Source organism: Trachemys scripta, chromosome 1, assembly GCF_013100865.1.
Source record: "Trachemys scripta elegans isolate TJP31775 chromosome 1, CAS_Tse_1.0, whole genome shotgun sequence".
NCBI classification, from domain to species: Eukaryota; Metazoa; Chordata; order Testudines; family Emydidae; genus Trachemys; species Trachemys scripta.
This window is the reverse complement of record NC_048298.1, coordinates 273,327,097-273,399,185: the sequence shown is the minus strand read 5'-3', so window position 1 is coordinate 273,399,185 and position 72,089 is coordinate 273,327,097.

The following is a 72,089-nucleotide window of genomic DNA, read 5'->3' as shown; positions in this document are numbered from 1 at the left end:
GCTTGTGCAAATGGCAACAATCTGGCTCCAAGTGATTAGGTTGTGAAATTTAGTACATCTTGTTAGTTCCACAATTTTTGTTTAGTTCATTCTTTGTTTGGGTTTTCTAACATCTATCTTCTTCATGCTTCATTGTGAGAAGGCTAGAGTTTATAGAGCCAGTTTTCCCACTCCTAGTTTGTTGCATAAAAAGGATGAATCATATCTGCTTGAATTGGGCACTTCTTTGAGATAAAGGTCACAATTTGTGCTACAGAAAAGGAACTCTCTTCGTCCCTGAAATTCAGTTTCTTAAACTTGGTGACCATGAAAGACTGATTTATATTGCTATGGTAGAGTGGTTTATACTGTGCCTGAAATTGAACAAAAAAATAAAAAAGGAACTTGTTTGCAGTGTGCAGCAGAACTAATTAAAAAAAATGTTTGAAACCTTGAAGTTGGGATGGAAATAGTTAGCCCTGAAAAAGCTCATGGTTCTAGCAAAAGAAAGTCATCTGTAGCTCAATGGAAAATAATACAGTGCAGCTTACTTTAAGTGACATAAGGCTATGCTGTCTGTCCAACTGAATGAGGAGAAAACATTTTGTTAAATAAGACTAGTTTCTAAATTACTAATCTTCATGTTGCAGCCATTCAGTTGTAATTTCAGTGACATTGGAAATAGTCTTTTCCTTTTACACAACATAAAATAGGGACAAGAATTTTCTGAGCAAAGGAGAGATGTTATATACATAGAAAGCAATTTAGGCCATTTGATAGTGCTGCTTCCTGAGGACAATTTCTGTGTCTATCCACTGAAGAAGAAATGCTGCAGCACCCATGTGTGGACTTGAGTACTCTTAAAAATCACTGTAGATTAGACTTGTGTAAAACTTCTGTAATGAAGCTTAAAACTTCTGCAACAAAACTCAGCTTGTGTTGGGCCTGCTGGTGAAAGCAACTGGAGCTTATATGAAACTTGAGCTCAATCTTTTAAGGTGCAAATCACTCTCAATGATGGGCTGAGTGCCATGAGGAGGGTCTGTCCCTTAATGAGGAGTGAGCAATGATTGGTTTCAGTGGGTAAAATTCTTTTAATGTGTGCTAGCTAGGTGTGAACATAAAGAAGACCTAAAAAAGCAGTAGCACCAGTATATGATTTAAGATGACAGTATTCTAGGGTTTTGTGTGTGTCACTGCTAAAATAAAAATGCTTGCTATGTCTGGATAAGGCAATGCTAATCTCTAGTTTTCTCCAGGCATTAGTATGAGATCAGAGTGTGGGTTCCTTGCTTTAATTCTGGCATTTCCTGCACCAATTACATGGGTGATGTGATGGGTTTTGTTTTTTTTTTTAGATTCTACAGGAGTAGCTGAATGGTTTACAACTACAGAATGACTATGATTGTTCACTAATATATAGCCCAAACAAATATGTACAAAGGGGTAAATTAAACAGTGGGCTTTTCACAAGTTTATACCACAACCTCTCCATTTGTAATTTTTTATACATTACCTCTGGGTTGTTGTTTTTTTGTAAGGGCAGTGAACTTTTAAAATCTATATTGATCTCACAAATAGTATGTATCTTGGGGATCTCATTTGTAAATATGCATGTAGAAATTCTGAAGGGGCCAACTTGCCTGGCCTAATTTTGAACCTATTCAAACATCATCCGTTAAAAAATTTGACTCAGACATTATTGGGTTTGCTCATTGCAAAGATGTCTGTGATTATAGAATCAGGAGGACGAGGAGGGGAGAGAAAATTGCAATAGAAAGAATCAGATAAAAATAGAGCACAGAGTGGGCTGAGTGAAAAACAAATACTGGGAGACTGAAAATGGGAGCAGAGACACACACAGAAAGAGAATTCTAATGGAAAAAAATTCATACAGCATATACGGCCTGATCATATACCTTTGATTTCAGCAATTCAGGCTTATTGGCAGACATAAACCATGTACTGGCTCAAATATTGAAGAGAGGGTTTTAAGTATCTAATACTTTTTTTAAAAAACATCAAACTCCTTGCAGCAGGGGTGGTGATGAGGGAGAGAGAATGGTTCATGAACTCAAATTAGTTGTGCAAACGCCGAATGTAGTCTGAGGTCCATAAACCCTCACTCTGAGAACTGCTTGTTCCTAAATTAAAAGCACAAGTTTAAGTGATTTGCTAATTGAGAAATGATTAAATGAAGTTTAGAAAAAGCTTTGAGTCATTACATATATAATATTGGGACATTTGGTCCCAATATATAAGATTTTAGGGTGACCAGATGTCCCAATATTATCAGGACTGTCCTGATATTTGGGGCTTTGTCTTATATAGGACCCTATTATTCCCCACCCCCATCTCAATTTTTCACGCTTGCTATCTGGTCACTCTAATATATATATATATAGTTTATTAGTGATTGTAACATATTTATAACATGTATTAGACATAAGTAATGTGTGTTACATGGATGGTTATATACCATGGTGATAAGTAACCTGCTGGACTCGAACAATTTAACATTCATTAAAATATACATTGATTGTGTATTAACTCTTTTTATAAACTTTATATGTCTTTATTATTATTTATTTGCCATTCAAAAATAAGATTTTAATATAACGTTCCATGTATAAAAAAGTTTAGAATGTGATCTGAAAGACAAGATGTAGTTAAATATAACATGGCAAAGCAAAAGTCACCCACTCTCATTATACAGTACATACAAACAATGAGGCTGAGCCTGTTCCCTGCTCAGGCAAAACTGCTACTGGATGGGGAAGACTACCTGGAAAAGGTATGCAGGCTTAAGCTCTTAGTCAGCGGTCCAGGTGGCCAACATAACTCACAATAAGTAGTACCTTACCCTTTGTGTAGTCATAGTAATGGACAATTTGTATACTACTATTCCCACTCAATGTGACTAAGAGTAACTGAATCATGCATTTCAGATTTTCTGGCTCAGTTCACAGACTCATAGACTTTAAAGCCGTAAGGGACCCTCATGATCATCTAGTCTGCGCATCACAAGCCACAGAACCTCACCTGCCCACTCCTGCAATAGGCCCATAATCCCTGGCTGAGTTACTGAAGTCCTCAAATCACGATTTAAAGACTTCAAGTTACAGAGAATCCACCATTTAATCTAGTTCAAACTACCAAGTGACCCATGCCCCATGGTGTGGAGGAAGGGGAAAAAACCTCAGGGTCTCTGATACTCTGACCGGGGGGAGGAATTCTTTCCCAACCCCAAATATATTTATAAGTTAGACCAATGGTTGGCAACCTTCAGCATGTGGCCCATCAGGATAACCCGCTGGGGACGTGCTGGTCGCCGCTTCCTGCAGCTCCCATTGGCTGGGAATGGCGAACTGTGGCCACTGGGAGCTGCAAGAGGCCATGACTGCGGATGGTCAACGTAAACAAAATGTCTCATGGCCCGCCAGTGGATTACCCTGATGGGCCGCATGCTGAAGGTTGCCAACCCCTGAATTAGACTCTAAGCATATGGGCAAGACCCAGCAGCCATACACCTGCAAAAGAATTCTCTGTAGTAACTCAGACATGCTGTCCCCCGCCCCCAATCTAGTGTCCCGTCATCAGCCGTTGGAGATATTTGCTAATGGCACAGATGGGCCAATGCCATTGCAGGCAATGACATCATATCAAAGTCAGATTTGAAACAAGTTAGGATTTTTTGCCTCCTCTACGATGCTTGGCAGGCTGTTCTATTAAGCATCACTGACTTTTCCGAAGTGTATCAAACTTATACAAATTAGACTGGAAAATGTGGGAAGTTAGGGGAGGTTACTAGACGTCCGGCGCTTTCTAATTTTATCCTGTCAAGAAATATCATGAACACAGTCCTTTGGTGATTCCCCTTCCGATCTCCCCTGTCTCTTACTGTTCTGGTAAGAAGTTTTTGGGAAGTTAATGGTAACTTCCCCTCTTTTACTTTCTAAGGAGTAGCAACTGCCATCTACTCCCTCCTGTCTTTTGGGAGGAACTGAGAGTAATAAAGGAGGTAGTGTGGTCTATAGAAGATTGCACTAGGACACAGAAGACATGAGCTTTTTTTCCAACTGTGCTACTGGCTTGCTAGGTGACCTTGATCAAGTCAATTTGCCTCATTGTCTCTGTTTGCCCATCTGTGAAATGAGGATAAAAATATTTACTACCTCCTTTATAAAGTGCTTTAAAATCTACTGATAACAAGAACTATATAACAGCTAAGTATTTATTATGTAAGAGGACCCAAAAAGGGCCACTGCCCACCTATTTCTAGAAGACTCTTTAGAGGATGGACACCACAGCCTACAATCTGGTAGATCTTGGGAACATTTGCACTGTAAACTCTTTTGAGGAGAAACACTCCAGCATGCACTGGATTCAGGGAAAATTCTACATCTGGGCAATGTCTGAATGGTATTTCCTTCTAGACTGGAAGCTGTTTCCCTTGAGTGCAATTCTTTCTGGCTAGAAAGTGAATGAGTGTTTCCTAGAGTCTTTCTGGGAGTGTGGGGAAAGGGAGTGGAATTTTCTGGAATCCTCAGTCACACAGCAAAGATAGGGATGGGGACAAACACTGTCTTTGGAAGAAGGCTGAGGTGAGGATGGTGCCATCAGAACCCCTTCCCTCTCAGATGACCTCATGAAGATTTCTGGGCCTGTTATGGAGGACTTTGGGGTAAAAGGCAGGGTTCTCCTAACCTTCCTATGAAGGAGGAAGCTAGGGCTTCTTCTCTCCCTGTTCCACTTTGTGAGAGAAGAGGGCAGAGATGCTGCTTTCCTCTTGCTCATAGGGGACAAAGGAAGGGTTTTGGTGGATATCTTTCTTTTCCACCTTGCCTGCGGGACATATTGGAGTTGTGCTGTAGGCAGTTCTCACTGGGGACATGGAGAAGGATCTGGGATGTTATCATTTCCCTCCTCCCATGGGGGTCTGTACAGGGTGTGTGTATGAGTCCCCTCCCTTATTTATGCTTGGTTGAGTGGAGAGGGAGCACTCTGGTCAGTGCTACTTCTGCTGGACTAATTCACAACTAATGTGTCACCAATGTCTATTAAGCAGAACATAAACTTCAACAGGCCCAACCTCTGTTTCTAATTTTGAACCCATGTTGTCTAAGTGGGTACAAAATTAGGTAAACCACACACACCCCTTTGTAGTGCCAACCTCAATGTGTTACAGTGTATATGTAGTGCACATAACTAAAGTCAAGGCATTTGGAAGGAAAAAGCAAACTTCAGGTGAAAGTAAACAACACCAATTGAATGCATCCATCATTTACTTAGCAAAATGTCCATTTTGGCCATCTAAAAAAACCAAACATGTCAGAATAGAGCAAATACTAAGGAAAAAAATTCAACTATTAGTCCAACACAGCAGATTACAGATTTCCATTAGGATCAATTACATTTTCTCTAATATGTCCAAAAATTGTGAATAAAAAAACAAGATAATGAATACTTTACATTGATATATACATTTATGTTTATACACTTATAAATTTCATCCAGAAAACACAAAATTCAATGTGTTTCATCTGTAGTAGGAGCAAACTCTAACACAGGGGTAGGCAACCTATGGCACGTGTGCCGAAGGCGGCACGCGAGCTGATTTTTAGTGGCACTCACACTGCCCGGGTCCTGGCCACCGGTCTGGGGGGCTCTGCATTTTAATTTAATTTTAAATGAAACTTCTTAAACATTTTAAAAACCTTATTTACTTTACATACAACAATAGTTTAGTTATATATTATAGATTTATGAAAGAGACCTTCTAAAAATGTTAAAATGTATGACTGCACACGAAACCTTAAATTAGAGTGAATAAATGAAGACTCGGCACACCACTTCTGAAAGGTTGCCGACCCCCGCTCTAACATAATGTCCATGACTAGTGACATCTCTGAATTGTGATGGTTGTTGTCAAAAAGTTTCATCAAAATCCATTAATCTTTTAGAGTTCTGTATGTATTTAAGTAAATTGACTCTTCCTGTGTATTCCAGCCACAACCATTGTGCATACAGAACTAAACAACTGATCAGTCTTGGGTTGTTTTGTAGATGTCTGAGATCTAAGAAGCTTGACAAAAATTGTTCAGCAGTTTTTGAAGTTATAAACCCTGAATAATTTTTCATGCATAGACAGTAGGACTTTTTGTTAAGTTCAATTACCTGATCTATGCCTTTGAATATAGAGGGGCTGCTGTGAAGCATTTAACTAGAACTAAATTTATAAAGGTTGAAAGTTCAAGCAAACATTAAAGGCTTTAGGCAGTCTAAGAGAAAGTGCTTTCGATTCACTATGGTCTATAGAAATGAGTACTGGCCTGGGAACTAGATACTCTGGAGTTCTATTGCTATTTTTTTCCAGTGATTAACCATAATTTTTAGCACTTTTTTTTCAAAAATGAGCATCTGAAGCTCTTGCTGATGTCAATTGAAGCAATGGGCGCTCAGCACCTCTGGAAATCTGGCCACTTGTCTTTAATTTCTCTGCCTGTTTTCCAACTGAAAAATGGGATGATAATTCTCTTGGGGAATTAACATTTGTAAAGTCATTTAAGATCCTTGGATGGCCAATGCTATAAAAATACAATTTGTTATAGGATTATATTAAGTTTTTTCATATACGGTTAAAAATTGCCTTCCCACATGATTTTTTCCTCACATTAGCTTGAAGTGAACTTTTCTATTGGTATATTATAAACCCCTTAATAATGTGATTTGTAGTGGAAATGCTGACAACCCTTTAACTGTAGTAGCACTATCAGACACTACTCTAATAATTGAACAATATCAATAATTTCAACACAAAATCTCCTCTGGAGACAAGTTGAGAATTTAGCAATTATGTCTCCCCAGGTTGCATTTGTGATCTAAAATTATTTTTTTCTCTGACAGGTAAATAACCAGTTTCCCTTAATTAGACTAGATTATGGCAAATGAAAGAGTTACTGAAAACAGCAATGGAGTGGAATGTTGTCTTCCATCAAGAGCTGTATCATGTAAATGTCTTAAGCTGTCTAGTTACCATGATAAATAGGTTGTGGTGCATGCACAGTTTAATTACTAACACTGAAATATGCTGAAATTGAAGTATTGCACATGGTAAGAGCTATTAATGCTGAAATGACCCATTTAATAGTGACCTGTGGTATCAAAGTATGGATTTAAATTGGTAATTAATAAAAGTCCATTTCTGAAAATGCTAACACAAGAGCTCAATAAAAATGCTAACTAGGTCTCAAATACCACAGACACTTTATTGACATTTTAATACGTATTACTTATGCTAAATACTTTTGTAGACTCAGAACTAAGGATGAGAGGATAACAATAGGCATGTTTCTCTGCTAGCAGTTAGTAGATCAGTGGTAAATTTAGTGGACTAGTTCACTTTTGTATGTTTTAATCCCTCTTATAATGGAGAAACATAGTGTGATTTCTTTTTGAAGCTGCATTATAAAAAATGAACTCTTATCTCAGACTGCAGAGGACAAGAATTCTGATTTTCTTCTTTAAATGAAAAAACTAAGTAGTGATCATGAGACTATGTGTTTAATGTCCAGGAGCTGAGCAAAATGTGCTCTGCACTGAATGATCTAATGGCTGAAAGGGGTGCTCCTGGTGTAAAGAGATCAGGTGTCATGTAATCTGCCAGGCTACCTACATCTATAGATCTTGGCCCAAATCCACAAAGGGACATAGGCATTGTGACACTCAGCATCACAACACCTTACACTTAGGCACCTAGAAAAAAATCACAGGTATAACACTGTAATCCACAAAGCCTGAGTTTGATACCTAGGCTTCCAGTACTGCTGCTTGCCAGGAGCTAGGATACACGATGTGACGGAGAGACTGCCGAGACTCATCAAGCCCTCGGATCGCTACCCCTTCCTGCTTCTCCACGTGGGCACCAATGATACTGCCAAGAATGACCTTGAGCGGATCACTGCAGACTACGTGGCTCTGGGAAGAAGGATAAAGGAGTTTGAGGTGCAAGTGGTGGTAGAGACCATCGAATCGTGGAAGTCAACGAATGGCTACGCAGGTGGTGTCGGAGAGAAGGCTTTGGATTCTTCGACCATGGGATGGTGTTCCAAGAAGAAGGAGTGCTAGGCAGAGACGGGCTCCACCTAACGAAGAGAGGGAAGAGCATCTTCGCCAGCAGGCTGGCTAACCTAGTGAGGAGGGCTTTAAACTAGGTTCACCGGGGGAAGGAGACCAAAGCCCTGAGGTAAGTGGGGAAATGGGATCCTGGGAGGAAGCACAAGCAGGAGAGCGCAAGAGGGGAGGACTCCTGTCTCATGCTGAGAAAGAGGGACGATCGATGAGTTATCTTAAGTGCCTATACACAAATGCAAGAAGCCTGGGAAACAAGCAGGGAGAACTGGAAGTCCTGGCACAGTCAGGGAACTATGATGTGATTGGAATAACAGAGACTTGGTGGGACAACTCACATGACTGGAGTACTGTCATGGATGGATATAAACTGTTCAGGAAGGACAGGCAGGGCAGAAAAGGTGGGGGAGTTGCGTTGTATGTAAGAGAGGAGTATGACTGCTCAGAGCTCCGGTATGATACTGCAGAAAAAACTGAGAGTCTCTGGATAAAGTTGAGAAGTGGGAGCAACAAGGGTGATGTTGTGGTTGGAGTCTGCTATAGACCACCAGACCAGGGGGATGAGGTGGACGAGGCTTTCTTCTGGCAACTAGCAGAAATTGCTAGATCACAGGCCCTGGTTCTCATGGGAGACTTTAATCACCCTGATATCTGCTGGGAGAGCAATACAGCGGTGCACAGGCAATCCAGGAAGTTTTTGGAAAGTGTAGGGCACAATTTCCTGGTGCAAGTGCTGGAGGAACCAACTAGGGGCAAAGCTTTTCTTGACCTGCTGCTCACAAACAGGGAAGAACTAGTAGGGGAAGCAAAAGTGGATGGGAACCTGGGAGGCAGTGACCATGAGATGGTCGAGTTCAGGATCCTGACACAAGGAAGAAAGGAGAGCAGCAGAATACGGACCCTGGACTTCAGAAAAGCAGACTTTGACTCCCTCAGGGAACAGATGGGCAGGATCCCCTGGGAGAATAACATGAAGGGCAAAGGGGTCCAGGAGAGCTGGCTGTATTTTAAAGAATCCTTATTGAGGTTGCAGGAACAAACCATCCCGATGTGTAGAAAGAATAGTAAATATGGCAGGCGACCAGCTTGGCTAAACAGTGAAATCCTTGCTGATCTTAAATGCAAAAAAGAGGCTTATAAGAAGTGGAAGATTGGACAAATGACCAGGGAGGAGTATAAAAATATTGCTCAGGCGTGCAGGAGTGAAATCAGGAAGGCCAAATCACACTTGGAGTTGCAGTTAGCAAGAGATGTTAAGAGTAACAAGAAGGGTTTCTTCAGGTATGTTAGTAACAAGAAGAAAATCAAGGAAAGTGTGGGCCCCTTACTGAATGAGGGAGGCAACCTAGTGACAGAGGATGTGGAAAAAGCTAATGTACTCAATGATTTTTTTGCCTCTGTCTTCACGCACAAGGTCAGCTCCCAGATTGCTGCACTGGGCAGTACAGCATGGGGAGAAGGTGACCAACCCTCTGTGGAGAAAGAAGTGGTTCAGGACTATTTAGAAAAACTGGACGTGCACAAGTCCATGGGGCCGGATGCGCTGCATCCGAGGGTGCTAAAAGAGTTGGCGGGTGTGATTGCAGAGCCATTAGCCATTATTTTTGAAAACTCATGGCGATCGGGGGAGGTCCCAGATGACTGGAAAAAGGCTAATGTAGTGCCCATCTTTAAAAAAGGGAAGAAGGAGGATCCGGGGAACTACAGGCCAGTCAGCCTCACCTCAGTCCCTGGAAAAATCATGGAGCAGGTCCTCAAGGAATCAATTATGAAACATTTAGAGGAGAGGAAAGTGATCAGGAACAGTCAGCATGGATTCACGAAGGGGAAGTCGTGCCTGACTAACCTAATTGCCTTCTATGATGAGATAACTAGCTCTGTGGATGAGGGGAAAGCAGTGGATGTGTTATTTCTTGACTTTAGCAAAGCTTTTGATACGGTCTCCCACAGTATTCTTGCCACCAAGTTAAAGAAGTATGGGCTGGATGAATGGACTGTAAGGTGGATAGAAAGCTGGCTAGATCGTCGGGCTCAACGGGTAGTGATCAATGGCTCCATGTCTAGTTGGCAGCCGGTTTCAAGTGGAGTGCCCCAAGGGTCGGTCCTGGGGCCGGTTTTGTTTAATATCTTTATTAATGATCTGGAGGATGGTGTGGACTGCACTCTCAGCAAGTTTGCAGATGACACTAAACTAGGTGGCGTGGTAGATACACTAGAGGGTAGGGATCGGATACAGAGGGACCTAGACAAATTAGAGGATTGGGCAGAAAAAAACCTGATGAGGTTCAACAAGGACAAGTGCAGAGTCCTGCACTTAGGACGGAAGAATCCCATGCACTGCTACAAACTAGGGACCGAATGGCTAGGTAGCAGTTCTGCAGAAAAGGACCTAGGGGTCACAGTGGATGAGAAGCTGGATATGAGTCAACAGTGTGGTCTTGTTGCCAAGAAGGCTAACGGCATTTTGGGCTGTATAAGTAGGGGCATTGCCAGCAGATCGAGGAACGTGATCGTTCCCCTTTATTTGACATTGGTGAGGCCTCATCTGGAATACTGTGTCCAGTTTTGGTCCCCACACTACAAGAAGGATGTGGAAAAATTGGAAAAAGTCCAGCGGAGGGCAACAAAAATGATTAGGGGTCTGAAGCACATGACTTATGAGGAGAGGCTGAGAGAACTGGGATTGTTTAGTCTCCAGAAGAGAAGAATGAGGGGGGATTTGATAGCAGCCTTCAACTACCTGAAGGGGGGTTCCAAAGAGGATGGAGCTCGGCTGTTCTCAGTGGTGGCAGATGACAGAACAAGGAGCAATGGTCTCAAGTTGCAGTGGGGGAGGTCCAGGTTGGATATCAGGAAAAACTATTTCACTAGGAGGGTGGTGAAACACTGGAATGCGTTACCTAGGGAGGTGGTGGAGTCTCCTTCCTTGGAGGTTTTTAAGGCCCGGCTTGACAAAGCCCTGGCTGGGATGATTTAGCTGGGAATTGGTCCTGCTTTGAGCAGGGGGTTGGACTAGATGACCTCTTGAGGTCCCTTCCAACTCTGATATTCTATGATTCTATGATTCTATGTTACATCCCATCACAACAAACCAGCACTTTCTACTTCTTTAATTGTTCTTGTGGATCTTATCTGAACCTTCTTTAATTAATCACCATCCTTCTTGAATTGTGGACACCAGTCATGGGCAGAGTATTCCAGCAATGGTTGCACCAGTGCCAAATAGAGAGATAAAATAACCTCTCTACTCCTATTGAAGATTCCCATGGTTATACAACCCAAGACTTCATTAGCCCTTTTGACCACAGAGTCACACTGGGAGCTTATATTTAGCTGATTATCCACCATGATCCCTAAGTCTTTTTCAGAGTCACTGCTTTCCAGGACAGAGCTTCTTTTTCCTTAGCGGTATATATTTACATTTAGATGTACTAAACCAGTGGTTCTCAAACTAGGGCTGCTGCTTATTCAGGGAAAGCCCCTGGCGGGACAGGACAGTTTGTTTACCTGCCGCGTCCACAGGTTCGCCCAATCGCAGCTCCGACTGGCTGTGGTTCACTGATCCAGGCCAATGGGGGCTGCAGGAAGGGCGGCCAGCACGTCCCTCAGCCCGCGCCGCTTCCTGCAGCCCCCATTGGTCTGGAGCAGCTGAACCTGCGGACGTGGCAGGTAAACAAACCGGCCCGGCCCGCCAGGGGCTTTCCCTGAACAAGTGGCAGCTCTAGTTTGAGAACCACTGTACTAAATTCCATATTGCTAGCTTGCACCCAGGTTACAGTTATCTGGATTGCTTAGTATCAGTGACCTTTCCTCTTCATTATTTACCACTCCCTCAATTTTTGTGTTATCTGTGAACTTTACCCGTGATGATTTCATGGTTTCTTACAGGTCATTGATAAAGTGTTAAATAGCGTAAGGGATCAGTTCCTGGCCTTCCGCTATTTAGCACTTTATTAATGTGTTAAGCACAGCCTCTCGATAATGAGTATCCATTTTCATTTATGTTTTGAGATGTTTTAGTTAGCTAGCTTTTAATCCATTGAATGTGTGCCATGTTGATTTTAGGTCTTTATAGTTTTTTTATAATCAAAATGTCATGTGGTATCAAATCAAATACCTTACAGAAGTCTAAATATGTTATATCAACACTATTACCTTTATCCAACAAACTCATAATCTCTTCATGTTAGTTTGACAGGAGCTACTTTCCATAAGTCCATGTTGATTGGCATTAATTACGTTACCCTCCTTTAATTCTTTGTTAATCAAGCCCCTTATGAGTTACTCTATTATCTTGCTAGGGATTGATGTCAGACTGGCAGATGAATAATTATCCAGATCATCCGACTTACCCTTTTAAAATATTGCCACATTAATTTTCTTACAGACTTTTAGAACTTCCTCAGTGTTCAAGACTTATTGAAAATCAGCATTAATGGTCCAGCAAGCACCTTAGCCAGCTCTTTTAAAATTCTTGGATGCAAGTTATCCAGACCAGCTGAGCTAAAAATGTCTAATTTTAATTGTTACTGTTTAAAATCCTCCTGAGATGTTTGTGGAATGGAAACAGTGTTATCATATATGACTACATCATCTAATTTCTTTTCCCAAACACAGAACAGAAATATTTGTTGAACATTTTTGCATTTTCTGCATTATTATTAACTCTACCATTTCCATCTGGTAATGGACCAATGCTATTATTAAGATTTTTTTCCCCTAATATACTTTAAAAACTCTTTACTGTTATTAATTCTGCTGTCCATAGATTTCTCTTTGTGTCTCTGTGCTTCCCTTATCAATTTTCTAAAATTCATTGCTATCCCTCTCTACTTTGTTCCATTTGTTATTTTGTAGAGCTGCTTTTACTTCCCCTGTACTCCAGGTCAGTTTTTTAACCCACAAGGCCTTCTACCTCAGTTGTGGGATTTTGGGACATCTAGTAAAGTGTTCTTTAAAAATTCCCAATGATCATTCACATTTTTCTGATTAAATTCTTCCTCCCAGATGACTTGGCTCATAATTGTTTTTAACTTTGTGAAAGTAGCCTTTTAAAAAACAACAAATATATATATTATTGGTCTGCACTTTATTCTGTTTACACATCTACCGCCATCTACTTTGATCATGTTCTCTCAAATTTTGAAAGATTTACCAGCCCTTTTTTGTTGTCCATCAGCACTCAAACATCACTGTCCTGAGATATATTCATGAAAGGGGGAACTTTCCAAAATGACAGCAATTCCGGGTTGATTACACTCAAAGACCTTAATTCTGGATCCCAAACACTTCTGGCAAATTGTGATAAAATTCCACTCTCATGTGGATGCATCTGTCTCCAACATTACTGATGATGCAAATGATTTAACAAATGATTGAGGCCAAATAAGGAACAGATTTCTCTTCCAAAAGTCTTTAAAATTTTGATATCATCATCTTTGGAAAGCTGAAAACCAGCTCTTATTTAACTCTGCAGTTTTTAACTTATGAGGGAGCAAATGATTAATTCTATGAATACAACACACTTGCAGTCTTTCTTTTTGACACCACAGGACTTTACACCTCTGTAAAATATGTTTTGTGCATACCCCTCTGGAATTTCTAATGTAAGGTTGCCAGAACTGACTGTGAATCACAGCTATTGTTTCCAGCATAAAGTACCAAAATAAATGTATTTAAATGTATCTTGGGAGACTCTTCCATGGTTACATAGATCACACAGGGCTAGACTGCATTATTATGAGCTGTTCCATAAAGGCACACAGGGTGGAGATAGACTGCCCCAGAGGGAGGGTCAAGAGGCAGAACGCCTCCCATAGCTCCTCAGTTGCACTACAGGGGGAGAATAATTTGCTACACCCCTTTAAGGGGATCAGCCAGTGGCAAACGGTGCCTCCCTGAAGGCTGGTGTGTCTGCAACAGGAGCCCAAAGCAGTTGGGAAAGTGTGCAAGGAAAAGAGTCTGCCCAGGATTGTGCAGAGGAGCCTGCAGGAAGCAGGAGGACTCCATCAACTCAGGGACTACCCTGCAAGGAGATTGGAGAAAACTTCCTTCTGGTTGGATGGCAGAAAGTGCTAAGAAGCTCAGCAGTGCGCCAATTGAAAATAGATCATCCTAGCTAATGTGCTCAAGACTATGAAAAATGTCACATCCTGACCACAGTAGTTAGGTCAACCTAACCTCTAGCTTAGATGTGGAGAGGTCAACGGAAGAGCTCTTCTGGCAACCTAGCTCCTGTATCTTGGAGAGGTGGATTCATGACAGTGATGGAAAATCCCCTTCCTTGGTGTAGGAAGCATCTGCACTGTGGTGCCACAGCAACACAACTGAAACACTGCAGCTTTGCCACTGTGGCAGCTATAATGTGAACATGGCCTAAGAGAGAGGGATTAGACCGGCAGCTGGCTGGAATGCTTCATGTTTATAGATGTAAACCCTTAAGGGACCTGATTCTGCAACCCTTTTTCAGGTCAAAGTATTAATTATCCTGAGAGCTCTCACTGAAGTCAATCCACTTAAAGTAAGGTGCTACTCATCATGAGTAAAGCTGGACTATCGCTCTTAGTGAGTAAATTACCAGAAGTAATATGCGTCTATGCCAGCTTTGTGTTTCTGAATGCAATAATAAAACATCGAGAATGCAGACTCTAGATATACTCAATCCTACCTCAGTGTGGGGGAACAGACTAGATTATCTCTTGATATCCTATGGTTCTGTGATTCTGTGGCTCAGAGTATCTATAGTTCAGCTCTGAACTATTCAACTAAATTATCCTGATATTTGGTATACAGATGTATTTTTTCTCAGTGGTAACAATATAAATTTAAAAATCCATGACTGATTTATCAACTAAACATACCCGTTGAACAGCCTTATCCTGATCTTTGCAGATTTATTCATTAACTGTAATGAATGTTACAAAGCCTTGGAAGAAGAGATATTTTTGGCATTACTTTTGCATTGCAGATCTCAGGTTGGTGATTTTTCCAAAGCTTTTGTTACATTTGGAGTATTATATAGAAAACACTGGGTTACACAGACTCTTCCTCCATGACTGGAGGTACCATATAGTATGGCTAGAATATAGGAAAAAATCAGACTAATAAAGCCAACATAGGTGAACATGATCAGATCTGATCTGAAAAAAATCATGGGAAGAGATGGAAGAATAAATGTTGGCACACTGTCCACTAGCCTGTAGTTACATAAATAGGTTTTAATACAGGATAACGTATTTGTTTTGTTATAGTTGCAGCTATTGGAAATGTTTCCAATAACCAAACCCATTTTTAGTCTTGGTTATAAATAAGATGAGAGTTGTTTTGGGTGTTTTTTGGTTTGTTTCCAGGTTTGTTTGTTTGTTTGTTTGTTTGTTTGTTTGTTTGTTTTATCCAGTTTAAAACTGGTAGTGAAATTTTTTATACTGTTTCAAATTATCTTAATGTCAGATTGTGACAGAAGATGATGTGACTTTTGACCTTTCTTGACATGCCATAAACAATGTGAAAAAACATTTGAAAGGCAAATATAGTAGTTCATCACTGCTATATGACAAACCTTAGTCATTTTATATATGGTTTTATGTTAAAATACTTTATTTGTACTTAAGGGAAAAGAACAAGTACAGTACAAGACAGTTAAAGAGGTCTCCTTATAGGTGGATACCAGGACCCTCACGAAGAGCAAAAGGTTAACTGTATTTCCATCAGAGACACTCTCCAAACAATTATTTTCTCTTTTAGACAGAAGCAGGTGGCATGTTTTACTTTATAGCCTGCAGAAATAAATCAAGGAGGTCAGATTTGAAAAATTCACAATAAATATTGAATATATTAGCACCTCAAAAAGCATTAATTGTATTAAACAATGATGGCTATAATAATTATAATGGTAAAGGAAGAAAAATTACCATAATGATCACACCTCTTTCTCAGAGATCACTAACTTTTAATATACATGACTAGTTCTCTGACAACTTGCTTCACCGTGCTTTAGTATATATTTCACTTTAAAAAATGATCTCTCTCCTTTGGATAAAGGGACACATTTAATCCATTAATAACCTATACTCATTCACTTTACAGGCAATATTGTACTTAAAACTGTTCTCTCTCAAGAGGGAAGGCAGGCTTCAGGAAATAATGTTTTAACTGCAAATGATAAATCTATCACATGAAAGACAATCCAGTTGAATATTTTACAGTGTCCTTAAAGAATGCCAGAGAATCTTATTTGGAAGAGTTTGTTGTTACTCAAAAGTTTCTGGAGGAAAAACATCTGTCCTTACATGTATCACATCTGTATAAATAAAATCTGTATAATATTAAGGTCTGCTTCAAGGAGAAAGTGACTAGCCAGCAGGACGTCATTACGTGGCTTAAGATTTAAGATAATAGAAACAAGAATAAGAAGCCTTGTTTTATGATAGCATGGAAATGAAGAAGAGTAAACATCACTATCTCCTTCTTGGACCTAGCTTTCCGTGGCAACATTTTTTGAGGAGAGGAGTGGGTGGAACAACATAAAAGCTGACAGTCTGATCTGTTTGACTGCTGTAAGTCAGAGTCTGTGAACTTCAACAGTGTCCCTCCGATTATTTCCTTTTTTTCCCAAAGAAATGTGTTTTTCATATCCATTATAAAAAGCATTCTTTCCAATAGTAGAAATTGGAAAGGTTAGTTGACCTGAATGTTAAGCTATATTTCATACTGGTTGGAAGATCCACAAATGTCAGTTACTATAAGAAAATATTGATACTTCAAAATGTGACCTGGGTTAGTTTACAGACTCGAGTTTCTTCCTTTTCCACTGTGAGAAGTGAAGTTAGTCATTTTCTCTCTTTCTTCCCTGTATGTTGAAGAGTTTTTTTGTGTGGAACTAAGCAAATTTACACTAAAATTGTTTAATGTCAATGGACTACATCTCAATTACTAGTAGGGCTCAATAGGTAGCACTCTTGTCTTAGGCAAGAATGTAGTGATATCAAGACCCACAGAAAGAAATCTGCCTGCATCTAATAACTGTTCCTGTAGAGATTAAATACTTTGTTACCTAGCAAAATGAACTGTGAATAATCCTAGTGTTCCAGTAATTGTTTTCTCTAACATGCTTTATTGTGCAAGACTGTGTGAGATATTTGTGATGGGTTCCCTGGGGTGCAATGTGGAAGTGGGGTACCGTTTAGCCCTCAGTCTTACCAACCTGTGATCCTTCTCACACTGTGATGCTGTGACAACCTGAAAACCTCTCCAGGTACTGCACTTAACACTGACATCCACAGGCAGAGACACACCCAGCTGAATTACATGAATGCTTTTGCCAGACACTCATGAACCAACAATAGAGAGGCTACAGCCAATTTCCCACAGCTCCCCAGCCTAGGAACCCAGAGCTATACTGTCTTGTCCTGGCCAGAAGCCTGACCAGTGTAAGTTTATTACTCAGTCCAACCCTCCCTCAATGTGAAAGGATATGCACCGGTGAGCAGGTTTCCCAAGCACTTCAAACAAAACACACTGTTTTAGGTAAAATATAAAACAGATTTATTGTCAACAGAAAGATAGATGTTAAGTGATTATAAGTAGTAAGCATATAGATCAAAGTTGGTTACCTAAAAAATAGAAAGTAAAATCACAATCTGAGTTCTATAAACTAGACAGGATTTGAATCAATCATTTACTTACCGTGATGGTATAGTTCCTTACCACACAGGCTGAGATTCTCTTTTCCAGCCTGGGACCACCTCCCCTGTTCAAAGTCTTTGTTCTCCAGAAGTGTTTCCAGAAGTTGTGAGGGGAGTGAGGACAAATGATATCATCACTTTCCCTCCTCCAGCTTGATGGAAAGATCTTTCGCTATGATATGAGCCAAACAGTGTCCATTGTCTACATGCTCCCTTTGAAAAGCCTTCATTGTATAAAGATCCTGTGATAATTCTTGATAATGTGGATTCCCCTTAATGGGACATCCAGCTTTTTGACATCTTCATTGTTGTACCTGAAAGGCTGGCTGTAGGTATTCCCAACCTCACAAAATATTTCAGTAACACACACATAGCAAAACTTCATAACTTCCAATATTATGATAGCACAGACATCCTACAGGATAATAATATACAATAGATCAAGGCTTTTAAAATGATACCTCACAAGGCACACTTTGTACAAAACATATCATAATTATATGACAGTGGTGAATGTGGCGGTGCCAGGGTGTTGCTGTGGGGTACAGAGTGTCACAATGTGGCTAAGAATAAAGTATCTCCTTAATTGATTTACAGAGGGCTTATTTGCTGGGATGATATGAAATTTAGGTCCTAACCCCACAAAAACCTAGATACATACTTGATTTTATGCTCTGTAAGTAGTACCACTCACTCAAAAGAGAGCAGAATTAGGCGAATACTGAGCATTTTGAAAATCTCACCTTCAGTAAGAACATGCCTTAGTCTTTACAAGACCAGTGCCTTAGACAATTCAGAATAGCAACAAAGGTACCCTTAAAAGCAAACTCACGCTATTACTCCTATATTAGTGTAATTCAAGAAATAATAGTGCCATTTTGCTGCATGTGTAGGGTTAACACTCAAATAAGGCAGCGGTGCTATGGAAAATATAGTATGTGATCATGTAGTTAAAGACTACCATAATGCATACACACAAGGGGGATGAATTACAGTTGCACAGGCACCTCCTTACTTTTGTGTGCTTTATTTTGAAATTTTAATGATGTTTTTATTGTGGGGTTGTGTGTGTAATATACTTATAATTGCCAGGACTGGAAAAAACAATTCTAAGATGTCAGAATTTCTTACAGAACCCTCATAGAAGACCTACAGCTGCAAATGGTAAGAATGCAACCAGACAAGGAGAAGGACCACATTTTGCAAGCCTTACTCACCTTGAGTACCTTACTTTTGTAAATCATCGTATTGAACTAAATGGACCACTACTTGAGGTGTGTAAGGGTTGAAAACCTAGCCTTAGTAAATTAAGATTAACCAAAAATCTATCTATTACATTACTTTCTTTTGAATTCAGAAATATTTACACACTTTTAAGGTGTCTGTCAGTGTGATGATATCAAGGAAAGCTATATGAAAATAAGCAGTTGTGGTTCATAAGGGATTCAGGAGAAAAAAATATTCAAGAGCAATTGCATTGTTTCTTATATTTGTTCAAATTAACCCTAATACAGAGATTCTCAAACTGTGGTCCGTGGACCACCAGTGGTCCACGAGCTCCATTCAGGTGGTCTGCGGATAGTTCCTTCTAAGTTGCGTGCTTGGGCGGTCGCACACAAGAAATTGAAGCACCACCCACCTAGTTAGTGGAGACCCGCAGGTGAGGCTCCACTAATTAGATGCCTGGACCCTGGAGAAGATGCACATGTAAGTTTAGGTGGTGGTCTTGGGGGGAATAGGGGGTAGGTGGGAGGGGGAAGTGGGTTGAGAAGAGGGGGTGGGGGGAATTTGGAATGTGCCGGGCTGCGACGGCCAGAGAAAGAGGCAACTTTCCCCAGCTCCCAGGCTGTGGCTGCCAGGGAGAGACAGCCCTCCTTCCCAGACTCAGCTGTGTGGCTGCTGTGGTGGGGGAGAGATCCCCCTCTTTCCCAGCCCCAACTCGGGGGCTGCCAGGGTGGGGGAAAGAGGGCACATCTGTCGCATTTGAAAGGTAAGACTACTGATATTAAAATACGAGTTGTGTGCTTTTATCTGTAGAACAAAAAAAAGTTAATTATTATTAAGGGGTTTTTTTATATAGTGCTTTTATCCAAAGCGCTTTACAATAGTTAGCTAACGGTACAAACAACATTTGGAAAGATCATTAAGTGGTTCGCCGAGACTATCAGCAATTTTCAAGTGGTCTGTGGAAAAAAAGTTTGTGAACCACTGCCCTAGTACACTACTGTTCTAGCTGATAAGATATCAAAACAGTGTTTAGGTTTTGATTAGTCATTCCATACCTGTAAGAAGCAGCTCTTGATAGGAAAGCTCAGCAAATAATGGATTGTACATAGTACATATTTGTATAGACGTTGCTGATCACTTTTCACTCTCAGATGGTAGAAAGGAAGTGAAGCAATGAGTAAGCAAATAGCCAAGTCCAAATGAGTGTAAACACATTGAAAATTACAAGAAATGTCATGCTAAGCCACAGTATTTTAAGTGATTCCACAATGAGAGAACATTTGGATTGCAAGCTATTATTAAATATTTATACTATAGTAGAATCCAGGGGCCACAGTTGAGTTCAGGGCCCCATTGTGCTAGGTGATATCCATATTGTTTACCTATGATTCATCCCCTGCATTTTCTCTTTGCAAGAAATGCAATGTTATTTGGGGTGTATGACTGGCATTGATGTTTTACTTATTAGTCTGAAACATGCATGGGGGCAATAAGTGAACAGAAATAATTGGGTTATCATGCTTGCTATGTCCAGAGTATGTGATATTACTATGAGGCCTATTGGAAGTAGTTATATATATATGTAGACCTGAAAGGAAAATGTGAAGTCATAATTTTGCACTTTCATTTTTGAGAAACAAGTGACCGCAAAGGATATGGTACATTTCAAGATTCTGTAAAAGAGGGAAATTTGAGGGAGGGGAGATTGCAGTTCGATTGCTATGCAGTAATTAGCTAGTTAAACCAAACTGATGCATAGAAATTATTAAGAAATGATTGATGCAAATTGTTAATATTAGTGACTGGTTAATTATGGAGGTCCAGAATGCTGCAGATGGAATGGGAGCAATAATTAACCTAACAATAGTTGTGGTACCAAAAAAAATATGGATATACATGAAAATATCCATATTCTGGTATAGTGTGGGGTATAAGACACCATGCCTTGTTCTCTTTTCATTAGTTCTCTCAGTCTTTGGATCTACTGTCAACTAGAGCTGTGGCTTTGTGAGGTGCTCTCTAATCAATTCTTCATCCCTGTTTTTTCCTTCTCCTCCTTTAGAGTGTAAGTATGAACTGTGTTTATTTTCCCAGTCCTATTGGGAGTGGTAGATGCTTATTTGGACAGGTTTATACTCTGTTGGAATTATATGTAGTACAATTATTTGGTTTCTTTGTAAGATTTTAATTGAAACTATACTATATTGCTGGTCACATCAATCCCAGAAAGCAGGAGAGGAGTTTCTGAGAGAAACTCATATGTAGCCCATTTTGGGAAGGAATTTGTGATTGATTATTTATAATAAACATTATAAGTGTGGCAAAATCAGTCATGTCATTATTTGTAAGGGCTACAATACCCAAAGAAAGAGTACATCTCTGAAGAAAGTACAATGTATATAAACGAGGCAGACAAAGGATGGGAGGTATCCCCATTTTATGGATGGGGAACTGGAGGCACAGCGAGGATGACTTGTCCAAGTTCACACAAGATGTCTTTGACAAGGATGGAGACAGAATCCAGGCCTTTCAAGTTCCAGTTCACATTTGTAAGTTTGTCCTCATAATAGCCTAACGCTAGGAAAATGTTTTGGAAATGAAAGCTAAGAGTGTGTAGAACTTGCTGGTAGTGAATCTAATCACTTGGAAGAGTGGGTCAGTGGGCTTTTGGAAAGTAGTTTTACAAACAAGTTTGTGGAAAGTCATTCTTTATATTAGCATGGTCATTTCATATTGCCTCTGAGTTTATAATACAAGGAAGATATTTTTTCTCCAAATAGGGATAAGCCTTAAGGAAAAGATGGAAGGAAATGGTGCTAAACAACTACCAGTATATCATTTGTTGGAATGTTTTTTGTGTACTATGTGTCAGAATTTCATTGCCTTCATACTTCTCAACTTTCAGTCCCACCAGTGTGTGATCAGTGTGTGACAAAAGCAGTCAAAATGTGTGAAATGACCAAAATGGGGAACATCCATATTTACTTGTATGTTATAACATAAATGACAAAATTATAATAATTTTTAACTATACAACCTGTTTTTAGGCTGTTTTCTCTGTGTGTATTAACTATACCATTTTATACAAAGGAGACAAAAATAAAACAAACAACAAACCAAATTTCAGTACATGCAAAAGATAAAGACCGCCACATGACCATCAAGCCAGCTTCCAGTGTTGGGCCTTACTTTTCCTAGCACTTGATCTTCAGAAGTAACTGTTGATTTTCTTTCTGTAGACCAACCAGTAGAAGGGATCACAGCACATATGTAGCCAGGGTGCTACATATCTATTTGGTAGACAGCATCAGAATGTTAGGATCAGGAATCCTGCATTCTTTTCCTGGATCTGGGACAGGGGTATTGTGTAGTGACTAGATCTGCAGTTGCAGGACAAAGAGGTAAACATACCAAGTTGTCACTATCATTCTAAAAGGTATGTGGCTGACTGGATGTGACTTGGACTGGTCACATCTGAGATAGCCTGGGTACTCAGCAGTGCCTGAAATAATCTTGTCATTACTGTCTTGGGTAGGCTTATGAAGCATTATTCAATAATAAGGGTTGTGGAATGCATAGACATAGCAGCTGTCTGGTGAGGTGAGATTTGAACTTGTAGCTTTCTGGGTCTCAGTTTAATATACTGTTCCATAGGATACTTTAGCAGAGAAAATCTCCCTCTATTCCTTGCTTTTGAGATGTACAGGAACAGGCAGCTGGAGTCCGCCAAAATGCACAATACTACCAAATATACTTGAGAGGTTTTACTATGGCCATCACTAGACAGTTGGTAGGTACAAAATAAGGGAAATATCAAGCATTAAAAGGAGAAATTATTTTAAAAGCCTTGTGAGAAAAGTTTATTTAACATACAGACGGATGTATTTATAGTATACCTGTTGCAGTTTGGCAATAAATGGGGTACAGCAACACATTCTCCCCTTTGAATCTTTAGAAACAGTCTTTGCTAATAGATCACTGAAATTATTGAACAGTGAAGCTCTGTCCCAATAACTTAATTATTCACCTGCCAAAATTCACTCACAATCATCTTTCACAGTGAGATATGGTCCCACACATCAAAACCAAATTCAGACCTACAAGTTGTGTTGTGATTATCTGACTTGGTTACAATCTCTAAGCATATTAATTTATCCAGATAACCTTATGTGAAAGCATGTTCTTAGCTATGAATTAGTTCACATTACACCGTTGTACATCCGTACTTGGCAAGGTTTTCAGGTTTTTGCCTGCTGTTACTTGAAAGTGTGTTAGTTGCCAATAGAAAAAGTTATATACTAAGCTTAACCTTAAGAATATGCTTTAAATCCCATGGGATTTAAACCAAAAATGTAGTGCTTTGCTGAATTGGGGCTAATTTGAATTAGGTGTACCCAAGTTACCAGAGTGCAGGGGCAGGGTTTTTTATTAGGGGATGGTGAGGGGGGGGAGGGAGGCGTGGAAAGTGGATTGTTTTTTTTAATAGAGAGAGAAATTTGGCTCAGTGCTCACATAATAGCCATTCATGACACTGAAAAGCAGGTGTATATATTCTGGTTTTATATATATGACACTTACAATTGGGAGTAAGGCCTGGTTTTCAGAAGCGGCATGCACCCACAATGCTAATTGACATGAATTAGATGCTACAAACCTTTGAAAAAGCAGGCCTAAGGGCCCAGATCCACCTACCACATATCTGTGAGATAACGGATCCCTCCTTCTCCACAACCAGAAGAGGGACTTGAACTGCCGGTCTCTCCTACCTTCTGGGGCAGTCACCTGAACATCTGGCTAAAGGCAGGCCTTTCCTGCTTTTTCATGTGGAGTTAGATAGCCTTTGAGCAGACCTACCAAATTGGTCCCCACATCGACAAATACTTATCTTCCTCCAGTTCATGGATTGCAAGCAGAGATCGGTGCCTCCCTGCAGTCCAGGTTTAGGGTACAGCTACACTTTGAGCTGGGAGGTGAGTCCCAGCTTGAGGAGACATACTTGCTCTACCCTGATAGAGATAGGGCACTAAAAGTAGAGCATAGCCACAGCAGCAACTAGGCTAGCCACCCAAGTAAGTACCCATCTGAAACCATAGGCAAGTATTTGTGACAGATAGTCACTCATTCCACAGCTGCTACACTATTTTTAGTGTGCTAGCTCAGATTCTCAAACTGGGCGTCATACACCCAGCTTGAAATGTAGGTACCGCCTAGTAAGTCTATCTCCATGAGAGTGCTGGGGCTTAGGACACACCTGTCTTGTCAGCGTCTCCCACTGGCAGCTCCCCACTTAGCATGCTGTTTTTTGTGGATTGCAATCTGAGGCACCGATCTCTCTCCATTCATTGTAGAATCATAGAATCATAGAATATCAGAGTTGGAAGGGACCTCAAGAGGTCATCTAGTCCAACCCCCTGCTCAAAGCAGGACCAATTCCCAGCTAAATCATCCCAGCCAGGGCTTTGTCAAGCCGGGCCTTAAAAACCTCCAAGGAAGGAGACTCCACCACCTCCCTAGGTAACGCATTCCAGTGTTTCACCACCCTCCTAGTGAAATAGTTTTTCCTGATATCCAACCTGGACCTCCCCCACTGCAACTTGAGACCATTGCTCCTTGTTCTGTCATCTGCCACCACTGAGAACAGCCGAGCTCCATCCTCTTTGGAACCCCCCTTCAGGTAGTTGAAGGCTGCTATCAAATCCCCCCTCATTCTTCTCTTCTGGAGACTAAACAATCCCAGTTCCCTCAGCCTCTCCTCATAAGTCATGTGCTTCAGACCCCTAATCATTTTTGTTGCCCTCCGCTGGACTTTTTCCAATTTTTCCACATCCTTCTTGTAGTGTGGGGACCAAAACTGGACACAGTATTCCAGATGAGGCCTCACCAATGTCAAATAAAGGGGAACGATCACGTTCCTCGATCTGCTGGCAATGCCCCTACTTATACAGCCCAAAATGCCGTTAGCCTTCTTGGCAACAAGACCACACTGTTGACTCATATCCAGCTTCTCATCCACTGTGACCCCTAGGTCCTTTTCTGCAGAACTGCTACCTAGCCATTCGGTCCCTAGTTTGTAGCAGTGCATGGGATTCTTCCGTCCTAAGTGCAGGACTCTGCACTTGTCCTTGTTGAACCTCATCAGGTTTTTTTCGGCCCAATCCTCTAATTTGTCTAGGTCCCTCTGTATCCAATCCCTACTCTCTAGTGTATCTACCATGCCTCCTAATTTAGTGTCATCTGCAAACTTGCTGAGAGTGCAGTCCACACCATCCTCCAGATCATTAATAAAGATATTAAACAAAACCGGCCCCAGGACCGACCCTTGGGGCACTCCGCTTGAAACCGGCTGCCAACTAGACATGGAGCCATTGATCACTACCCGTTGAGCCCGACGATCTAGCCAGCTTTCTATCCACCTTACAGTCCATTCATCCAGCCCATACTTCTTTAACTTGGCGGCAAGAATACTGTGGGAGACCGTATCAAAAGCTTTGCTAAAGTCAAAGAATAACACATCCACTGCTTTCCCCTCATGCACAGAGCCAGTTATCTCATCATAGAAGGCAATTAGGTTAGTCAGGCATGACTTCCCCTTCGTGAATCCATGCTGACTGTTCCTGATCACTTTCCTCTCCTCTAAATGTTTCATAATTGATTCCTTGAGGACCTGCTCCATGAAGTACCAACTTCACACTGGGCCTTCATGGGTTAATAAGAGTCTGTGGGCAAAACTGTCAGCCAATGGCACAAGGGCGGTCTAGCCTAATGGTCAGAACCATAGTCAGTAGTCAGTAGGAAAAGCTGAAAGTCAGGAACTGGATACAAGAGCCAAGGATCGAGCCAGAGTCCGTAGTCAGGAGCCAGAGCTAAGGGACAAGGTGGAGGTCAGGAACTGGAGTTAGCAGGGAGGCAAAGAAGAGTTCAAAGCAGGAGCAGGACAGAGGCAAGGCTGGGTGAAAGACAGAAACAGCAGGAACCAGGTAACACAGGAGAAGGGACAGCAGTGTGTGTGAGCATTGAGAAGTCAGCAAGCTGCTGTTGGTGGTGGTTTAACAGCCAGCTTTCCGGTTTCTGCAGCCAATCAGATTGTATGGTTAAACAGGCAGACTCCTGCATGTCAGCTATATTGATGGGGCTGCCTGGAGACTAGCTCTGCTGCAGGACCCGTTAACCTGACAGCCATCAGCCGTGCCTGCTACCCCTGCAGTAGGAGTCAAGCCTAGAGGGAGGAGTTCAGAGGGCTGAATCTGTCTCAATGAGTCCCTGATGAGGAAGCAGATCTCTCACTCAGGGACAGAAGCCTGGCTGCAGTCAGGCAGCTGAGTGGGCTTACCCAAACTGGGGGCAGGGCAGCAGAGGTGCTAGAACTAAGGGTGTTGTCATACCCCTTGGCTTGAAGTAGTAATAACAACCCAAAAACATGGTTTCTGCCTTCAGCACCCCCAGTATAAAAATTGTTCCAGCACCACCGCAGGACAGAGAATTCCACCTCTCCTAAAAGCAGAGGGAGGGGAGCTGAGCTAAGAGCAGTCTCCTCCTGTTGCAGGCACATAGAGGCAGGAACCAGGAACAAACAGTGATGGCATCAGCACAGAACTCGATTCAGCTTTTCCCTGACCACAAGCAGGGCCGGTGCTACCATTAAGGCAAACTAGGCAGTTGCCTAGGGCACCAAGATTTGGGGGGGCCAAAAAGCGGTGCCCCCAATTTTTTTTTACAGCGTTCCTCCCCAAGCACATGATCACCGCTCCACTTCTCCCGCCTCCCAGGCTTGCAGAGCCAATCAGCTGTTTGGCGCCGCAAGCCTGGGAGGACAATTAGAGCGGGGGTGGCGTGCTCAGGGAGGAGGCGGAGCAGAGGTGAGCTGGGGTGGGGAGCGGCCGTACGGCTCCCCGGAGGCGGGAGCTGCCACGGGGGGGGAGGGGCGGAGGGGCGGAGGGCGATGCCTCAGGGCAGGGGCGGGGAACTGCCGCAGGGTTGCGGGGGGCGCAAGGTGGAAGTTTCACCTAGGGCAAGAAACATCCTTGCACCAGCCCTGACCACAAGACATCAAATTTATGCCATGTGTAATAAGTTTGTTTCTGAGTTGCTCATACCTGTCTCATCATTATATGCTGAAAGGGGCACAGCTCCCAATCCTCTGCTTTTATGAGAGGTGGAATTCTCTGTCCTGCTGTGGTGCTAGAACAGTTTTTATAGTGGGGGTACTGAAATCAAGCCTCAATGATAAGTAAGCAAGTCACCATTCAGCTGTATTAAACAGCTAATAAAAACCTATGGACCAGGCTCTGCCACCCTTACTCACATTGAGCAGTACCTTTTCTCAGCAAGTAGTTCCATTTAAACTAATAGAATCCCATTGGGCTGAATTCCACAGTGATACTCTGATAAATTCTGCTTTATGATCTGCAAATGAGATATAGAGATGGTTGGCATATAATGATGGCACAGCTATGAGCAACTCAGAAGCAAACTTATTACACAGGGTGTAAAGTTGATGTCTTGTGGTCAGGGAAAAGCTGAATCGAGTTCTGTGCTGATGCCATCACTTGTTGTTCCTGGTTCCTGGCTCAGTGTGCCTGCAACAAGAGGAGACTGCTCTCAGCACTGACCCTCTCCTCTTTTCCTATCTCTATATCCCTTTTGCAGACCATAAAGCAAAATTTATCATAGTGTCACTGTGGAATCCAGCCCAAAGCGATCCTATAGATTTAAATGGAACTACCTGATGAGAAATGGTACTGTTCAATGTGAGTAAGGGTGGCAGAGCCCAGCCCATAGGTTTTTATTAGCTGTTTATTACAGCTGAATGGTGACTTGCTTACTTATCATTGAGGCTTGATTTCATGTTCTTCTAGTTCTTCCCAATTTGAGAAAGGTCACTAGTAATTAAGAGATTTTTGTAGCAAATGCTACAAGTCTTAAAACTTCTACTTGCAGAACAGGCTTTGTCCTATTTTAACTTTATTTTCCTTTTAACACAATAGAAGGGGGGAATATCCTGTTTTGTTTTGTTTTGTTCTGGTTTTTGTGTTTTTGTTTGTTTAAATCTGGAGGCAGCAAATTGAACGGATGAGCGTTAATCCTGTGTGAGTCTTGGATTACATCAGAATAACAGACTGGGTTTTTAGAATGCCCTTCTTCACCTTGTTGTAAATCTAAAAAGCCAATTTACAGCAACACACAATTTTAAAAGTTGTTTCAGTAATAGTCAGCAGTCAAACTATTATAATTTAAACTGACTACGATGCCCTAGAGAGTACATTTTACAAGACAGCTAAAAATTATTGAAAAACAATGTGAGTTAAGGGCTTTCTGCCACTGTGTTGATGTTTCTGAAAAAAAACAGTGGCAATAATGCCTAATAAGGTTGCATGCTGTTGTAAGATTTCACTCAAAAAGTTAAGCCGATAGATAAAGACAAGGTCATGGTAATGCTACTTTTCTGTTTGCATGACTATAATCCATCTTTAACAGAATCCCATCCTGTTGTTTCAGCATGTCTCATTTGATGGAAAGCCAGGATCCCTCTGTTGAATTCCAGTGGCAATGATTAGGAGCATCAATTTACTGAGATTTCTCTAAACCTGACATCATACTAGTTTTATAAAACAATAAGTGCTAATTTAATTCATACATCTGACAGCACAGTCCATGAACATATTTTCGTTTTGTTCTCTGTGCAATTGTATGGATGCTCTTAACAATTTCTCTTTTTCATGTTAGTGTTGTTATGTGGTCATATCAGGTGAGACAGAAAGGATCACTAAATCACAGCCCTACAAGAGAGCTTAAAACTGACATATGGAAGAAGACAAGAAGCTGTCACTAGCAGCCTTTTTTAAAAAATTCTCTTAAAAATAATGAGGAAGTTTTCCTTCAATCCTCTACGTTAGTGTAGGGAAATGGAATAAGAACATCTGGGCTTCACTAAGTGACCTTAGCCAAGTATTAACCCACTGGTGCCTCTTTTGCCTACTTATAAAAAGCATAGGGCAAACAAGTTCAGTTGGGAGGGGTCAGGGAAATAAATGAAAAGGGTTAGAAATTATGTCTTTCCAATAGCAGAGTGGTTCAACCCTTTACGTATGATGGGTATGTTTAACCACACATGTGAAGCCCTCATTTAGTCCCACTTAGCTTTAAAGAGCTTTATAAATATATGTAAAACTTAAATATGTACCAGCAGCTACTGTACAAGCTCAAGCTGGAACCACTAGTCTATGGACACCTAGCCATCATTCCTAAACTTGTCTTCTAATCTACTTCAGTTGTTCATATAGTGGTGACAGGAGTGAAGTTTGCACCACTTTTAAGATTTCATGATCGCTTGCAGTAAAATAGATATAATGGCAGTGGCCATTTTTTAGCATGACTGTGATAAACAACTTCTTTATTGTATTATTAGTGTTGTTAATGGCACATTCACTCATGCACCTCTGGTTTGTTGGCAGTAGATTCATTTGCAGTGTGTGAGGCTCATATATTCAAAAGAAGGGCACTACACATTTTTTTATTAATGGAGATATCCTATCTCCTAGAACTGGAAGGGATCTTGAAAGGTCATCGAGTCCAGCCCCCTGCCTTCACTAGCAGGACTAAGTACTGATTTTGCTCCAGATCCCAAAGTGGCCCCCTTAAGGATTGAACTCACAACCCTGGGTTTAGGAGGCTAATGCTCAAACCCACTGAGCTATCTCTTTGAGGAGGTCATACAGCTTCTAACCTTTCTGGTGGCTAAGACAACCTTCCCTCTGTATAACAACACATTGTTTGTATACAGCCCAAGGCAGCTGCTTCTGAAATCAAATGGAAAAACTCCCATTGACTTAAGTGGAAACAGGATTGGGTCCCTACTTTGCTAAACCGTGAATAGATAGATCAAAATAACACATTATTGTGGGAGACAAGATGTGTGAGGTAATCTCTTTTATTGGACCAACTTCTGTTGGTGAGAAACAAGCTTTCGAGTTTACATAGAGCTCTGCTCTTGGTAAGTTTGAAAGCTTGTCTCTCTCACCAACAGAAGTTGGTCCAATAGAAGATATAACTTCACCCACCTTGTCTTTTTAATGTCCTGGGACCAACATGGTTATAAAAACATTGCATACATTACAGTGTGAACAGAGGTAGAAACCTCTGTAATAATCTTAACATGGTTTGATCTGGGATTTTGCTCTTTTAATTGCTAACCCTTTTAATCAAGTTTGACGAAACCACAAACAGGCAGCTCAGTCATGATAGCTTAATTGTGAAACGTGTTAGCTCAGTCTGATGGAAACTTTTTCTGCAATGTTGAAGTGCCCTGCAAAGATTGCATCTCTAGTAGGTAAATTACCTTCTAAGTCAGGGTTCTCAACCTTTAACAGTTGAGGAGAATCACTTTTTCTGTTGAGTGTTTGATTTCATAACAATGTGAGATGTCAGAATAACAGAATCAAATGGAATTATTTAATCACAGATTATTACTCAATTATTACAATATTAGACAGAATACCAAAAGAAAACATACTTTACCACCTAAATCGTGAAGAAAAGGTAGGTTTGTCTCTTCCTCTGTAGCTGGTGGAATAATAGCAGTGTTCAATCTCCTAACACCTAAAAATTCTTTCCTTTTATAGGGTGAGAGACAAATAAATTCCTATGTAGGGAGGGAAAGCTCCTTTCTCACAATTAATTTCACCGTGCTCTGTTTTTGACATCACATTTTACCTAATTACTTATGGGATTTCTTTTATGGCATCTCTGTTTATATCTGATTGATAAGCTAAATGGATTTATAACCCAGTTATTATTATTAAAACTCCTATTGCAATAAGCATTTGCTAATAAATTAAACATTTCAATGGGGTATTTCATAAATCATAAAAAAATCAGTGATAACAAATATTCATTATCAGTCACCGAATATAATTGTATTATAAGCAACCATTATTAATTCCCCCTTCTTGTTTATGATAACACACTTCTGTAAATACTTTTCATTAGTTTTGAGGAATCCTTTTTACTGGATATCTGAGCTCTCACAGATTTAGAGGCAGAGAGATCAATTAGCTACAGCTGAATATTTAATTACATAATATCTCAGTAAGGCTTAGATACTAAGTTCAATTTAAGGACAAAACTTTTTAGCTTCATAGGTACAGTGGACCAATTTTATAGCCATAACATAACAAGGATTTTGGTTAGCATATAAAATTATGAGAGTTTAACATCCCAAAAATCATAAAAAGTGAATATTTACTAACACATCTAATGAGTCACGGAAAACCATCAATATTATGTTGAAAACATTTGCCTCATGTCCTTGCATCAATGTGTGATGACATTGCACCATGTCAAAACTCTGTATCGTCTCATGACATTGCACCATGTCAAAACTCTGTATCATCTCATTCTGATGCAGAAAGATAACAAATTATCATCATCTCAGCTCTTTCCCCCCTCATGGCTGCTCAAACTGTCTTATTTCATTATATCTTGTGTTAATCTTTATTGCTGTATTATCTAAGCTAAGCTTTATACTATACTTTCAGGGTCTGTTTGCCAGTTAGCACCCTGTGTGGTTGATGATACATGTTTTAGGCAGCTTCAGTGGTGCTTCTGTGATTTGTGCTCTGTTCACCCTCTCTCGGACCCAGGCAGAGGAAGAAGAATTCTAAAGTGAGCAACCACATGCTTAATCCAATGGTCACGATAGTAAGGGATGCACTGACTACCCTATAGTTATGAGCCACAGAGCTGATTGGAAATTTTCTGTCAAAATGTTTCTTCGATAGAAATTAGAGTTTCTGCAAAAATGAAATTTTCCATGTGAAAATTTCAATTTTGCAGAAATTTTCTGATTATCCTTTAGGAAAATCAGAGTAAAATATTTCGTTTTGAACTTGATTTGAAACATGTTAGTCTGTTAAGCTGAATGGAAACCTTTCCTTTCATGTTTCAGAGTAGCAGCCATGTTAGTCTGTATCCGCAAAAAGAAGAACAGGAGTACTTGTGGCACCTTAGAGACTAACAAATTTATTAGAGCATAAGCTTTCGTGGACTACAGCCCACTTCTTCGGATGCATATAGAATATTCCATTCTATATGCGTCCGAAGAAGTGGGCTGTAGTCCACGAAAGCTTATGCTCTAATAAATTTGTTAGTCTCTAAGGTGCCACAAGTACTCCTGTTCTTCTTTTTCCTTTCATGTTAATTTGATATTAATCTGTGTCCACCTGAGCTACCATGGTTCCTTATGTGAGTTTGAATCCCTGACCCTAATACTCCCATTCTCCTCTATGGACCATGTTTCCAGGCTGGACTACATCTTCCATTGTGCACTGCAGTTTCCTTTCTAATTGCACTGTCATAGTACATCATTGAATTGTTTTAAAAAAAGAGAGATTCCTGTAGAATGGCATTTCCAATTTTTGAATTGAGCCTATGAGTGAGCCTGTGTTTGGGTTGTTTGGTAAAGGTATAATCTTGTTTTGGGGGTGTCAGACATAATGAAACACACTTTCACCCTTAGTTCTTTGTTATACTACTGTTTGGTTTTTTTTGGTCTGATTAGCTGGTGTTATGCTTCTTTCTTTCTTTCTTTCTTTCTTGTATTTCAAGTGAGAGTCTAATATCTCTGGCTAAATCTGGGCATAGTGTGGACTGTCATATATTAACTTCCACACAGCTATACCAATGTGTACCTCAGTACTGGTCTACATGACCATGTTCCAGTTCTAGAACTTTCCTGAGCCGATACTGCCCATGGTGCTATATGGTGTGCTGTTATTATATATAAAAAAGTCAGATATTAATTAGAACTATTCAAATTGGCACAACTCTATATTATAATTACATTTTATAGCCCTTTCCATTCAGACATCTCAAAGTGCATCATATAGGAGGGTAATGATCATCTATATCGTCATGCACATTTTTCAGATGAGGAAACTGATCCACAGTTAAGTGACTTGCCCAAGGTCACACAGCAGGTTAATCAGATCTGGGTATAGACAATAGGTCTGCAGACTCCAAGATCCACCCCATAATCACTGGACCATAAATAAGAAGAATTTTAATAATTATATAACCACTTAAATCGTAATAGGAGCCAAATTTTGCAGTCTGCAACAGAAGGGACAGCATAACAGAGAACAATCAGTTAGAGTCTTTCAGCTTTTCATTTTCTTTCAATAAAAACAAAATAAGAAGAATGATAAAATTCCAATGAGATTGGGAATCTCATTTCAGGAAGCCCAATTAAAGTATACAATTTCACCTTGAAAGAAGTGGAATTTGACTTTTTTATTCTGAGAAAGTCATTGTCCTTGGCAATGATGATTTCCTAGCAGATACCCAGTCAAAAGATTAATAGAATTAAAATCTGTGCAGAATAAGCCTGTTCTTGCTGACAGCTAACTTGTTTTTTTCCTCTCTTCCTTTTGGAAGACAGTAAACAGAAACAAAGCCCGCAGCAATACAAAGGAAGCAAGCACATTAAAAGAGGGATTAGCTTCAGGAGGCTATGACAGATGTAAAGTGCTTTGCACACATTGCTATGTGATGTTCAACATATGTTGTCAATTAAAAATTGCTTAAGAAATATTTAACAAGGCAAATCTAACATACCTCTAGTTTGTAAGAATATATTGAGTTGATGCATCGCTGCTTCTCATTTTTATTTTCCTGTTTTACTGTAAGCTAAAGAGAGCACCATTTACAGCATAATTCCTACACTAATTTACTGGCTAAAGTTGTGTTATAAACATGTGTATTGGAAACCTTCATTAATCTACCTTTTTAGTCAGATGCTGATTGGATAACTTACCACAAAGGGCCTGATCCTCCATTCCCTTACACCAGGTAAAACTAGGGTACTGGAGTAAAGACTCATTCCCTATATTTGGAAAAGGGAATCATCACCATCAAGATTTCATAGTATTTGATATATTTTGTACAAAAAAATCTAATGGTGCTTATTGGGGAAATTGCCAGAATAATCATCTCAGTGTAAGAAGGGTCTAAATGAACTCTCCCCTGAAAGCTAGTTTGGGATGGGGAGAGACTGTATTTACATGAACACACTCTGCATAGGTATCTGGCAGACAGGAGCTGTGTAGCTCCAAGTGATCAGCTTTGGCTGGTGTTGGGTTACAAATCACTTTAGTATAGAATGCAGGGGTAGTGAAATGCTGTTATCAGTGTTGTTGTCTTCATTGTATGACCAAAGGGGAGCAGAACTGTGCTGAGCTTGTCCCAATTGAGGGGTCACCCTCAGCTGAAAGGAACTCGCTAAGCCAGGGGCTTGAATGCCAGACCCTGGTGAAAGTAAGAGGGGTTCAGGAGAGGTGTCCCAGCCAGGAAATGTGGACTCTCCCTAAGGGTTCATGGTCTTTTTTAACCTGTCCCACCCCTCTGTTCAAAGATAGAGCTAACTAGGCTTCATTAGGTGACTTTTGTTGTTAAAGGGCTCAAAGGAGAGCTGAAAGCACTTGTGGTGGGGCAGAGTTTCTGCCTATTCTGTGAAGAGCTGAAAATCACTGACAGACTGATGTGTAGAGGTCACAGAAGAGAGGCAGGTGGCAGCAGAAGGTGACTGACAGTTGGCCCGAAACGAGCAGCTGGCAAGGTGCTAAGCAGAATGAGTGACTGGCAAGGCAAGGAGCACCTGGCGAGGCCGCCAACGGAGAGGAGCTGCGGCTGGCGGGATGACCGCTGGAGAGGAACCGTGCCTAGCAGGGCAGCCAGGTGGCCAGCCAGAATAAGTGCTCAGATTGCAGAGCAAGCAAGGTGCCTTCTTCCCTGGGTGGTGTGTAATTTTCCCAGATTACTGGGTTGGGGCTCAAGATAGTTCTGTGTTATTGTTGAAGAGCAACCCCTAGATATTGAACCCAGCCCTGGTTGCTGCCAGCTCCACCTGGAAGAAGGTTTACATCAGTATATACCATGTAAGCTACAGAGAAAATTATTCACTTCCCTGTTCCAGCCATTGCACATCAGCTATGTTTAACCCTTTCCTATATTTAATTCCTCCTTCCTATCTTTCTATCTTCCTCACCCCTTCCCCTTCCTACTTTTATTCAGCCCCTACCTCTCTACCCATTTTACCCCAGACACACTCCACACATAACCCCTAACATCTCTCCCCATGCCCTCTGCCAAGTACAGAACTTCTCCTACAATGTCTCATAAGGCCTTGATCCTGTCCTCACTGAAAATAATAGCAAAATGTTTGCTGAGTTCTATGGTTCAGGAACTCTTGCTAAAACATGGACTGCTGATGTTAATGGGCTCCTGAAGCAATGAAGGTGGGTCCCTGTGGCTGCTCCTACAACCACTCCTAAAGAGACCTTAGTCCCAGTGAGAGCAAGGGTCTTTCTAATCTCTTCTCCTGGGAATTAATGGTAGCTGCTTTTCCATGGGATGGTGCTTAGACAGGGGAAACCACTCATGAAGTTCCATGATTGGTGGTGGAAGCTGATGGGGGGTCCATGGTGGGTTGTTGGTGGCTGCCTCCTACAAATGATTGTACAATAAATGAGCCTTTATAGTTCAATTCGATGGCACCACATAGAACAGCCCTGAAGCTCCTGTGATGGAATTTTGTTTTCAATTTGAAAAGTGATAGTGCTCAGAAAATAAAACCTTCAGTGGTTTCCTCCAAGAACTGCTGTATTCCTTAAACACATAGTGCAGACTGCTGCATACATCATCTTCTGATCAAACGTCAGCCTAGCTCCTGAATTCACTGTAAATATGATAAGAAAAGTACTTGAGAGGTATTCAGATGACTGTGAACTGCCTGTGCCCTTAAAATGTATTGTTGATATGGGAGCTCATACTGAAGTTTTGTGGTGATGGATGTTTAAGTATAAGTTGAACTATTAACCAAGGAAAATGAAACATACTCAAGCATTATGATATAATTTAATTTAAGGTATCAGTATAAAAGAAATTAGATTTCTTCTCCAGAGAATAGGCAAAAGTAAAGAAACTGATATATATTAATATATATATAGGGAATGCTGAAGAATTGTCTATATTTTCCGTCATTATTTTTCTCCTTGTTCACTTCGGGAATAATTAATTAGCTATTATAAACAGGAAAAAACTGATGCATGATCATGATGCTGATCAGAAAAAAATGGTAACTGTGGTCCAACAAATAATTCACATAGAAAAATATACTCCATAGATTTAGCCTCTGGTTTGCTTTAAAAAAATCCATGAGCAGGTATATTCAATATACATTTTAGCAAGGTTATTTTTAATCTATGTATTGATCACTGCAAGTTTTCAATATTGGATATTCAAAATTGGAACTACATTGGTTAGTTGCATTGTACAGATAAACCACATAGAATTATTTCTGTTTCCTGATTGGCTAAGCATGACTTGTATAATCAAGAGGAGAATTTGAAGCCATATGGGCTTTGAAGCTGTCAGTTGAAGGCAGCAGAATATGGAATAGATAAAAACGATTAGGGAATTGTATTCAGTATTTTAAACCTTTTTTTTCCTGGAAACCACAGGCCTTGCCGAAGGCATTATTCCTAAACAAAATAGCCTACTCTGAGAATATTGGCTGTGTGCAGAGTTTTAAGTGACAAACACAAATAATTACAAGTGTGTGTGCTGGCATAAATGCAAAGGTAAAGTCAGATCCTTTTCCCACTCATTTAAATGGATTCTTTTTATTTCAGTTGAAAAGGGGTGTGGTTTAGTGTTGTTTCCTTTGATTACTACAAGATCTTCAATGTTCTTAAACAACTGGACTACCCAAAGGTCTTTGGTATTGTTTGTTTATTTTTGGGATTTTTAAACTTCATTAGATTCTCAGGTTTATCAAGATTCATTTCCAAGCTAACAAATATCTCCAGTATGTATTTAGGAAAGCATGCCATTTTGATGAATATCTGTATCAAATTAATTCTTCAGTATTAGGACTCCACATCTTATGATTATCTACCTTCTATCTCCAGTGTTAGTTTATGAAACTAAATGGTCAAATTCATCAATGTCAATGGAGCTATGCCCACTTACTCCAGGACCAAAGATATGATATCTTCCAAAAATGTATCAAAGAAGCCATTTTGGGTTCCTTGCTGCTTTCCATATCTTTATTTTCTTTCTTCCTTGTATTAAATTCTGATATGACTAAACCTAGTATAATAGGCAAAATTATTATTTTTTGTAATATGTTCAGGTACCAGGACCCTACCCTCTACTTATGCTTAGTTTCACCATTTTTGCTCCTCTTCTCTCCTCACTAACTCAGTCCAGACTCATTACTCTTATCATGTGGAAGCAAAAGTGTCTTCAACAGGTTTATTACATGCCTACCTTAGCTAGGGAATCCTTGCTGGAGAGATGTGTAATGTTGGTATTTTTGGTGTCAAGTATCCGATTTGTGTCCATTTATTCTTTTACATAGGACTGTCCGGTTTGGCCAATGTACATGGCAGAGGGGCATTGCTGGCACCTGATGGCAATGAGGTTTGTTATAGGGATTTGTTCCTGGGTTAGTGTTTCTGTGGTATGGTGTGTAGTTACTGGTGAGTATTTGCTTCAGGTTGGGGGGCTGTCTGTAAACAAGGACTGGCCTGCCTCCCAAGGTTTGTGAGAGTGAGAGATTGTTTTCCAGGATAGGTTGTAGATCATGGATGATGTACTGGAGAGGTTTTAGGTGGGGGCGGTAGGTGATGGCCAGTGGTGTTCTGTTTTTTTCCTTGTTGCACCTGTCTTGTAGTAGGTGAGTTCTGGGTACCCGTCTCACTCTGACAATCTGTTTTCTCACTTCCCCAGGTGGGTATTGTAGTTTTAAGAATGTTTGATAAAGGACTTGTAGGTGTTTGTCTCTATCTGAGGGATTGGAGCAAATTCGATTGTATCTTAGGGCTTGGCTGTAGACAATGGATCGTGTGAGGTGTCCTGGATGGAAGCTGGAGGCATGGAGGTAAGTATAGCGGTCAGTAGGTTTCCGGTATAGGGTGATGTTTATGTGACCATCACTTATTTGCACTGTAGTGTCCAGGAAATGGATCGCTTGTGTGGACTGGTCCAGACTAAGGTTGATGGTGGGGTGGAAATTGTTGAAATCCAGGCGGAATTCTTTTTTATAGGTGACTTAGAACAACGCTTCCTCAGCTCTCGTCCCCTAGCGCCCCTCATCGACTTGCGCTACATTGATGACATAGTCATCATATGGACCCACGTGAAGGAGACCCTTGACTAATTCCACCTGGATTTCAACAATTTCCACCCATTTCCAAAGATAGTGGCTGATTAGCTTTCAATGGGAACCTGTGATGGAATAAAAGATCTCCTTTTCAGTTCTTATGTATTTTGGGTTTCTATATACTGCATATTGTTATACCTATTTGTAAAAAAAACCCACTCCTTATCATGGCAGAGCACTCTTCTACCACCATCATTATTAATAGAAGAAAGCACCAGACAAGAAGGAGTATCTTGTATCAGGATCAGATACTGATATACTCTTCAGGTATTCTAAGCACAGTTGCCAACTTTCACATGGTAAATAAGCACCCCAACTTTCACAATATGCCAAAAATCAAGCTAATCCCATTTCAAAACAAGGCCAAAACAAGCCAATCCCTAAGAACCCTGGCACTCTATGTGACTAGATCCCACTAATGTACTGTGTGGGACTGTGGTGGGCCTTCTGTGCACCCTCTCTCCCATGCCACTGCTACAAGCCAAAGCAGCAACAAGCTATAAGCCAAACAAGCTACAAGCCAGAAACTAGCCAACAAGCAAATTAAACAAAAAAATAAATAAATCCCAATTTCCAAATTTTTTTAACAGGTTTGACATGTGTGATTCTAAGACTTGCTTTTGATGCTCCATTTTGATGGATGATTTTTGTACCTCTTTTGTGACAGTCACATATTAAGCTGAGTTTAAGGAGCAACTCAGAGCAGCTAGCAAGTCAAGTTAAGTACCCATGGTGTGTGCTGGGCTTGTACTACCTATGCTGAAGCCTATGCTGTGCTGTCTTTACTACTATTGTTACCAGTGCTATCTGGATTCAAGCTAACTCAAGTAGGCTACCCCATACACCGCTTTTGCTTTGTGGACATACTTTCATCTGACCACTAATGAAAGTGCTAAATTATGCCACCTGCAAATGGAGAACTGAGGCTGAACTACAACTCATTGTGTTATAAGTGAATGTCCTGTACATGATAACTTTTAGTTACTATCTACTCTCAATTTGGATCATTGATAAAGGAGTGGTCACATGCCATCCCATTCATTTCATCAAAACAGCCAGTTTCTTATGCACGGTGTAACTTGTGCTTAGCAGAAAAGTTTGTGGGGGGAGGTGATGGAGAGGGTGAAATGAGTGAATCTGAACTGACAAGGGGTTTTTCTTCTGCCTTTTTCATTATGTGCAAAATTTTCTGCACACAGTTCTCACAGTAGAGGTTGTCATCTGAAACTAAACTGGCTGTGCTGTCCTTTGAACTTTCATTATTTTATTGAAAAATCTTAATCAGAAACTTTGTTTCATCTGCCAGTATAGATATCTAATAGAGAGTGAAAGTTTAAAGTGGCACAGAAGTTGCTGAGCAGGTAGTGACAGCTGGGGTTGCACTGAATACTTTCCTTGTTCAGAATTTGGAGCTGTCAAAACTTTCTGTCTAAACCTGGCTGATGAGTGCACCATTTTTAACCCTTTGGTGGGTCTTCCTCTAGTTTTCTCCTTGACTGTATTCAATCATATCTCAGATATACTGCAATAGCTTTGGAAAGGCTCAAAAATGGTAATCTGCAGTGGCCCAGAAGGCAGAAAACAAGCATAAAAATGAAAGCATGTATTAAGTTTCTGAAAACACAGTTCCAGAATCTAAGTAAGCAGAGAAAATCTAAAAGGAAAGGTGTCTAAAGTGGAAGTGAGAAAATTAGAGCCTTAACCATATTTACCCTGCTTTATTTTTGTGTTGTTTTTTGTTTTCTCTTAGTAAATTTCCTTTTTGCATTGCATTATGTAATACTTGAAAATGATTTCCTACAGCCAGATTCTCCTTTTTTCAGCCATGTAGTTTCCTTGAATGATTTTGGTCCTTTTTCTTTTAGTTTTGCTAATTGCTGTCTAGTCAACCAAATTCAGATATTGTGTTGTCCAAGAAGGAGGAAATTAATTAAAGAATTTGGAATACAAACAATCTTTCATTTTCAGTTTCTATTTCTAAAAAAAATTAGGTTTCCTTGCTAATTTGTCTTGTTTTTAATTTTGTGGATTTTGTTTTGTGTGTCTGAAAAAATCACCTTCAGAAAATAAAAAAGCATTGGAGAAGGTAGCTCCAGTCCCTTTAAAGCTCATACCAGTTCACAAAAATGTAGACCTTGATTTTGCTAATTTACAATATATGGGTACACAGCCCCAAGGAAGTTAGTGGAGCAATGTGGAGGAACAAATATCAGCCCACACATTGCATATTTCAAATTCAGGAGCCTGTTATGTCATGAAGCAGAGGGCCAGCGGGTTGGACATGAATTTCATCATCCAACTTCAGCATATTTCATCTTTAAAAGGCCCAAGGACACAAGCTTTATATAGATTACATTAATTTTGCCCTTTCTGAACTGAGATATGTGAAACCAGAGAACTTGTTTTGAAAAAAAAAAAAGATATTTTCCACAATTTTGTTTTATTTACTTTGGTGAGCTTGAAATCTTTCATTTTTGTTAAACTTTAGAGAAAAAAAAATCACTGTGAAAACTATTTCTCTTGAAAATATTGGTATTTCTGTTAGGGATATAAAATGTTAACCAGTTAACTGATTAACCAATAGCCATTATCGGTAAGGTATTCCAGTTAATGTTTAAATTGCACTGCAGGACTCTGCTCCCAGCCTCCTTCCAACCCCTGGGATCCCAGCTGCTGGGCCCCGGCTCCTGTGCACAGGTCCCAGCTACTGCCTCCACCCCCGGGGCTCTGCATGGAGTGGCAGCAGAGCCCCGGGCATGTGAGATGGCAGTAGAGCCCTGGACATGTGGCAGCAGCTGGGACCCCAGGGGCGGGGCCGGCAGCTGGGCCTCTGGGTGGGGCTAGCAGCCGGGCCTAATGGTTAAATATTTAACCAGTAAAATTTTAATAGTTTAAACCTTTACTTTTTTAAAACCTTATTTACATCCCTAATTTCTGATCAAAATTAAATCTATTTAAGTGCTAAATATTTGCAAAAACAGGGCATGTTTTCAATTTGGGAATCTCAAATTTAACTGTAAATGTTTTTCACCAGTCTAGTTCAGAATAATCCTTCATGTGAGTTATTTTACTAATTTTCCCATGTGGACAGTGTTGTTTTGACTGTGGAAGACAAGGACCAATTTGAAAAAAATGTATTGAATAGTGAGGGAGAACTTCATGGCGTTAGATTGTGTGTACAATGCATAGCTGTAACTGAGTGCTGACTCATAGCTTTTAAGACCCTAATCCTGAAAACCTTTAAACTTCTACAAACCTTTTTTTTGCAAGTAATTCTTCTGGCTTTAGTTAGACTACTCACAGGAGTAAAAACCACACATCTGGTAGGGGTCCATGGAAAGACCCAATAGGCTTTGGGTTGTGACAAAATTGGTTAATTTATACATTTCATTACTAGTCAGTTGACATCACTGAATTACATGGCAATAATTGAAGGGAAAAATTGCCCATTATTATATTACCTCTTGCTTCCTGCCCCTCCCCCCTTTTCCCTGTATTTCCTTTTCTCATTTTCTCTACTATCTGGGTCTTTCCTTTTTTTATTTCCCTTTTTAAAATAATGATCTATTTCTCCCTTTGCAGGCCAGAGCAGTGCCCTCTTTCTCTTTGTTCTGCCCCCCCACACTGTTCTTTACTCTCTCACCATCCCTGTTCTGTTATCACGCCTCAGCTTTTCATCCATTTTGGTTCTTGGTTTTTTGCTCCCTCCTCATCACAATGAAGTTATGGAATGTTCAGAAGTTTTAAGGTCAAAAGCCATTACAAATTGGGAAATACTGGGTTCCAACTAAGCGGTTACAAATATAAAGGTGAAGTGAGAAGAGTTTTTAGAAAGAGAGAAATATTAGACTATCTTTAACACTTATTTATAGATTTAGTATCCTTTTCATAAATAAGAGAGAACAACAAATAGAAATGACATATTTGCCTGGGAGGTTTAGGTCTAAGACTTCATATCACTTACACGGGGATCAGAGAAGAGAAAGAGACCAGAAACCAAAATAAATTGGATGCAAGTAAGATTTTGCAAGTAAGTCTTCAATTCAACAGGTCAGAAACAGAGGTGTCCAAAAATAAGAATAATGATCAAATTCACATTGCAGTTGGTTTAAAACAAAATAAAAAGGCAATATCCCTTTCTTTGCAATGCTATCTCTTAATGTGTGACACAAAGGTTAAGATATAAATTTAATCAGCCAGAGAAGAAACATAATAAAATGCTTAATTAGGCCACCAGGAAATTAAAGAAAAAATCAAATTAATTGTTATTTTTAGCAAAATTTCATTTAAAAGCTTTGTCTTTAGACACAGTTCCAGCAAAAAATAAATAAAAAAATAATCAGAAATTACTGCATTTAAATTTAAAAAGTAATAACTGTTTAAACCATTCTTATTTAATCTGGGCAGGTAATGAGAGAGAGAGAGAGTGAGCGTTTTATGTAGCTGCTACCATACTATGCCACATAATGTAATTTAATATGTCACATTTATCATTAAACTTTCAACAAGGTTTCTACAATAACCTGAAAAAATAATTTCATTTCTCAGTTTTGTTGTTAGAGGTTTTAAGCTGAGTCCCAGTTATTTCTTAAAATGAAAACATTAACTTCATCTGTCAAAGAACAGCAACAACATATACATTGGCATTAACAGCTGTCTTCCTGCTTTTGACGTAATGACAACTGCCATTCAAATTTCATTTTAATTAAGATATAAAATACTTTATTTAAAAACAGCTTCTGTCCTATGCAACTTAAAAATGGGTTTAGATGGTAGTAAGAAAATATGTTAAAAATAAAATGCATTTCTTTGATGGCAATCTGTTGTGTCATTCTAAGCTCTGTGCAGATATACTGTCCAAGCAATATATCTTGATTTAAAATAAAACATGTCTATTTAAATTAAAAGAAATCAGGATAAATTTTCTTTTACAAGTTTAGGGCCAAATTCCCCCCCTCCTCTCTTTCCTCTCCTCAGAGCACATATCTCCATTGTATAGTAAGTGAGCTTCTAAAACCGCCCCTGTCTTGGTTATTTTAATCTCAATTTTTTATCATCCACAGAACCAGAGAGTAGATGCTCTGATACTATGGTGATAACTAAGCTTGAAATGCCTAGCGAGAAAAAGCCACATGTTGTCCATATTTACAGTAGCAGATCTCCAAAAGCATAGAGGCTCTATCCCCAGCTGTGCTGCACCTCAAACATCCACACCCTTCTAGCATAGGGGCAGTGAGAAGGTAGGTCAGTGCAGAGGTCCACTACACTAATCCTCCACTGGCATAGGATCCTTTAAGGACCTTATGTCAGTGGTGCTTCTTGCAGCTGTTTGGCAAGAGCTTTCAGTGCCTTGAGGCTGGAGCCATTACCAGAACTCTGGAGTTCCCCCATTTACCCCAGAATTTACTCCGGCCCAGCAGAGAATTTGACCTGGTGAGTTGCATTTTCAAAGTTGTCTGGGAATCAGTGATGGGTATAAGGGCACTACTTCTTTCTCACTTCCTTTTGTGCATGTTAGGTATGCTCTGAAGGTATGTCTACACTGTGATAAAAGACCCATGGCATGACTGTAGCTAGTCCATGTCAGGGGACCAGACAGCAAGTGTGAAAAATTGGGCCGGGGTAGAAAGTAATAGGCACCTATATAAGACAGAGCCCCAAATACCGGGATGGTCCCTATAAAATCAGGACATCTGGTAACACTAGCTGACTTGAGTTTATGGGACTGAGGCTGTGGGGTTAAAAATTGCAGTGTAGATACCCCGAGAATGCAGATCAGGCAAAATACACAGGGGAATGCGTACTTTAAGAATCCCACCTGGGCTTCAGTGCCAAGCAGCCTTGAGCAGTAGGATTTAGACAGCTTTGAGCATGCCCACCAACAGAAATTAGGGTGCCTACAGAGTGGTGTGGCAGCTGAACAGGGTTTGAGGATCTAAATTTTGGACTTAGGCATGTAAGGGGCAGTTAGGCACCTAAAACTCTGTAGATCTAGCCCAGGTTGTCCTGCTCAAGTGCTCAGATTCACTTCCCTGTATGTTAGGCTTTCATAGGAAAATGCTTAGCACATGGAGTTTTGATGGGCAGAAAGGTTAGCTGTCTTCTGTTTTTGAAGGGGAAACCTGGTGTTTAAGCAGTAGTTTTCAGACAGTAGTTGAAAGGTGGTGAGAGTAGGGAAGAAAGTGAGGGTTGGTATGGGAAGCTTAACTTGAAATTCCTTAGTTTAACCTATTGTTTTTGTTTTTATACTATAACATTCCAATAACCTTTTTTAATGTTAACTATATTCTGAACTCTAACAAACTCTCACTGAAGTATTTTGTCTGGGAATTATTATATTGGTAAAAATACAGTAGGTAATAAATGTTCTCCTAAACTTTTATTGACCTGGCATCTGCAGCAACTCTCTCTGGTAGAGAGTGAATTGAAGGATTCTCCAAAGTGGAATTCTTCTGTAATACATAGTTAATCGAATGATTGATGGGCATGTAGTCACTTAGCTTTCCTCCTTCTTCCTGCACCAGTGAGAATTTGTTACTAGAGCCATATTCTTGATGCCATATTAATACTGGAAAATTCACTGCTCATGCATCTATTTTAAGTAGTTCTATATATTACTATACTTTCTTCGGATGTAAACATAATTGGACTCTGATTTATGTGAAAGCAGTACTCTCCAATATGGAGTTGTTGCCATGTTGTTGTTGTTGGATTCTTTTGCTTTGTGATAGCAGCAGATGAGTACAAAAGAGGGCAAAGAATGAATGCAAAAAGGGAAGGTCAGTCCCTCAGTGAACAAGTCAGAGATTTGCAGCTCTTGTATACAACCTCATCAGAACTCATCAGTAGGTACTAATAGTGTCACAGTGTTTCTTCCATCATCCTATGCAAGGCAACTGCCTGCTGCCTCTTTAGTGAATGCATGTGTATTGCATTTTGAATGTATTTGTTGCTGAACATATTCAGTTATTATTAAGGCTTTTCTGGCTTTGATCAATAAAGGGAGAATCTTTCTGCTGGTATTTTTAAAGCCAGTTTTCAGATACTTTAACTTGGATGCCAGGAAGTAGCTGCAAATTTTAGATGTTTTCTTTTTCCTGACCGCTGCACAGCCATTACTCCAGCAACCAAATACAAGTTTTGAGCGCATTTGTTTGGGTAATAAAATAAATCATAGGCCTTGGGAATGACACAACCTGTCCCTCAGCAACAGGAAGCGTCTGTTATTTTGGTCCAAGCACTTGTTTTTTTTAATTTCTGCTATTATTAACATTTTTCTGTTTCCTTTAACCTAAGCGCTTCTTTCCCCTTGCTGTTCAAATATGTATTTCAAGCACCAGCTTATCAGCTGGTGATTTTGAAACTGCAGTAACTATGGACATTAAATTGCAGTGTTAGAAAAACAGCTGTGATAACAGAAAAGGAGCTGTGGGTTTATAGGCTCTCAGGAAAGATTGGGACACAGCTTTCCCATGACAAAGAAGTTAAAAGAACATGACAATGCAAAACCAAAACTCTTTGGTAAGCATCAGTCTGGCTTTGATTTACGTTTGTGTTGTGAAAGAACCAGGCATGTCACCTGTACAAGATAACGTGGAAGCAGCTGGATGCCAGCCAGACTGGCTTGTGAGGACTAATGCCACAGGCACATACGTTGAAGCTGGCTTTAACAATATCCACTTCATTTTCTGCAGTAAGTTTATTGTCTCTTCTATCCTTTCAGTTCAAGATGGGGTGTATAAAGAAGTCAGCACACTGCTTTTTTTTTAAATAGAGAAATAAAGAGCACACTGACCACTCAGAGATGAATTGTGAGTTGGACTATACACCTGTACAAAGACTTAAGAGTGCAGATATGCAGGAATTAGTAAGGGTACACAGTCACTTACTTCCTGCCTGGAGCACACGAGTGGGGAGTGGACTGTACCTTGGCTCCAAATCTCTATTGTCTAGCTATCACAGCTGAACTATCACAGGAGGTAGAGGAGTAGTAAGTTTACTGCTGATATAGGTCAGTTGTAAATTACTACAGCCAGCCACTCAAACACACAGAGGAAGGGAGAAGAAAGGGAGGCACTATAGCTCAGGGAGGTGACTCTGAATCACAAGGCCACCTGGCCTGGCCCAAATTACTCACCATCCCTTCCTAACATCCCCATTTAACCCCAACCTTGCACTGTTAATCAGATGATAAACTTCCTAACTTTCGGTATGTGTTTTTATCCTCTCTGCAGTCATGGCTTCTGCACCAATTACAGGATTAATGTGAAGACATCTCTTGATAAGATCACACTAGGATATCAGGAAAATTAAAGCTGTCAAAAATATACACAATTAAAATTTGTAAAATTAATGGGCTGCAAAATAGCAAAGGGTTTGCAGTAGGCAGTCCAGATGATCAGGTCAACAGGAGACACTATTAAAGTGATCATGATAAATGGTGACAGGTAATAATTTCCATACTGAAAAATGTATTTTTTGTGAAACTAAGTGCAGTAATGGAACATCTTTGTAGCTGAGATATTGATATGTTTCTATGCCAGTTTATCACCAACAATAGTGTGAAAATCCATAACTTGTGTGCAGTGGAGGGCCAGGAGGAGTTATTGTTAATTGAAATGGTCAGATAGAATGCCTGGTAGACCCTAATGTACCCTTTAACAGCTGGGATGTTTTCAGACATGGGAAGTCCTCAAAGAATCTATGATCCATCCTTTTTTTTTAAAGGAAAACAATATTCCTAAATTAGTTTTTGACTGTCCTTTTGTATTAGGAATTGAGGCTGGTCTGTTTTTTTTCAAGAACTAGTTTCTCCAGGCAGGAGTATGCTGCTTTTTATTTATTTATTCATTCATCCCATTAATCCATATATAGATTTTCATTTATTATTGTACTTATAAAGATGAATAAGCCAAGTTTTAACTCTTTTCTCACCACCATGTAATAAGACAAAAAACAGTCATTGTGTTGTGAAAGAGAATAACCTGACTGCAAAGACGTTCATTAGTAAAAGTGTTGATAAAAACATTTTGTTGAATTCTACAAAGGAAAAACAGCTTAAGAGGGAAAGCCATAATGCCCAAGGAGAGGCCAACTATCTATGCACTGCCATGTGCATCCACTTGAATTTTACTTGTTACACAAAGGAAAGTGATTGACTATAGGACAGAAGTAGAAGAAACAGGTGATGTTTTTACATGAAGAGACGACCTTTGGTTGCTGCCACAGGGTCCACCAGTTTTTGTGACATTTTGAACTCAAATGCTAATCTCATCTTTTATGTTACTTTTTAAGCTTCTACCAGATCTTTCAACAAGTACAGAGAAAAAAAATCTGCACAAATTCCATCACATATTTCCAATTAATTTATTCATGCCCTGTCCCCATGCCCTCTAGAAAATAAGTTTGTGGGCAAGAATATCTGTAGTGAGTTTTAAGTCAATATTATAGAAAGCATACTTTGAAATAGTAAATGAAAATATTTGCACTGGAAACCTGCTTCTAAGAATTACACTCATCCAATTAGGAAACAAGATTAATACCATCTGATCTAATATGTCCTACCAAAGCGAAACAGCAGAGCTCAGTCAAAAATCTAACACTGTGTATTTGAAATGAACTGATCTTATGTGACTATTTGCTTGGATGCAGTGAGGACTGTTGAGTAGAGTCCTAGGCTTGGACTTGGAAGACCCTGGCTCTATGTCTGAGCTTCTACCATTTGCCTGTTGGCTGAGCTGGGGCAAGGCATTTCCCCTCCTATGCTTCAGATTTTCCCATTTGTACGATGGAGATAATGATATTGACCTCCATTGTAAAGTGCTATGGAAAGTGCTATACAAGATCTAGGTATTGTTATTACTGAGGAAATAATTGAAAATGCCAGATACATTTGAAAGGAAAAACCTTAAGCAGTTTATGGCCAATTGTCAAACAGAAATATAAGCAGATTGTGTCAAATAATTGACTTCCTGTGAATTATTCTCTTACCTTTACTGAAAGCAAAAGGTGACCTTTAAAACAGAAACTAAGCACTAGTCTGAAAGCTTGTTACCATGATATTCCTTTATAATCAGGAGATCTCCCTTCATGGTTGGCCTCTGGGACCCATAAAGCCCAAGGCTACAGATTCCCTGACTTCTTGAGAGTGGGATGAGAGGCCCGAAAAAACCATTTTGCTAGCTGTAGCTGAAGGGAATGGAGTAATGAGACTACCAGTTCTTGTATGCCCCTGGAAGATGAAAACAGTTTTTTTTTTTTTTTTGAAAGTCTGAAATCCCATTTATCTTTCTTTCTCTAGACAGTGACTATGGAGAATATGTTTTTTAAAAAAGTCTTGTTTAGAGCTTTTATCCAGTGAAAATACAATGCAGAAAGATTTAGATAGCGCTTTCCACATGAGTAATGAAATTTATTTTATTTATACAGTAAGGCTCCGATCCTGCATACACGCATACTTAACTTCATGCATATGAATAGTCCAATTGAACTCAGTGGGACAATTCCTGTGCTCAAAGGGCAGCACATGCTTTGCATGATCAAGGTCTAAGTCTGTATAACTGAGGAATCTCAGCCCTGTAACACCCCCTGATTATCTGCCACAGAAATGTTGTTGTCTCTGCCTCAGTTTCCCTTAGTTGGTACAGGGATGAACCTTATATCCATCAATCTTTTCTGTAACTTCAGTCCTCTGACTGGGTTACTTGTGTCTCTCCCCTTTTGGGATGAAAGGAGTCTGGCATCAGGGGTTTGGGCTTTAATCTAATTTCCTAGCCTATTTTCCAGTGCTGTCCCCTTTACAGTTGTCTCCTCTTATTTTTTAAACAAGGAAGAAATAAAGTAAGTTAAAGCAGGAACACAAAGGAGAAATTCAATAGTCCTGTTATCATTACCACCTCGGTCAGTGTTCTCAATAGTCTCTACCCCCATCCATGCAGTCCCATCCTCCTGTAGATCTCAGCCCAGGAACCCTAGTTTGGGCAGTCAGAGACTTGTTTGTGTAAATCTTCTACTACTTCCCTGGGCTGCTTCCTACCTTGGGGCCTTGCAGAGTTACTTTTCCTGCCTCATAATCTTCTCTGATTCCTTCTGGGAACGAACTGGTTTCTCTGGGCAGTGTCTGCCAGTCTAACCCTATGAAACCCTATCACTGTGACTCTATCTCTCTGACAACCACCTGGCTTGGAGGCAGCCTTTTATTCCTGCTGTTGTTAGCCTGTGCATAGGCTACAGTTGTGGAAGATGATTGCTCCCTTTTTTAATGCTATTCACCCCATTACAGGCTGATGTTACAAGGAAAGATGCAATTTACTCTTCATTCTATTTTCATAGAAGATAGCGACTTGTGAGGTTTTCCCAAAGGTGTTGTGTATCTCCAGCTTGGTAAATATGAGCACTGTGACATTGTATAGTCCCTGAAGTTTCAAAATTCTATACCGTTTCAGTGTTCTTTGATTTGCTGATGGTTCAGATCATGTGAAGTTGTTTGCCCCCTCCCCAGAGATTAATAATTTGTATTTTTGTAGCACTTTTCATTCCAAAGCACTTTAGAAACAGAGATACCCAGGATGAATGGAGTCAAGTATCAGGGGGTAGCCGTGTTAGTCTGTATCTACAAAAACAACAAGGAGTCTGGTGGCACCTTAAAGACTAACAGATTTATTTGGGCATAAGCTTATGCCCAAATAAATCTGTTAGTCTTTAAGGTGCCACCAGACTCCTTGTTGTTGATGAATGGAGTGTAGTTGTTGCTGTATCAGTCCCAGGATATAAGAGAAACAAGGTGGGTGAGGTAATATCTTTTATGGGACCAACTTCTGTTCATGAGAGCTCTGTGTGCTTGAAAGCGTGTTTCTCTCACCAACAGAAGTTGGTCCCATAAAAGATATTCCCTTACCCACCTTGTTTCTCTAATACCCATAATGAGTCAAATGAGGTCTTCCACTTCTTATGCCCATGCAAAATATCCAGAAGATGCAATCTCAGTCCCTGCATCCCTCTGTATATTAAGTGGGAATTGAGGGCATTTTGCAGCTCACAGGCTTTTGTCCTACATTTGTAGACCTAAAAATTAGAACTGTGTTTCCATTTCCAAAACCAAATCATCTTCCAACAGCTCTTCCACATTTGCTTGCCAAGACCAAAGTTTGGAGTTAATGTTCATTGTCAGGGTTCCTTCCCCACTCTGAACTTTAGGGTACAGATGTGGGGGACCTGCATGAGAAACTCTAAGCTCAATTATCAGCTTAGATCTGGTCTGACTGCCACCACTCCCAAGCCCTAATTCCTTTCCCTGGGTAGCCTTGAGAGACTCTTCGCCAATTCCCTGGTGGATCCAGATCCAACCCCCTTGGATCTAAAAACAAGGAAAAATCCATCAGGTATATATATAAAAAAAGCTTTTAATTAAAGAAAAGAAAGGTAAAAGAAAACCCTCTGGGAGAGATTAGCATACCAGCTACTCTCACAGACAAATTCAAAACACAGAGGATGTTCCCCTGGGCAAAAACTTTGTACCCAAAAAATACCCAAATACCCAATTTGATTATTCCTCTAATTTCACAAGACAGGTTACAAAGAAATAAACATAAACCTATTTATTTCCTTCACTAATACTCACTACTTAATAAGAGGCTGAATTCTGGAGCTTTCCCACTCTGGTCCAAAGTGAAAACTGACAGACAAAGGGAACTTCCCTCCTTCCCTTTGAACCATCTTGTCCTCCCATTGGTTTCTTTGGTCAGGTGTCAGCTAGGCTAGGTGAACTTCTTAACCCTTTACAGGTAAAAGAGGCATTAACCCTTAACTATCTGTTTATGACATTCATACATACACACACTTACTTATTTAATTGTTATATGTGTGTGTGTGCATGTGTGTATGCATATGCATATGTAACTTCTGAATAGCCTTGACATCTTTTACAATGCAGGCAATTGTATTGGTTTTCTCCAGGGTGAAATCACTGGAAAAATATATTTTAATTATTGTATTTGTTTTTATATCACTACAGATTCTCCATCTTCATCGAGACTTACTGAAGACATGTAAGAATGGGGGTAAGGAACACAGCTCCATGTATTGCATATCCATATGCATAGCTCTCTTTGGCTGTCTGTCAGATTGTTTGGAGAGAATATTTCCTTTGAGAGATCTCTCTTCTTTTGTCCTTGCTTTTCCTCATGCTGTACTATGATACAACACTATATCAGCACCTGATGGTCAGACCCATTGCAGTGGCCCCAATAATTGGCAATAGTTCCTTTCCACTTTTGATCGGCTTTAATCCCTGATGTACATGGTATATCAGCCATCACATCACAGTGAACACTTCACTAAAAGAATTACTGTACCTGGATGTGAATACATTTTACAACACAAAATATCTAAACAGGCTAAAATAAAGTCACTGGTAAATGCACCCTGCCAGAGGTCTAGAATCAGAAAGATATACAATAAATTGTTTGGCCCTTTTTCTAGCATAAATCTTCAAGACTCATAGCTGTAAATGAAATAATGTTAGCTGTAAATTTGACAAATTAGCTTGTGTCTATGATTCATTTATCTTTTATGACTAGAGACCTGCTTTGGCAGAATAGTCCCATCAGGGGCTACACACTAAAGCAACAAATTTACCTTAAAATTAGGAGTTATTTCCCAATTAGTGTATGCCAGCTGCCCAGAGCTACTGCAGTCTTGTAAGAGGAAGTGCCTTTAGGTATGTATGATAGCCTACATTTGATATACTTTCAATATATGCATATTTGCTTTTGCCTGTATTATCTTCTGAAAATTTAATTCATTCGTAATACATAATTATTTGCTTTGGCAAAATTTGAAGCTGCTACTAATAAGCAAGTAAATGGTGCTCTTCTGCCAGTGTTTATGTCTAATGGTTAGAGAAGGGATGGGGATTGAACATTTTTGGATATCAGTTCTGAGTCTGACACTGAATAACTGTCCCTGTTCTAGGTTCTTACACTCTCTGTACCTGAGCTTCCCTAGCTGTAGGACAGAGATAAATAATTTACTGTTATTTGCATTAACTATATGACACATTGGAAACCTGTGAGAGAATTCATGGGTCCACGGGACTATCAGGCAGCAAAGGGAGCAATTGAGGACAGTAAGGCCCAAATCCACAAAGGTACTTGAGATGCATATAGGGCTTGGCAGTTGAGTAAGCAGTCCTGGGAGAAAAGGAAAGCTCTTCTCATGGATCAGTAACTGGATAAAATATAAGAAACAAAGGGTAGGAATAAATGGTCACAAAAGAGAAAGGTAAATAATGGTGTTCCCCAGGCTGGGTCCCACAGGTGGGATCAGTGCTGTTCAACATATTCATAAATGATCTGGAAAGTGGGTAAACACTGAGGTGGCAAAATTTGCAGACAATAAAACGTTACTCAAGATACTTAAATCCTGCTGGCCATAGTGGGAATTCATTCTGCCAGGCTTGCGCCCTCTTTCTCCAGTGGTGTCTTCCCCCATCCTGTCTTACTCTGTGGCCCTGCTCACTCTTGGATCTGCAGTCTTCTATTTGTGGCTTGGCCCTCTGGCCAGGTCAGTAAAGTACTCCCCTCCCAGGGAATTCAAAATCCTTCAAGGCCCTCTATCTGTCGGGCATCTCCAATGCCCTCTCCATTTCCCACCGTCTGGTAGGGGAATGCACACCCTCCATCTACACTGGATTCAAACCCAGAGACCCTATAAACAAGCAGCCAAGGGGTCTCTGCATAATATGACCCATTACTGCTGTTTCCCTAGATTTCTCCCCCTCATATGGCTCTCCCCCACTCCTCTGGGATTACCAGCCTGCCAACTCCCTTCACTTAGGGAGTAACTGCAGCCTGCTTTCCTGCCTTCGTTCAGCCTCTTCCAGCAATTCACCCCTCCTGGGCTTTATACTGGCCCTGCCTGTTCCTGCCCAGCTGAGCCTACTTTAATTAGTGGCATGCTTCCTGGGACCTCCAGGTGCACCCAGTGGAGTTAATTGGCCTGCCCGGCCACCTTACCCCCTTTCAACACTGTGTGGGACGGACGCCTCATTACACAGATCTTGAATGCTGCAGATCTGGTCTCCCCATCTCAGAACAATATATTGGAAGTGGAAAAGGTACAGAGAAGGGCAACAAAGATGATTAGGGGTATGGAACCACTTCCGTATAAGGAGAGATTAACAAGACTGTGACTTTTCACCTTGGAAAAGAGCTGACTGATAGGAGATATGATAGAGGTCTGTAAAATTATTAATGGTGTGGAGAAATTGTATAAGCAAGCACATACCACACAGATCAAAGGTCACCCAATAAAATTAATAGGCAGCAGGTTTAAAATAAACGTAAGAGTGTTCTCACACAACACACAGTCGGCTGTGGAACTCATTGCCTGGGGATATGGTGAAGGCCAAAACTATAACCGGATTAAAAAAAAAGAATTAGATAAGTTAATGGAGGATAGGTCCATCGATGACTATTAGCCAAGATGATCAGGGATGCAATCCCATGCCCCAGGTGTTCCTAAACCTCTGACTGCTAAAAGCTGGGACTGGATGACAGGGGGTGGATCACTCAATAAATTTCCCTTTCTGTTCATTCCCTCTGAAGCATCTGGCACCAGTCACTGTCAGAAGATACGATACGGGACTAGATGGTGTGACTCAGTAAAACCATTCAAAAATTTTAGTTCTTTTTGTCAGGTATCACCACAGATGATATTGGAGATATACCTACTCGTTCCAGGTATTAATCTCAGAGTGGTAAGTGTTAAATGAGGGCGGTGCTAAAGCAAACTGAAAAAATAAAGAGAAAAAATCAACAGGAATAGATGATCCACATCCATGAGTTCTGAAGAATGCAAAGTAAACTATGCAGTCTCTCATTGAAATGAGCTATTGCACTAGAGGAATGTAGGGTGTTGGGGTGATTCAAAGAATTACAGACCAGTGAATCTTAATTCTGTAACAGGAAAATTGGGTGAAGGAGTAATTGGAATGAGAATTAAAGAACCTGGATGAAGAACAAACCATTTCCCATGCCTCTCTTTCCTATTTTGTATGTGTCAACTAATCTGTGGCTAAACAACCAGTGACATTTATTTGGATTTTCAAAAAGCCATTGACAAAGTCCTTCACCAGAGTCTATTACAGGAACTAAGTAGTCCTTGGATGGATGGTAAATACAGGCATAGATCAGAATATTTTTAAAGATAGAAAGCAAAGGGTAGGAATAAATTGTATTTTTTCAACTTGGCAAAAGGTTAGCAGGGGTTTGCCAAGAGGTTTTATGTGAGGGTCTATGTGATCTAACATACCCAACTAACTACATGAAGACCCATTGGCTTTAATCTAAGATTTAATGAAATATGACAAGTTTTGACTTCGGTGGGGTTCTGTGTGCATTTAGGAAGATGCCCACATGCAGTCAGTTGTTGGATCAGGAACTTGTTTAGATTAATCAAGATTAGAAAAGACTGATGAACTTCAGAGGACCTAACAAAGCTTGGTGAGTAGAGAACAGAATGGCATGTTAAATTCTACTGTGATTAATGCACACTGGAAGAAATAATCTAAATTTACTTTCATATATTGCTGGGTTATAAATTAATTACACACATTTGGGGGGAGGGGGAGAAATGGCTTTGTTTTGTTATTCTCCTAGAAACCTCTTCCTTACTTGCCTCTGGTGCCTGGAAACTAGTACCATCTGGCACAAGCTAGACCAGCCACCATTTGTGACTCCTGAGACCAGTGGAATGACTAATATATATACAGACACACATCTGGTTTTGCTCTGACTTTGTCCTCCCATACCCCTTTCAAATTTCCATTTCTTTATTTACCTGTTGCATTTCCCCCCTAAATCTTAGATTCTGAGCTCTTTGGAGCAGGAACTGCCTTTGTTATTAATTGTCCCAGTTCTGGAGTGTCCTTTGAACAAAATGAAATGAAACAAAAATACTCCATGATTCTTGTTATTAATAGAGTGGGTCAGAAAATGGAACTTCCATGTCATGGAAAGCTCTGACATTTCAAAATTAATGTTCATTTCAAATTGGAATATATATTCAAAGTGAAATACTATGAAAAAAGGAATTTCAAACAAAATGAGAGTCAAAAAGATTCACTTCAGCTTTCTTCCTGTGAAAATTTTGTTGAAATTGATATATTCCTGCAAAATATTTTGATTTCTGCAAAATTGCATTTTCCAATAGAAAACTGTTCAGTCCATTTTTTTTACCAGCTCTCATTATTACATTTGTGAGAACTAAAAGCTAATTAGAGGGATTTGATCAGGCTTTTAGGTAGGTTGGCTGATATCCTACCATGTTCCCAAAAGTTCTGGAATCAGATATTTTAATGAAAGGAGTGTGACAGTATAATTTTAATAAATTTTACTCAAACACTTAAACAAAAATAAAAATCAAGAAAACATATCCAAGGTAAGTTATTATTAATAATACTAACATAAAGCAATACAACTATCAAATCAACAAGTTAAACTCAATACACGATTAGAATTAAACAATCCAATTAGCTAATTATGAAATTAATATTAAAAATAATCAATCCTTATACCTTCTGAAGAGGATTCTAAGAAGGTGGAAGCCCATTTGATATAAATCACAACTAAAGAATTTTATCAAAGTTAATCATATCTATTTTTCACAACTATTTAAGAGCTTAATACTGAAACCTAATCGTCTAGTGTTTAAACCATAACCACAGAGCCAATTATAAGGTCTCTTTCCTAGAATTCTAATTTTATATGATGGCTAACGTGATGACTAACTCTTCCCTCCCTTCTCCCCTTGCACTTCCCCAACAGAGATAATACAGACTTTAAAAAAACAAACACTCTTGATAAGCAGAAGTTTACAACTTCTATTAAGCAGAAATTACAGACAACAATTTCAAGTCTCTCAGGACTTTTAAATATAGAAGACAGAACATTTTTAATAAATACTTTTTGAGACAATATTTAGGACTGTCTAAACCTGAGTAATGCAGCCACACTTTCATGCCCTACAAGTAAAGACTATAAAATAACCAGGAAGCCTCCCAATAACGATAGACTAAGGGAAAATAAGATACTTAAGATAACAGAGGTTTTCAACTCTTCAGCTCTAGTAGTTTTCTGAACTCTCAAGAAGTAAGAGCTGCAGCCAAGGAGCCAGAGAATGATATTCTGCTGACACAGTGCTTCTGGCTAGCAGACCTTCTATGGGTTCAGAGAGACTGGTCAAAGGATAGTATTGCCTGTTTGTTGATGTCATGGCCCAAGGCAGTCAGTCTTGGAGATTCTGGAATATCTCCCCTAGGGGTAGCTTATTGATCCAAAAAAGCAAAACTGCACTGCTTTAGCTATGATTATTATAGTTAGTAAATGTTATTGAGTGTGCCGTACAGAGCCTCCCTACAAGATCTTTGAGTCAGATGTGAGGCCTACCTTTGACATATGTAACTTTGACCAATCAGATGTGAATAGGTCATCTTTAGATGGCACCTATTTTGGAAAAGTCCTGCTTAAATAAGCAATTTGAGTGATATTCGGCATTCTATATACTATGGAGACTGATGTCTGTGACCTTCCCCACAAATAAAAACCAGTAACATCAATTCTGAGGAAACTGACATTCTTATGTGGATCAAAGGACTTGAGATTACATTATGTCACCAGTTTATGGAAAGTTTAACATAAAAATTCTGTAAAAATAGACAGTTGAAAAGAAAACTCTAGCAATAACCAGTCACTCAATATTCATTCACCAACAAAATTAAAAATAAGTTCAGAGTTTGTATTCTTCTTACAAATGAGGCATATACTTGATCCCTCTATTTTTTAACGGGGCTAGAAGTCAGACACTTTATCTTCTGAAATCTTCATCTTGATAAAGGAAAGTCACTTTAAAGCACATCAAGATGATACCCACTTGAAACATACAATTTTTAATGTTACAAATTCACATATAAGATATTCTTCTCATAGATTAGATACATTAAAAAAAAGATACAATACTTATTTATGAACTCTAGTTAGCAGTGATCCTGAAGCTATATTAAATAAATCAAAAATAGAATTCATACCAACTACTATCAAGTTTAATATATAAATAGAGAGAGAGAATCGGATCTGTTATATTTTTTTATTTGGTGCCAAGGATCAAATGAAAACAATGGTTAAAATAAAAGTTTAATAGTAATCATAGCTAAAGTTTTATTTTTAATATATCTGTACATTTTCACATTCCAACAAACCAATTATCTCCATCAGTTTTATTCCATTGTGCATTTATAGTACTGTATGTGTGAATTAGAAACAAGTGAAACTTAAATGGTGCGATGTTCTTGGGAATAATGGGATCCTCAGTGCTATTAGAAATGAAAAAATATTTAAAGATACACTAAAAAGGGTGACTTCTGAACCTAAAATAATGTTGCTGGCATGAAGTTATTTGCTTTCAGGTGTTGTAAAGTGAAATATTACTATATAACTTAGAGATGTGTCTAAGTTTATAAAGTAATATTTCTCTTTGTTCTGTCCCATTTTATAGCTTCTAAACAGCCCTTATCTTCTTCTTCTTTTTAATTATTATCATTACTTGTATTTTGTTAGCACTCAAAGGCCCTAATCAGAAGGGGTTTCCCTTGTTCTGAATCAGTTTTTAATTATATAGATAAAGATATCTATTCCTACTACGTCCGACTGTTCTCAATTGGTAATGTCCTGTAAGCAGCATGGATCTTGAGGGGAGATTTGAAGGAGTCCTTACAGGTCTGCTGGGGGAGATGTTTCACATTTAAGGAGCAAAAAGGAGGAGAGTGTAAAGACACTTGTGACAATTCTGACATGCATGACAATTATACACGCAAATGAACAAAGCTGGCATAATTGGCAGAGCAATGTGGAAAGACTCCAAAAAGGAGCTGGATTGGGTTCTGGGTATTTAGTTTTAGCTGCAGGTGAGTGCAAACACTGAGCAATTGTCAAATCCATTGGCTGCTGCTCATTTTGGACTGGCCTTCATCCTAAATGTAGGTGAGGGAACACTTTCTGGACCTGAAGAATTTAATTTACAGTTGGCATCTACCAAATTGAGAGTGGCTTATCAGCTATCCAGGATTAAACTTTTATCAATAAATCTAAAATACTAAGGCACTGATAATCCTGTCCTGATCAAAAAGATTCAAGAGAAACATTTTTGCTGGGAATTTCCATCAAGATTCCTTCACTTATACATTCAGTGGTGGGGTTTACCATCATTTTCTTTCACTATGGAAAAGCTGCTTGCTAGAGTTTCAGCCCCTGGAAAACATCTCCAACCTCACTATGGCTACCTGCCAGCTTGGTTCCATAGGATCCCTGTTGCCAAGAACACTGCATGGCCCTTCACCATGAAGGAATCCTATTTCCTGATGGAAGGATCTGCAAAATACTTAATGCAGCCTAAGGTATGTTAACTTTTTCAGAGAAGTTCTGTGGGGTCAGAGAAGGGATGATGGCAATCACCGCCCCCCTGACCCCCAACCTGGATATCCCACCCCCAACCTGTCCCAACTTCAGCGCTGATCCGTGCATAGAGATATCTCGGTAGAGTCCATGGAGTGGCAGGGGCAGCATTGTGGAAACCAGATACCCCCCTTGAACACTGAATAGGGGAGAGCTCTGCACAGATCTGTTTGGTATATGGGATGGAGGAGGAGGGCAGAGTCTGATTTGGGCCACAGAGAAGGTGAAGGCACTACTACAACACCTGTATGAGACTATCACCATCCCTCTTGGCCTACCCTCCCCCAAGTCATCAAGAGACTAAGAAAGTAGGACAGAACTTCCAAAGATCATTCATAAATTGTTTTTGTTTCTTTTCAAGTAATCAACACTGAAAGGGACAGAAACTCTTACATAGTTAAATCAAATATCTTATTTTACAGCTGTCTTGTGTTGGAATTCTAGCCAATTTACTTAAATTTGAGCTAATCATATTATACCCCATGTTTATATAACTATAATTTCAATCGTTGTAATTAAATAGACTACACAATAACAGATATTAAAAAAATGTGAAGAGCATGCCTCCAAGTTATTACTTAACCTAGGTCAAAGGCATTTTCCTGTGAATGGATCCCTATTGTTTTCAAGCAAGTATATTAAAATATAAAAACCTGTAGCAGAAAAATGATTAAAATAATTCACAAGGTCATGAATAAAAAGCTTTCCTAATTTAATCCAGATAGCCATATTTTCAAATAATCCATGCACTTGAAAGATAGTAAACACTTTGGGGAAGTATTTGAACCACTTTTTGTATTTGCACAATCTCAAGCACATTGTAACACTACTGGAAGCTAATATATAATACTAATTGGCTGTCAATCTTGTGGAGAGGTCTCATGTTGCTGTTTCAGCAGATTGGCATTTGGATGCTATCACTACAGTGAAAGGCACAATATAAGAAGCTACAGAGAGCAGACACTTTGTTGATAAAGGGCTAAGAATGTTCCCTTTGGGTACCATCCTGTGTAGGGAGTATAGTGGAGCCATCACATCTCAGAAAATGACATGGAAAACTGAATCAAGTGTTCTAGCTGAAACATAAATGCTAAATACATAATCAATTATGGAGCCTGTGACTCCCAGCAGTAAGTCCTAGAGCACAGCCACTATGCCATGTCTTAGGAAGGTACAGCAAGCACTCTCATATGCTATGGATCTGCTGTTGTGGCTCTCTTTGGATATAGTAATTGCATTACTGTCAGGCCTCAATCCAGCCATGTGTTGCAGACAGAGCAGGCACTGTTGATACTAAGGCCTAAAAATCTCTCATCTTCTTTCTCTGTTCTGTTTGTTATTTTACATACCCTCTTTCTTACTCATTTCTATACTGCACAGTCCCAGTCTTTTCAGTCTCTTATCATATGGAAGTGTCTCCAGCCCTTTAATAATTTTCAGTGCTCTTCTCAAGCAGGGCCGGATCCACGCACCAGCGAAGTAAGCAGGTGCCTGGGATGGCCGATAGAAAGGGGCAGTACTCTGTCCGTTATTGGGTCGGCACATCTGTGTCTTCAGTGGCAATTAGGCAGCAGGTCCTTCACTCCCTCTCTTCCTCTTCGGCGGCAGCTCAATCATGTTTTTTTTTTCCCCTTCGCCGCTTGGTGTGGCAAAAATGCTGGAGCCAGCCCTGTTCTCAAGACCCTTTTAATTTCTACTTTATATGAAATTAAATAGGATGACTGGACAGAAACTGTATTTCAGGTAAGGGCCTACCATGTATTTATACATTACTTTGTTATTTTGTACCATCTCCTTTATGCATCATAACATTTTGTTTGTTTTAAGACCTCCACAGCAAACTTAACAGAAGTTTTTGTTGATCTCTCAATGGTGCTGCCTGGATTTTTCTCTTGAGTGGTTACAGTTCATTTAGAACTCAGACATGCATGGGTAGGTCACATTATTCCTTCCAATATGCATTACCTTCCCTTCCGCAACAGACAATTTCATCCACTTTCATGCTGCCCAGTCACCAAGGCCCTTTTGAATTTCTTCCCACTTTCTATGTATCTTAATTAATCCAAATACTTTAATATTGTCTTCTGTTAATTCAACCACCTCACTATTCTCCCAGATCATTAGTAAATGTATCCAACAACATACACTGTCCTAGTACAAAACCTTGGCTCACTCCATGTTAGCCATGTTGAAAACCATCAATTTATTCCTGCTTTTTGGATGAAATCCTGGCCTATTGGAATCAAAGGGAGTTTTGCTATTGACTTTTATGCTATTGACTTTCAGTTTTGCTATTGACTTTTATGCTATTGACTTTCACTTTTCACTATTGCTTTGTTTTCTGTCTGGGTCTGTCACAGCAGAAGATTGAGCCCAGATGACATAGATCTAAATATATATTATTGCAGAAAGAGGAAAAACAGAAACAAGAGACTAATGATGAACTATCAGCCAGGGGAAACAAGTGGGATAATCTTCTTCCCAGAACTTAAGAGGGAGGCACAACCATCAACTAAGAATGGTGAGGAGAGGGAAGGAAGGTGAGAAAAATCAGGAGTTTATCAAATGAACCGGATATTTGTAAGCAGAGGAAGGGGAAATGGGAATGTTTAGGAGGAACCAGAAAGAAGGGAAAAGGGAGAGAGATCATTTAGATATATGAAGGAGATGGCTATGGAATAGCACACAGATGCATTTTAATGGTGGGAGTGATAACAGATTCATGTGAATTAACAAGTTTGCAGTTAAAGATCAGCTCCTGCACTGGTTGTCTTGGTGATCGTTATTTCTAAACTACATTGTATTGTACCCAACATTCTGTACTATCAGAAGTAAAAGTTAAAAATAATCACTTTTGTTCCGTAATGAAAAATCATTCATCTTATTTCACAACAAGCAAACATCAGCACCAGTAAAGATAATGGATGACCTGTACTATAGACAATAACATGAACAGGGAAGTACAAAAAATCTTGGTCAATTATTTAACCTTACAGTTAGATGACGGATAACCCTTAATAGCATAGGGTTGAGTGGAGTGCTTGGCATAGAAGTTAGTCTAAATTAATCTTTTTAAAATGTTTTTGTTGGGTCGTCTGACAGGCTCCCACTCACTGTCCCAGCAAAGTCCCAGAATGCAGTGCACAGTCTCTAGCATTTTTATTTCAATATTGCCATTTTGTAACCTTTTGGATATAACAAAATATAACAACAATGCTTTCTCAGTAACTGCAGTGATCAGGAGCTGGCCAGCAGTGTGTCAAAGGGATATTAAAGAGTTTAAAACAATAATATTAAAAAAAACCTCACACTTTTCAAATCAGAGCAATATACTTACCAAATATCCTTCTCCATAGTGACAAATAGGCCAGGTACCTTGTTCCAATGAAGTTTCTGATAGCTCAGATGTCTGTACATGAAGCATCATGATGTGTTGGAGTGATCAGAGACAACTAGTGAAACTTCCTGGGATCTAAAAAGAATGATTATAAAGAATAATTTATAAGAATGATTGCCTTCTGCACTTTCTTGTTTGGGGCCTTCTGCACATAACTATATGATTAACTCATTTTTGACATAAACCAATAATTCTGTAATTCACCTTCAAGGCGATTTTTGGAACTTCCCTAACATTTTAGTTCTCTCCACTACCTTTTCCTGAAAAACTAGTTTAAATCCAATAATCTTTTGATTTATAGCTTACAGTCGGGTCTGTTGGGTGGATTAATAATAATAAGACTTTTTCAATAAGAAGAGAGAGAAGTTCAGTGAAGTTCTTTTCAGAAAGGACAGGAAGTTGACCTTACAATAGAAGAGACATGTTCCATAAGTCATCACCCAAACAGAAGAAAATGACAAAAACTTCTTCCTCCATCTGATTTATTCTCTCATTTGATTAACTCATTGCTTCCAATCTTTGCTAGCATTATTCTGCTCAAAGTGAAAGAGTTATCAAGGCTTGCTCTGCTGAACACAGTGATTGTCAATCCATTCTGCAATTGCTCTGTGACCTCCTCACCCTTATCATGAAGCAGAACCTCGTCAGTTGCACTGCTTTGCATCTGTGGGATGGAGCAGGCAGGTTTGGCCTTCAGTCCTTTGCAAGTTTGGGAACATCCATCTTCAGAAGTTGCTGCAAAACAACCATCTCCTTCAAAAAAGAATTTTCACCGTAACAAGAACAACATTCTCAACACTGGCATTGCTTCTACCTAAATGCTCCCCCAGCACGCACGCACACACACACACACACACACACACACACACAAAAACCTCACCAATAAGCAAAAAAACCAAACCAGACAAAAAAATCTGTTATAAACAAACAAATCTAGCAACACAAACACATGAAAATAACCCAAACTGTGTTTTTAATTAAAAGGGAAAAGCACCAGAAATTCCATTAAGTCCACTAAGGATTTTGATGTTGCTGTTGATAGTATATGAAAGATATTCTGGTACTATGGTGATGAGATTCAGTATAAAATCCTAAAATGGATCCATGTACCTGTCAAAGGAGATGGAGCGGTTTATCCATTTGTTTAATTTTCATTTTTTTTTTGAGCTTTCACACCTGCAGCCCTTCAATAGCACTTACTTTTTATTCATGTAGAACTCATTAATTGGAGGTGGTTGATAAAAATTTAGAAAGAAAATTTTCTGTTGAAAGATGCAGTATTGCCAATGTTGAAACATTTTTCAGGAATGTGTGAATTTCAACAAAGTTTTCAATCGGAAGAAGTTTATTTTATTTTATTTTTTTTACTTTCTCTTTTCATTTCAATAAGGTGGAAGTCATTTTGGCTTTATCATGATTAATTTTGGTTAGGCTTTTATATTATAGCAAAATATTAAGTATAATATAACATAATATGTACATATCATGTATACATATATAATATACTATATTTAATATTAAGGTCAACACAAAATGAATTGAAATATAATGTTTCAACATTATCAAAATGAAACACTTCAACGTTATCCAAAAAAAAAGTGACAGTGGATCCAAATTATTTTTTGTTTTAATTTTCATTCCATTGGAAATTCATTCATTTTGGCTTTTTTGTTCCAATTTGGAATGAAAAAAAAAAAAAAAGAATTTTCAGCAGAATGGAAATTCCAGCTTCCAAACAGCTGTCTTAATAATAAATACCTTGTTGTGGTGAATTATATTAGCCAAAATTTTGTGAGAGTCTATGGAAATGAATATATTGTTTCTGTTTCCATTCAGCATAATATTCTAAAGCAGGGATCGGCATGCGGCCCGCCAGAGTAAGGGCCCTGGCGGGCTGGGCCGGTTTGTTTACCTGCTGCGTCCACAGGTTCGGCCGATCACAGCTCTCACCGGCCATGTTTCGCCACTCCATGAAAATGGGAGCTGCGGGAAGCGGCGGCCAGCACATCCCTTGGCCTGCGCCGCTTCCCGCAGCCCCCATTTGCCTGGAAAGGCGAACAGCAGCCAATGGGAGCTGCGATCGGCTGAACCTGTGGATGCATCAGGGAAACAAACTAGCCCAGTCCACCAGGTGCTTACCGTGGCGGGCCGTGTGCCAAAGGTTGCTGATCCCTGTTCTAAAGACTGTAGACCATCTCACACAATCCCCAAGGAAAAGGAATGTAAACTTTGATAGCAATGTTACATTTCAAAATGTGTATAGCACTCTTTCAATTTGACTACATTTGAATTAATTTGTGGACTTACTCTCAAGTGAGTATCTTAGCCTGATCTTTGACTTTCCATGAACACTCATTTTTTCCAGTGATATTTTTATGTTCTATGTTATGGTTGGTTCACTTCTTCAACTGAATTCAGTTGGTGGGGAATTCCATTGACTTCAAGGGAACTATATTGATTTACAGAAGGCCCCGTGGTGGTTATTTTCTATGTGCCCCTGAATCCTTGCTGTAATTGTGTATAGTGTTTATTGTATTTAGAAAATAAAAAAAAAAATAAAATGCCAGATTCTGCCACTCTTATTCACAATAAGTTGTACATTACTTTGGAAGTTGTCCCATTGCAATCAGTGGAACTATTCACAGAGTAAGGTACTAGTCAGTGTAAAGGCAGCAGAATTTGGTCCTAATTACAAAACAACTTGTACTAATTTAGCCTAAGTGTGTATATATATATATATATATATTGAGAGGAGTAACTAGGGGTTTCCCCAAGCCTTTACATATATTTATATATATAATCAATTGTAACTCTCTTGGTTTGCCTTCTTCCTTAAAGTCCTGGTGCTCGTCTGCTGGTTCATCACTGTTTTCTATTGAAATTTCCCTTCTATCATGTAATCTTGCTGCAGTATATGGAATCACATTAAATAGGAAGTATTTATTAATGAAAACAATTACAGACACAGAGGTTTCCACGCAGCTTGAGTTCTAGCTTTGTCTCCCTTGTTTTCTCAGGACCACACTTTGTCTGCATCTATACAGCAAACAGGGACATGTAGTAACTAAATAATATATTGCAAATAGACATATAATTACAAACCCTACTCCCACAAGCTCTCAGCTGCAGCTCCTTGCCCTTGCATCTTACCCACTCGTACCTGGTAGAGCCTCTAGAAATGCAGGAGTTGAGTGTCTGATTGTGTACTCAACCTATGGACCGAAGAGTTTAATGCTATTTCTCCATCTCCCATACCACTGTGCCCAGACAGGGAGAGAAGGAACCATCCATCAGCCCAAATTTTACTGCTCTCATTCAAGATTATTCTTCCAATCCCTGCTTTATCGAGAGGCAAGATGAAAAAAGGTGGAGTTCAAGGTGAAATGCAAAGGAAAGAGTGTGTGTGTGTGTGTGTGTGTGTGTGTGTGTGTGTGTGTATGTATCTGGGGACAGTGAGTATTTGTGTGGTGGAGGGCGGGAGGAGAAAAATAAAGAAACACTGAAGGTATATTTTGAGAGAGAGAATAAGGTCAAACTGAAAGTGTGGAAATGAGATTGGGGTGCCAAACAAGAATGAGTGAAGAAGGAGAGCAATTGGGAAGGTGAGATGTTGAAAAAAAACATGTAGGAAGGTGAGAGAGAACTCAACACAGAAAAATACTATATGCTACAGAAAGTATAAATGTGAGGGAAAACAGAAGGAGGAGGAAGGGATGCAATGGTATACAGCTGGATAGAAATAAAAAAAGGAGTAAGGAAACTACTACTAAGAAAAAAGGAGGGAAAAGGATGAAGAACAATCACAAGGGAGATGTACTATTTTCAAAATATTATTGAATAGAAAGTATCATGGCATAATGTTAATGAACACCATCATGGGATAACAGAATGGGTGGATGGGGGGTGAGGAAAACAGACAAATGTTTGCCATGGGTGAGCCAAATAATTAGAGATGGCCCAGAGCACAGGCTTGTTAACAGCAAGCAATATAGAGCCCCCTATATTCTGTGCTGACTGCTCCACACCAAGTATAGATGGTTCTTGTCTATTCCAGTAGCTGCTGACAAAGGTTATAAACTGGTCACAGTATGCCAAGCATAAGGGCAGCCCAAGCGGTGGTGCTTTTTCTGTGATAGGCTATGCTGGTTTTATAGACCATCACAGAGATCACTTATTGATTTCCCTGGCTCCTTCCACCTTCCTACAACCTGCCACCATGCCTTGGTGGGTCACAGCTGACAATACCAGATTCAGGACAAACAGCTGAGAAATGGGGCAGACCCAAACTGGTGGTTATTCTTTCATAAGATATACAAAGCCAGTAACCAAAGTAAACTTCTGTCTCAACACATTGGTTATCAAGAAGTCAGAAACACAGTCTTCGTAGGCATTCCAGTACTTGTATCAGTACCCAGAAACTAGACTTTATGATGAGTGGTTATTTAAAACCAATTTAATCAAGCAAAGGGTACGTCTAATCTCAAGAGGTCAGCCATATAGCCATGTCAATATGTAACTCAGATCCCATCCAATAACAATGTTGCCAATCCTTTAGTATCTAATATCTAAAGGTTTATTTATAAGAGAAAAGGATAAGGAGAGAAGGAAAACAAATACATATATTCATTGCAAAGTTCTTGTATCAGGTTTGAAGCAGTGATGTAATAAAACTGCTGGCTTTAAAATATCACTGGTAACTTCCAAAAGATTGGGAAGTCCTCAGTCCATTGATTGGAATGCTCCTTTTAGTGTAAGTCCATAGTCCAGAGGTCAGAGCAGGGAGGAGGCAAAATGGAGATGCTTCCAGGGTCTTTTATATCTTCGCCCATGTGTAGAAGATGCTATCAGTCATAGTTTGTCGGAAATTACAGGCACAAGATGGAGTCCAGGGTCACATGAGCTAGTCACATGCCCTTGCATGACTTGATGACACATAGAAGCAGCCATTATCCATATTTTGGCTAAAGTGTCAACAGGCAGGCTCATCGGGTGGGGACAAGCTTCTTCTATGGCCTATTGTGAGAGCTCAGTGTCCTTTGAAGGGTCATCCACTGAATGGTCACTCACAATGTTATGGCCAGACTGGATGTAAATTACCTGGTGGGTATTACCCCAGGAGCAAACACATTTGAAATAGTGGCACATAGTCAATATTCATAGCTTTAGATATAAAAATGATGCATGCATACAAATAGAATAATCATATTCAGCAAATCATAATTTTTCCATTGATGCTTTACATGACATACTTTATATAAGATTTGCAGCAATTGTCTAACAGTGCCAATATTAGTTATATAAATGGTCATGTTTTGATGATACAGCAGCACACAACCCCTCTCCCATTTTGCTGTTTACAGCTCTGTTATACACAATAACATTTTTGGGCGGGAGAGGGGCTTTGAAATGTGGTGACCTTGTCATGTTAGCGATGGAGATTTTCAGTCATGATATTAGAAGCAGTAATGATGTCCTTTGCTGGGCCATATGCCTCCAATGGCTAGCACATGATTTTTGATCACCTGCGGTTCTGAGTTCATTGACAGGGGACTGTGTATGTTAGTATACATAGATAAAATGTTGAAAGTTAAGGATATGATAGCAGTACATGTGGGTGAGAGAGTTAAAATGAGACCAAAAAAAGGACGAGGAAAAGAAACAGAGTAAAAGCTCTGTGAACCTTGAGGAAAGATGAGCAGTAAAAGGAAGTGGTTGCGGGGAGAGGTACTACAGATAATTGAAGTGGTACAATGAATGAATGAGAAATGATCTCCTCTGTATCTGCATGAGTATAGGCAGAGATCCACCATAAGGTGACAAATTAAACATTTGCTTCCACTCTTCGGGGGTCTTCATGTCCCGTGGGGCACTGATTGGCATGTAAAAAAGCACTGCTCCAATGGTTGATTAGGTGCAAATGAAGAGCATGATCTGTAAGCTATTGGGGGGATAGCATTAATAGCATCATGAGTCTTTTCTGCCCTCTCCGAGGCAGAAATAAAATAAAGGGGAAAGAATGAAAATTTGAAGAGAAGAAGAGATTGAAAAAGAGGAAGAAAAGGAGAGAGTGGGGAAGAGGAGAAGGGAAGAAAAACATAACTGCAGAGGTGGGGGATGTTCTAGTCTCATGCACAATGAGGTGTGGGAGAAGAAGAGTGGTGGTAACATGAATTACTAATACTCCTGCAAGTGTTTGTGGATCAAGAATAACAACAGCATTCCAAGATCAGATCAGTTTCAAATCTTTAAAAATGTTAATGATTCCCAGTGCATTTATTTCCTTCATGAAATGTCCTGGATTCTCAAAATTGAATCAGTGGAAGAAAATTACTGCCTTCTGGGCAATCCCTGCTGGCTTTGTAACCATGTGCAATCCCTAGAAAGCACTTTAGAACTATGAATAGCCTGAAGGAGAGGCAGAGAAAGAAGGTAAACATCAAAATGTTTTAAAAGTTTGTTGCATTACAATTAAAGGTACTGAAACTGAACTGCAAATATACTTAAATTGCATTCCATCAAAACAGAATCCAACAAGAAAAGACAAAAAAGGTTTTTAAAATAAGGAAATAAGGAACTTTTCTGGATATTGATCAATCATGATGACTAGAATTGAAAGGGCACCTGTAAAGGGTGATGATTACTGTTATGATTTCATTACTAAGATGTGGAGATTAAACAAGCTGGAGATTTGACACCTGCTTTAAAAGACCATACATTTAGATATTTATGTTGTCCTGTAAATTAAGCACAGTACTTTGCATGTATGTGCACACAAAAACATACACTCAGGCACATTCCTTGTCCCAATGTGTTTAAAAATCGCAATAAGATAGGACAAGGAGATCATGAGGAAGAGAGAGTGATTGACAGTGTCATGGAGCAGATCGATCAAGGTGCAGGACCAAAAAGATAAATCAGTGCAACAGGATCTTTCCATCAAATCTGATTTTTGTTTATTGATTTTTTTAAAAAAAGGATTTTCTTAAGCAAGAACATTTATTCCAAACTGAGATTTTCACATGCATCAGAAAAGAAGTACAACTATAGTTTGGGACTTGAGTTTTATTATGAAAAACTGGATTGATTACTACATTATGGAGTGACAGGAGGGTCTCCACAATTTAGGTTGCAAATCAATCCCCTTTAAAAACATTGTTTTTCACTTTTCCCTAAATTCTACAAATAACAGCCTATAAGGCTTAAAATTGGTAGGTTGACCTTGAGGTAGATTTTTTCTACCAAGTTTCACATACAATGGGAAATTTCACATACAATTCACATATTCAGGGGAGCTCCATAATTATGATTCAACCCTCTCTACCCCAGATCTAATGGGTGCTCACTATAAGGCAATTCTTATGCCATTTTTGCTCATCCATCATTCAAAAAGAACATAGCATAGAAACATAAAAAACACTGCATGAGTGGCTTGAAAACCCACGGTCTGGAAGGAAGGTATTTGGCGCTATCTTTGGGATTCAGGGCTGCAGCTAATCAGTCTAAATATGACAGATGAAGAAGCTCACCTGGCTGTTAAGGCATTTTCAAAGATCCAGCTGAAACTAGCTGGCCATTAGAGGGACTGGGGAATCATTTTTGTCTCCCCATCCAGTGTTTCATTACATCTGTAACTTCGCATTTGAAGCAGGTTCATCTGAAAGTGACTTGTAGTGAGGAAGATGAGGATGTATGCTGGAAGTAGGAGAGGACAATTTCTGGAAAAAGAATAATTAAGAGTGTAAGAAGAAAATAGAAGGAGCATGGTTGGCCTTGTGGCAATGTCTTCCATTTCCCCTGCATACACCCTCCCCCTCTGTCTCCTGCATCTATTCCAATTTTCAGTCTCCTCTCTGAATGCTTCTCCACTATGGAGCCCTGAGGGATGAGCAGGGAAACTGGTTAAAATACAGGAAACAAAGGGTAGGAATAAATGCTAAGTTTTCAGAATAGAGAGGTAAATAGCAATATCTCCCAGGGGTTTGCACCAAGACCTGTACGGTTCAATATATTATAAATGATCTGGAAAAAAGAGGTAAACAGTGAGATAGCAAAATTTGCAGATGATACAAAATTACTCAAGACAGGTAAGTCCAAAGCTGACTGCAAAGAGTTACAAAGAGATCTCAAAATTGGGTAACTAGATAAGAAAATGGCAGATTAAATTCAGTGTTGATAAATGCAAAGTAATGCACATTGGAAAACATAATCCCCGCTATACATAAAAAATGATGGGATCCAAATTAGTAGTTACCACTCAAGAAAAAGATCTGGGAGTCATTGTGGATAGTTCTCTGAAAACATTCGCTTAATGTGAAACAGCAATAAAAAGTGTTGGGAATCATTAGAAAAGGGATAGACAATAAGGCAGTAAATATAATGCCACTGTATAAATCCATGGTACACCGACATCTTGACAGTTGTGTGCAGTTGGTCACTCCATCTCACAAAAATATATATAAGAATTGGAAAAGTTACAGAAAAGCTCAACAAAAATGCTGGGGTACAGCTTCTGTATGAGGAGAGATTAAAAAGATTGGAACTGTTCAGGGGTCACCTGATGAAATTAATAGGGAGAAGGTTTAAAACAAACATAAGGAAGTACTTCTTCACACAGACACAAAGACAACCTACGGAACTTGTTGTCAAGGGAAGTTATGATGGCCAAAAGTAAAACTGGGTTCAAAAAACCATAATACAAGTTAATGGAGGCTAGATCCTTCAACAGCTATATCATGGGGTGTACATATCCCACACCAGCCAGCAACCAAAGAGTTAATACAGGCACTGCTGGCCACAGCTGATTGGCCATCTCACAGCAACTGAGAGGGTAAAAGGGCATAACAGCTACCAGAGGAGTGAACAGGCTGGAGAAAGGAGCTCTTGCCATCAAGCTACTAAAGAGCTGCCCAGAGACAACATCCCAGAAGGGGATGAACTGATTGACAGACTGAAGAGCCTGCAAAGATCGAGGGAAAGATAGCAAGGAGCATTCATGGCTTTAGCAAACCTTTTGATACAGTCTCCCACAGTATTCTTGCCATCAAGTTACAGAAGTATGGGCTGGATGAATGAACTATAAGGTGGATAGAAAGCTGGCTAGATCATCGGGCTCAACGGGTAGTGATCAATGGCTCCATGTCTATTTGGCAGCCAGTATCAAGCGGAGTGCTCCAAGGGTTGGTCCTGGGGCCGGTTTTGTTCAATATCTTCATTAATGATCTGTATCAGAGGGGTAGCAGTATTAGTCTGGATCTGTAAAAAGCAACAGAGGGTCCTGTGGTACCTTTAAGACTAACAGATGTATTGGAGCATAAGCTTTTGTGGGTGAATGCCCACTTCGTCAGACGCAAGAATGATATGGAGGATGGCGTGGACTGCACCCTCAGCAAGTTTGCAGATGACACTAAACTGGGAGGAGTGGTAGATATGCTGGAGGGTAGGGATAGCACACAGAGGGACCTAGACAAATTAGAGGATTGGGCCAAAAGAAATCTGATGAGGTCCAACAAGGACAAGTGCAGAGTCCTGCACTTAGGACGGAAGAATCCCGTTCACTGTTATAGACTAGGGACCGAATGGCTAGGCAGCAGTTCTGCAGAAAAGGACCTATGGGTTACAGTGGACGAGAAGCTGGTTATGAGTCAACAGTGTGTCCTTGTTGCCAAGAAGGCTAACGGCATTTTGGGCTGTATAAGTAGGAGCATTGCCAGCAGATCAAGGGGCATGATCATTCCCCTCTATTCGACGTTGGTGAGGCCTCATCTGGAGTACCGTGTCCAGTTTTGGGCCCCACACTACAAGTAGGATGTGGAAAAATTGGAAAGAGTCCAGCGGAGGGCAACAAAAATGATTAGGGGGCTGGAGCACATGACTTATGAGGAGAGGCTGAGGGAACTGGGATTGTTTAGTCTCCAGAAGAGAAGAATGAGGGGGGATTTGATAGCTGC